At 52.1% G+C, this 59076-nt stretch overlaps 3 protein-coding genes and 1 long non-coding RNA gene across 10 annotated transcripts; 1 reads left to right on the top strand and 3 right to left on the bottom strand.

Moving 5' to 3' along the window:
- Positions 1-4369: 4369 nt before the first annotated feature.
- On the bottom strand, positions 4370-24545 carry SF3A1 (splicing factor 3a subunit 1). The gene is made up of 16 exons (XM_032309289.1): positions 24366-24545; positions 21511-21632; positions 16496-16703; positions 15091-15348; positions 12459-12533; positions 11593-11743; positions 11096-11289; positions 10114-10231; positions 9648-9833; positions 8880-9001; positions 8531-8776; positions 7761-7968; positions 7133-7287; positions 6036-6137; positions 5841-5912; positions 4370-5061 (listed from the first exon to the last, which is right to left on the bottom strand). Exons 1-16 carry the CDS (start codon positions 24426-24428, stop codon positions 4960-4962), a joined length of 2382 nt encoding a protein of 793 aa, XP_032165180.1. The 5' UTR covers positions 24429-24545; the 3' UTR covers positions 4370-4959.
- An 11-nt stretch (positions 24546-24556) lies between these two features.
- Positions 24557-39265, top strand: CCDC157 (coiled-coil domain containing 157). Of its 6 annotated transcripts, XM_032309303.1 has the most exons (13): positions 24557-24843; positions 27611-27711; positions 30161-30419; positions 32629-32800; positions 33479-33757; positions 33944-34124; positions 34814-34891; positions 35227-35417; positions 36623-36799; positions 36939-37107; positions 38194-38333; positions 38741-38829; positions 38919-39265. In XM_032309303.1, exons 3-13 carry the CDS (start codon positions 30172-30174, stop codon positions 39166-39168), a joined length of 1974 nt encoding a protein of 657 aa, XP_032165194.1. In that variant the 5' UTR covers positions 24557-24843; positions 27611-27711; positions 30161-30171; the 3' UTR covers positions 39169-39265. The 6 variants fall into 6 exon arrangements, with proteins under 6 accessions (XP_032165194.1, XP_032165192.1, XP_032165190.1 ...); XM_032309301.1 differs by having other exon boundaries at positions 27611-27668; positions 33479-34124; XM_032309299.1 differs by having other exon boundaries at positions 33479-34124.
- A 1605-nt stretch (positions 39266-40870) lies between these two features.
- On the bottom strand, positions 40871-47863 carry RNF215 (ring finger protein 215). Of its 2 annotated transcripts, XM_032309329.1 has the most exons (9): positions 47482-47863; positions 47065-47208; positions 46560-46631; positions 46394-46479; positions 45816-45972; positions 42324-42443; positions 42104-42247; positions 41769-41871; positions 40871-41677 (listed from the first exon to the last, which is right to left on the bottom strand). In XM_032309329.1, the coding sequence occupies exons 1-9, from the start codon at positions 47764-47766 to the stop codon at positions 41655-41657; spliced, it is 1134 nt and encodes a 377-aa protein (XP_032165220.1). In that variant the 5' UTR covers positions 47767-47863; the 3' UTR covers positions 40871-41654. The 2 variants fall into 2 exon arrangements, with proteins under 2 accessions (XP_032165220.1, XP_032165221.1); XM_032309330.1 differs by lacking the exon at positions 42324-42443.
- On the bottom strand, positions 40871-53249 carry LOC116571420. The gene is made up of 3 exons (XR_004277879.1): positions 53240-53249; positions 50091-50095; positions 40871-41320 (listed from the first exon to the last, which is right to left on the bottom strand). It is a non-coding gene; the product is annotated as an uncharacterized LOC116571420 (long non-coding RNA).
- Between the last annotated feature and the right edge of the window lie 5827 nt (positions 53250-59076).

The following is a 59076-nucleotide window of genomic DNA, read 5'->3' as shown; positions in this document are numbered from 1 at the left end:
AGGAAGCTTCTCTATAGGGATCTGGGAGAAGGAGAAGCAGGCTCAGAGAACGGGGCGGTTAGACTGCAGTGAGAAAGCAGGAGTGAATGAAAGAATAATGGATCCAAAGGAATGCCCCGCGAAGTCCTGTGGCTTCCTGGAATAAGCGGCCTTTGGCAATGCCGGGAAACATCCCGGTAGCCTGGCCGCTATAGGTGTTGAAGAGATGCTCAGTCAGGACTACTGGAATGTATGCACAACCTGGGGATGCCTTCTACTGGGGTCATTCCTGAAAGTTTAGCTTCAGGTGCTCACACAGGCCCCAGGAAGTCCCCTCTCCTGGACCCTGGAATGCATGTGCTCAGAAAATGTTAGCACTGGCCGTCAGGAGACGTCCAGATGTCAGAGCCTTTATTTGTAATAAGGTGAGAGCTGAGGTTCAGAAGGTAGACGGCTGGTGCCCAGAAGCCAATGGAGAGTAGGCAAACGATAGTGTCTTTGCCCCTACACGGCGGATAACGGTAAGACTCTTAGGTCCAAGTGGCAGGGAACAGAACTCAAATGGGCTTAACCCAAAACTGCATTTAGTGTGTTCTATAGCTTAAAAAAATTCATAGGCCAGTGAGCTTCATGAGACATCTGATCCAGAGGCTGACCGGGAATAGCTGCCTTATTTTCCTCTTTTCTCTTTTGTTCTCCTTCCTCTGGTTGCTTCATCTTAAGCTACAGCCCCTCATGGCAGCAGCTCCAAGCTCACTCCTTCCTCCACACATCCATACAACAGACTCTTCTGGTAGCTTCTGCTCAAGTCAGGAGGCAGCGGCATTCCTTTATGTGTCATCTGTTTATACTAGGACGCATGCCTATCCCTAATCTAATCACCACAGCTCAGGGACAGGGAACGCTGACGGCTTAACTGAACTCAGTTTAAGGCAAAGGCAGTCCCTTCTCTGTAAGGAATAAGTGTATCTTGTCTTACTTCAGATTATATGACTCAGGGATATCTAGAATAATTCACTTACTATTTTTTTTTTTTTTTGGAAATATTTTATTTGAGAGAGAGAGAGAGAGAGAGCGAACACAAAGGGTGGGGAGGGAGAAGCAGACTTCCTGGTGATTAGGGAGCTCTAAGAGGAGCTTGATCCCAGGACCCTTAGATCATGACCTGAGCCAAAGGCAGACACTTAACCAACTAAGCCACCCGGCACCCCAGCCCAATTCACTGACTTTTTATCAAAATGTAGCAATGTAAGAGCAAATTCCCAAATTAATGATCTCAACTTGAAGATGGTACATTTTTTAAAAAAGCAAATGTCTAAAAATCTTATGTACTAGTATGCATTTAAGCCACACTGTATTTTGCCTTGATTTTTAATTATAAGGATAAATAATACATAAAAAAATTGCTATAATTCTAGTACACCACATATTTCCATTCAAGTATATATCCTAACATAACCTAAAATAGCCTTTTATATAATCTCTAATACAAATTCTAACTGTAAAAAGCGAAATGGGTCAGGATACCAGGGTGGCACAGCTGTTAAGAGTCCGACTCTTATTTCGGCTCCTGTCATGATCTCAGGGTTGTGAGATCAAGCCATTCGTCAGCCTCAGTTGAATCTTAAGTTTGCTTAAGATTCTCTTTTCTGGGGCGCCTGGGTGGCTTAGTCAGTTAAACATTTGCCTTTGGTTCAGATCATAATATCAGTCCTGGGATCGAGCCCCATGTTGGGCTCCCTGCTCAGCGGCAAGTCTACTTCTCTCTCTTCCTCTGCCTCTTCCTGGCTTGTGCTCTCTCTCGCTCAGTCGCTCACTCTCAAATGAATTTTTTTAAAAAGATTTTTATTTGAAAGAGAATAAGCAAGATAGTGAGAGAGAGCACAAGCAGGGGGAGTGACAGAAGCAAAAGGAGAAGCAGGCTCCCCGCGGGGTAGGGAGCCCAATGTGGGACTCAATCCCAGGGCCCTGGCATCATGACCTGAACTTAAGGCAGACACTTAACCAACTAAGCCCCCCTAGCACCCCACAAATAAATAATGTCTTTAAAAAAGGGGGGTCTCTCTCTGCCCTTCCCCTACAAATTAAACAAGTCCTTAAAAAATAAATAGATAAAAAGTAAAATGGATCTAATCATAGATGGCCTTCTCTGAGCTACATGACAAATACTCAAGCCACTGGCAAAGTTGAAACTGAAATTCCTTAATGTCTATAACTCCTGAAGTCCTCTGTGCAAATCTAAAAGGAGAGCCTCTCTGAGAGCATCAAGACATGCCCATTTTCCCAGCAGTCCCACAACAAGAACATTTCTCCCCATTTCACAGTCTGGTCTGATGTGGCAGTGAGAACGATGTGGTCACCAGGAATGGAAGAGCTGATTTGGCCTTCCAGAGCCCTCATGGGCTGTACCACTTTGGGTATCTACCTCATCTAAAAAATGGATGAGACAATCCTCAGAGGATCACAGTGAGATTCAGAAAAGCTGTGTCAGCAAGGCATTGCCTTCATGTCACAGGCCCTAAACCAGAAGAGCAGAGGGCTGGGCCCGAGTGCTGGGCCCATGGCCACTGACAGTCACAAGGCCACCCTGGTCAATGGGCCTCCTTCGACGGGAATGAGCCAGGACAGATGTTCATTCAAGAGCTTCGGGAAACTGGGTTCAGGCCTTGGAGGGTGGCTCAAAGGACCCATTCACTCACATTCCACCCAGCAGCATTCCTGGCCTCTATTCACAGCCTCCGTCATCGGGGGCCCACAGGATCTGCCATCTGTGGGGGAAAGTGCCCAACACCACCCTCTGTTCCCCATTCCCAGAAATAATCCCAGGTGGAAAGGAGAGCTTGGAGCACAGGACACCCTAGGTCTCCTGACTCCCTTCCCAGTTGGTGTTCAGTGCAATTTCTGGTGTTAACTATGGAGAAGCAACCAGCAGTGCCTTCATTTTAGACACCCCAAAACATGGAACCCACTTCAGCCCTGGCCCCTGGGGAAACTTCCAGCAACCAGGTGGGAGGCAGATATCAAACGGGTAAGGAATAGCATCCCTTGACCAAGTTAAAAGTGTGAGGGATCAGTAGTTTGTAATGGAGCCATACAAGTGGTACTGCAGAAGGGCCACCTGAGCCCTAGGTCTGGAGTCAGAAGCTGCAAGCTTATGTGTACGGGACTAGGGGTGGGGGGCTGCTGGTGGTACAGAGGGTGGTGACTAGAATACTTGTTCTATGACTTTGGGAATGGCCTTACTCCTCGGAGCCCTGGAGATGACCTCGTGGGGCAGATAGGAAGATCCAACGGAGGGACTACAAAGAAAAGGCACTAGGTACTCTCAGGGGATAAACACACGTGAGATCTTCAGAACAGAATGAGCTTTAGGTTTCAAATCAGGAAATAGTTTTCAACAGGCTCTCACCTTCCTCCCTCTAAACACCCACAGCAGCGCCTAGCTCCCCATGATAGCACAATTCCGAAAATAACAGCCTGCGTCTGGCTCTTACTAGGAAGCAAGGCCTATGACAAACGTTTTGCACATATTCTCTTTTCAGCTTCTTACTGTGTGACTGAAGGCATGCAACCCACCGTCTCTGAGCTAAGTTGACTCAAGCATAAAACAGGAAGTTAAAACTGATGTAAGTTAAAACTGATGGAGTACTTAAATAATAAAGAGTAAATTGGTTAAATTCTATAAAATTCCTAGAATAATTCATGGCTCTCGCATAATTAAGTACTTTTTAAATAAAAATTTTAAAAAATTTCATGCCCCTATGGTCACTCAGGGTAAGCCACCTGATTAAGGTCACAGGGCCAATCAGGTGATGGATGATTCCAGGTGGTCAGGAAACTGCCACCCCTGAATCTCATCTCCATGTGTCTCTCCACTGCCCACTGGCCCAGGAACTGCATCATACTGGTCCTTGTTCTTCTGTGGTCCTGGCATGCTGAAAGCATTTTGTAGCAGTCTATTAAATACACAGAGTATGCCTTTGAAGTATCCAAATATTTTAAGAGCTACAGAAATAAATGTAAGACAAATTCATAAAAGACTTGGTGGTGGTTAAGAATTTAGTTCAAAGCCCAACATTCCAGCGCACCTGGGTGGCTCAGTCAGTTAAGCATCTACCTTCAGCTCGGGCCATGATCTCAGGGTCCTGAGAGTAAGCCCCACAGTGGACTCCCTGTTCCATGGGGAGTCAGCTTCTCCCTCTCCCTCTGCCCCTTCCCTGCCCCCCTCCTCCGCTTGTGCTCTCTCAAATAAAATCTTAAAAAAAAAAAACAAAAAACAACTCCAACATTCTCAGAGTAGAAGAGAAGACACAACGTACTGTGCCATGTTCCCACTGCCTTGGGTCTGGACAGAGCACAGGTGGCCAAGGGACAAGTCTTACAACACTGATTTCACAAGAAGGATACAAGAGGTTTATTAGACAACCCATGGCAAGATACAAAATAATTGATAATGAGAACAACCATACTCTATCAGTCAGGTGCTACTTGGGACTATGACACTATCCCACAGGACATTTCTGGGTTCGTATCTTCTAATGCGCTACCTAAAGAAATGAATCCCCTCAAATCAGGACTCAAACACAAAGGGATTATACAAAATGATTAATAATGACAACAACCATACTCTCATCAGCCAGGTGCTACTTGGTTCTATGACACTATCCCACAGCACATTTCTGCATTCACATCTCCTAATGTGCCACCTAAAGAAATGAATCCCCTCAAATCAAGACTCAAACACAAAGGGATTCCAGAGACCACTAGGGAAGAGACTAGCTTTGAAAGCTCTCCCTTATCAATGTAGAGAAGGGATGGGGTAAGAAAACTTGGCAGGACAATTTGAATTTCCAAACTCAGTAAGAGGGAAACAAGTGTACAAGGCAGGGTCTCCTGGGACTGGGGCAGAGAGCAGGACAGTGGGAGACAGGAAGAGGCAAAAACGGCAGTGGCTGAGACCTGACAGCAAGTTTCTCTTCTCTACTTCTTCCGCCCGCCTCTCTCCTTGAGGGCCAGGTGGATGATGGCGCCGTTGGCCATGTTGTAATAAGCCAATGAGTTGGAATCCTTGATGAAAATGCCCTGGAAAACAGACGATGTGCTTTAGCGTGGGGGCAACCTGGCCTTGAACAGTGTAGTTTTGTAACTCCCAACATCTATTCCCTCTGAACTCAGTGAATACAGGGGCCTGAGAGAAGACAGGGCAATGGCAGGGCATGTGGGTAGGGTTGGCACAGGGAGGACCGAAGGTCTCCAGTTCCCCGAGAATGCTCTGCTTTCCTTCTCTCCTAGCAACCCATGCTCTCCCTCTTTGTCAACTTCCCAAGAAGGTGGCCCAGACCAAACCCCATGGAATTCTGACCCTCAAATCTGAAGACCTTTCTGAGATCAATCCAAGAGTCTGAGACTGAGGCTCAGAGTAGCGATTTGTCAAAGTCCTGAGAGGGAGAATAAAGCAGCCCCATGTGGCTGGGTATGCACCAGGTGGAGCTGGACTATCACTTCTGCGTCCCTGCACAAAGCCAGGCTACCCCAGACCACACTGGCTGGGATGGCTCCACCACTGGGCCAGAAACCCACCACAGCATTCCAAGTCTTGTCCCCAGATGCCCACCCTAGTCACTGAGGCATAAAGGTTTCTGGGGCTCCACACAAGGCTATAACATGACCCAGCCACCCCAAGCCTCACCATGTCAGGCTAACTTGCCCTGGTACTCCCAGCCAGCATCACTGCTTCTAGAACAGATTCACATGGCTGCCCCCACATGTCTCTCCACTCCTTTGATTCCACAAGGGATTTAGTTTCTGGGATGGCAGAGGTGTTAAGACCCAAGGGGCAGGACCACCAACGTCCGACTCACCTCATACTGCAGCTTCTGTTTCCCTGCAGGCATACCCGTGGCTTCGTGAATCTTCACCTTGATGACAGAGACCTGTGGGACGGAGGTCATTCAACTCCTTGCTAAGGTCCGCTGAAGGAAGCTGACCTGCGCACCCCCCCACACGACTCCTTGGATCCCCTGCACCTGATGCCACTTAACAGCAGCAAATCATACCTGGTCTGTGAGCGGGAGTGTGAAGACCAGCACCTGTCCGTTCAGTTTCCATTCAGTCTTATCCTGCATGTTGGGCACTTGGACTTTGATGGACACTGGACCCTACAAAACAGGACATGGCAATTATGCCCGGGGAACCCTGAGCCCATCAGAAACTATGGTTTCCTATTCCTGGGCCAACATAAACAATGTCACCTGTCCATCTGGCCTCTTGGACCCTGGCCCAATTCACTAACAGCACTAGTGACATGGCACAACTCACTTCCCGTTTTTTCTTTTCTTTAAAATGGTTTCTTTTCCTTAAAATGGTCTCTACCGTGCCCCCTAGTGCGTCTAGAACTGACAAAGTGTTAAGAAAATGCCCTGTAAAAGCACCAGAAGCACCAGAGACAGAGAGCATATAAACTGCAAAGTCAGAAAACCTGGGCTCCCAACTCCTCTAACCAGGTCTCACTAAGCCTTAACACCAAGTTTATAAAGCAAGTGATCCCAACAGCTGCACGGTACTGCTGTAAGCACTGAGAAGACACGGGCCCACAAAATGCGTAGCTCACTTTGGCACTTCAGCTGGTACTGAGAAAATGGGAAGTGCTACCGGAAAGGGGGAAAAAAAAGCTCGGGTCAAATGGACTGGGGGAGTGGGGCTAGGACTGCTTCTGCCTCCTCACTAGATGCCGACAGACTCCCTAGGCTCTGGAAGCACCAGGATTTCCCTTATTTCTAGTATCCCAACAGAATTCCCACAACAGGGGGAACTCCAAAGGGCTGCAGCCAGAGGAGGAGGCCACAAAGAAATTAAGAACTACACCCAGGCTTTCTTTCAGTGTCCAGGGCCCCGTTCATACTCAAGTCCTGTCTGCTGGTCTCCACAAGAATTCACACCAGAGGGACCACCTACTCAGCCTGTTCCTTTCACTGTTAACTACGCATCCACTGGGCGCTCAGAAGCCCTTCCAGGCCTCCAATATCTGACTCAGGCCCCTAAAGCCAGAGGAGTGGGAGCGGAACATGGTGGGGCAGGGAATGTGGAACCACAGCGGGACCGGACCCCCCCAGCTGGGCATTATGACCATGGCTGGCACTCTGGTATCACTGACCTTGTTTCTGCGCAGGAACTCCTCTTCAGGCACGAGGCTGTCTTCTGTCTTCAGTTTTTTGGAGGCAGGCTCATCCTCCATGGGAGGCGGAGGGTGGACAGGGGGCATTGGGGCTGGAGCTGGGACAGGGGCCACAGGTGGAGCGGGCACAAATGCTGCAAGGACAAGAGTAAGTGGTTGCGTGAGTGGGAGGAAGGCCCTGGGACTCAGGGCTGGTAAAGGATGAGGGGAGATTGCAAAGGTTTCCCACTTTTCCCAGTCGAAAGTGTGAAGGGTCACTCCTCACCGAGTCTGGCAGCCAGCAGGAAACGGGGCAGCAGGGGCAGGACTGATAGACAGACTGGGTGCCAGCTGACAGGCAAGCATCACTGGGCCTCTGCACCTGTCTGGAGCCTGACCATCCTGGGTGCACAGACCCCAGCTTTGCCACGTCAGCCCATCTCCCCCAGGACCTGTGGCTCCCCAGCTCGTAGCTCAGGGACCACTCATGTGGGGAAGCTAAGGCTCCCCTCTGGGTTGGCCCCCCAGTTGTAACAGCTGGGCAGTACCGCCAGCCACTGCACTGCTCGCAGTTCTTAGTCTACAGTCCTGACCCAACGGCCTGGAAGGTGGCACGAGAGACACTGACCTGTTGGCACAATCATGGGGGGTGGACGGGGTGCCATGATAGGAGGGGCCGAGGGAGGCATGGGCACCACGTTGATCCTGGGCGCATGGATGATAGGCGGCATGGGGGCAATCACTGAGCCCGGGGGTAGTCGGACCACTGATGCCATTGGGGGGCGAGGCATGACAGGTACTGCAGACACAACTGTGGTACGGACAGGAGGCGGCATCTGCAGAAGAGGAGGGACCCAGAGGTCAAAGAAAGCCAAAGCTGGACCTCAAGGGCAAATAAGGCTGGTGATTAGCCCTCTGCAGCCTTTGACGATGGGGACTAGACAGCTCTGACAGAGTTCCCTGAGAGACTGAAGGCTCACAACCAGACTCTGACAGGGATTATGCTGAGAGGCCCAGAGTGACACTCTTTCCACTTGGGACTCAACCAGCTGCTTGTGGCAGATGCTAAAAAACCCACTAAAGAGGCTGACCTCAACTTAGCTTCCTGGAGACGGGCCAGAGATCCTCGAAGACCTGCTAAGCCCTGCAGCCCTTCTCTGTCCTAAGCCTGCTTCTCACATTTGCCTCTTGCCTCCCTCCCTCCCATGCTCCAATCCTCCCCCACAGAGGAAGATCAGACCAGAGGCTCCCACTTATAATTAAAGAGTTCTTTGTCTCTCAACTTGACCCAAACAGTGCCTGGGTCCCACTATAAGAAAGCTGTCCTTCTCAGCCAATAGTGTCCAACCCCAAGAACCAAGCTCTGCAAGATCAGTCCCAAAGTGGCTACTGGCTTACCGCGGGTGGCCGGGGCACGGAAGTAATGGGTGGGGCAGAGCTAGGAATGTTGGTGGCTGAAGACGGAGGTGGTGGCTGCTGGGGAAGTTCATTGGGTTTGCTAGGGCCAATCTTCTCTTTGGTATCATCCTCTGGCACCAGGCCCTTGGCCTTATGGATGGCCTCGATCTGCTCCTGGAGGGTAATGTTGGCCTGGGCAGCCTGCTGGGTCCGGGCCATGCTACCCGAGTGGCCGTCCCAGGTCACCTGCAAGGGAAAGAAAAGCCACAGCTTGTCAGGGATCCTAAAATGCAGCTCAAGTATACGATTATGAGAGTGGAGAAGGCACTAGAATCCATCAGAACTGCACCTTTTCCTCTGGCTTCTGGATTTCTTCCTCACCAATCTTCTTACCGATGGCTGTTTCTTCTACACCAAAGATGTCAGTACGCCGCTCAGCCAACTGTTTCAAGCTGCTTTCAATATCCAGACCTGGATGCAGTCACAGAACGGAGGCAGGGGACAGAAAGGAAACTAAAACCAGGTGCCCTTCTAACAGAGAGCCCCAACTCTCCTGGTGCAGAGTAGAGGCTAGTCCTATGGGGCAGGCTGAGTCTGGGTCCCAATATAGCACGCCCCATCTCTGAGCCTGGGGAAGCCCAACCAGCACTAAGGCTGTATGCTAGAGCTTGTCCAACCGCATGACTTAAGAAAAGCAATTGCAAGGACTGTGTCATGGCAAGTGGCAATCAGGACTACAAGCTTACTCTCCTGCCTCTGGGACAGTTTTCTTCCCATCGTGTCTCATTTCAAAGCACTAAGGGTGCTCCAGCCAGCAGAGCCCTCATTCTAAGACAGCCCCAAGATGGTCAACTTCCCCGGCTCTGGTATGTCTGGGATGGCGTCCATGTCAGGTGCCTGCCTTTGGAGGAGCCTTATGAAGAGTGCTTCTGGAAAATGGGCAATTCTTTTGTAGCATCACAGGCTGTACCTATCCTCACAAATTTCTGTCTGACCTCAGATGTTGCTCTGTTTGGTTAAAACAAACTGACCACATTTCAGAGATTCCCACGGCTCAAAGTAGGTCCGGGCTGAGTAAGAGCAGGGGTTTGGACTGGCTGGGCGAACCCCACCTCACCTGGTGCATATACTTCATCATCGCTCTGCTTCTCCCGGATGGAGCGATCTCGCTGCTCTAGCCAGCGGGGATCGAGAAGCCCGATGCGCATGTGCTCCTGCATTTTGCTGGCGGGGATCTTCTCCCCCGTGATTGGAGACACAAGATACTCATCTGGAGCAGGGGCTGGAGGCAGGGGCTTGGAAGCTAAAAGGAAAGAGATTTCTGAATGAGAACACTGGGAAGCAGCCAGGGTTAAGGGACTACGGTTTTATTTGTGTCTCCCTCATCTGAGACCCATCCATTTAGTGCCATGCTGTAGCCCGCCTTGTGCAAGACACCTGGGCACCAGAGATGACTCAGCTCTGTTCCCCATCACCAGGCCTGCGAAAGAGGGGCTATCGATGCCTTGGTGATATGCCACCTCACCCCCTCCTAGAAACAGACAGCACTGAGGAACATGTGAGGGCAGGAAAGAAGACCCTACCTTTGGGGTCATAATCCTTCCGAACAATGACCTGGTCTGGAGTTGGGGGCAGAGGAGGCGGCATGGGTGTCTCTGGGGGTGGGGGCACTTTCTGCCCTTCTTCTTCATCATCCGAACCCTGAAAAGCAAAGCAATGGCAGGACTCAGAAAAGAGCCAATAGGCCACCTCCCTGCAGCTAAGCCCTGGCGGCTCTCAGGGTGGCAAAGAGCCTAGGTCCCTGCCAGCCAGCATCCATGTGCTAAGCCTCCAGGGGCAGCCGAGGCCAGGCGGCAGCTGGCCAAGCTCCTTCCTCGCAACATGAATGGGAGTGCTGGGGGCCGTGGTGCTAACACTCCGCCCAGGCATTTCCAGCAGCTGGCACCAGGCAGTCCCAGGAGGCCAAGAGCAGTTAAACATGCTGGGGAGGGGTGTGGGGGGCAAGTCAGCGCTCAATGGTAGCTGCTCATGGAGGAACGCTGGGAGGGAGAGAAAAAGTCAATTCCCACAGACACAGGAGCCATTCTTCTCACACACAAATTCTTTCCAAGGGGAGGAGAGCTGCTTAGCTCTGAAGACTCTATGCCTGCTGGGAAGGGGTAGAGGTGGCCGAAAGGAAGCAGAGGCTACACTAAGAAAAGCTCTGGGAACTGCTGATCATTTGGGCCTAAGTTCAAATGCATCAAAGCATGTGGTGCAAAGTATTCCCTTACTGAGAGTTGGCATGGGGGCAGGAGGGAGCAGGGCCTCTGGGCGAAGCCGGGAAGGTCACAGAACAGAGCCAGCACAGCTTTCAGATCCTTGCCTATGAATGAATCTTTGTTGCCCAAGCTGGAAAGAGGCTCTATGCTCCCTGGGTCTGGGCAGCTGCTCAGCCAGCATGCCTTATTCGGGACCCACGCCTCCTCTTAAGGATCACAAGGGAGCTGATCTGAAATGTGAAGAGCACCCCCATACCAAGCTCCAGAGGGAAAGGCCGGCTTATAAGCCCTCCCAGAAGCATACCTCGTCCATGTCTTGCACTTGGGTATCCTGGTCCAACTGCGAAGGAGGCTCCTCCGCCTTCTCCTGTTTCTCGTCCTCCTCATCAGACTCGACCTCCATCTCAACCTCTTCACTCTCCCCAAACTTCTCGTAGCGCTCCTGAATGAGAATTCGGGCCCCCAGCTCCTCTGGGGTGGTGGGGGGAGGGAAATTCCCTGGCAGGGGGTAATCCAGAGTCAAAAGGAGACCTCCACAGACACTCCTTATCAAAGGCCTGCCCCTTGATCTACCCTCTACACACTGTAAGCTCTCCCAGCTCCAGACCCAAGGTCTGGCACATTTGCTCAATTGGGTTAAGTGGGACAATGTGGCAAATCAGAAGTCTTCTGGCAGCAGAGATAAAACAGATAGATAAAACCCTCTGGGGGGACTATAGTGCTCTGTGGGAAGAGATGTATACCTGAGATATTCCAGATGGTTCCAAGCTCCTGGCTTCCCACCTGGAGTCACAGACCTACCTTGCTCATTGGGTTGGAAGTCCACTGTTTCCACCACCACAAAATCATGCCAGTCAATCTGCGCATAGGCCACCCGCTCCTTCTCCTTTTCCTCCTCTTCCTTCTTCCTCTCTCGCTCCTGGAACTTGGCCCACTCCACCCGGTAACACACCTGGGGAGATAGGAAACGGCACAATGCTAAGCTGAATCAGGGTCTGTTCCTGATGGGTCTGACCCCTCCAGCACCTTCACCCAAGCCAGCATCTCCTTTGGAACAGGGAGCTGCTCGGCCCACAAGGGCAACTTCCTGGCGGAAACTATGGTATTTGCATTTGGTTTCAGTCAAGCCCAGTGCCCAGACAGGAAAAAAAAAAAAATCTAAATGCCACAGAAACCTTGTGTCTAGGCCTCAAGGACAGCCATTTGTTATAACCTCAGAGTTTTCTGCTTGAGTTGGCAAGGGGCGTGATGCTCACAGAACAGCAAGCTCTGTCCCAGGAAGTCTGACCAAGTACCCATGAGAGAAGCAGCGGTCTGAGAGCCTGAGAAACAAAGCCTTCATGCAGCCACCCAAAACAGGCAGTGCCAACCGGCCTTCTCTCGACTCTGAAAATGTGGGGCTTCAAATGGCATCTGTTGCCAGAAAACCTGTTCAGGAGTTGGCTTCTAGTAAGGGCAGAAAAGAGAAAGATCCAGTAAAACTGAAAGAAAAGCAGAAAGGGAGCAGAGAGCCCAGGATTCTTCAGCCTTTGTGGCCACAAGGTCTTTCTTTCCACCACTCCTGTGCCTAGAACACAACAAGGTCCCGCCCTGGAGCCCATTTCCAAATATGAAACAACCCACACAAGGTCACTTGCATTGAAGTAACTAGTTATAATTTAGTTTACCTGGTCCAAAACTTCTCGGGGGTTCTCAGCCTCTTTCTTGAGCTTTGTAAATAAGCCTTTAGGAGGAATCAAGATCTGAAACATGGGAAGAGTTAAAGCAACTGTCAGTGCAGCACAACCCAGGACAAAGAGGGGGCTTCCCGGGGCTTGTGGAACGGCACAGGACAAGCAAAAGCATGGGGTTCCAGGTCCCAATCCCAGCTCCACTTTGCTGTGTGACTTTGGGCAAGTCACTTAACCTCTGTAACTTGGCTGTCTTCTATAAACAGTAACATCACTGCTTAAAGGTGGCACAGTCAATGTAAAAGGCAGCTGCAAGGACGAGCAAGAAAATCCACAAAAGAGCACTACCCACCACCCAGCGTACAGTCCACATGCCCTGGCTGCTCTCAACACGGGGCTGCTACCACCCTCGAGCACATGCCACCAGGCCCTTTCGCACGTGCTCACCTGATGATCCTACTCCACACTACTGCCCACAGATCCCAACTCCCACATTCTGTCCCCTGCTTTCCGTTTCTCCATAGTATTTATTACCATCGGACAACCACTGACATTGCACTTGCTTTTCGCCCCCCTCACCAGACCAGAAACTCTGTAAAGACAGAGATTTCTCTGTCTTCTGTTCACTATTATATCTCCAGCATTTGAAAGAAAGTCTGACACTGAATATATAGTTGATGAGACAATGAATGATGGCATTGTTCAAAACAGCATAAATCCCAACAGTTTATCATTGGTAAAGTGGCTCAGCCCTACTCTATCATTCCTAGACCTCTACCTCAGAAATAAATCTGCCCTAGAGTCTCCAATGACTAGAGACCGACACCAGTGCCCTCAGGTTAGAGTACTAAATGTCAATACCCAAGTCCTGAGAGAAAAGGAATAATAGGAAAGTAACAGACTACAAAGGGATCTGGGGACGTTTAACCCTGGAAGTGGTCCACTAGGTAAAATCAAGGCAGGGCTCCCTTAAAATTGTTACCGTGTAATTAATTACACTAACCCTCTGGCTTTCCATGATTGTTATTTTAATGACTCTACCATTTTTTTACTTGATCATTTTCTAAATACACACATTTTTACAATTCTTTCTAGTTACATACTTAGAATGAACTAAGTAAATTATTACAGTCCTTTCAAGCCAGATCTTTAATGTGCTGTTTCTAAATATCAAGAACAGATGTACAAACCAGGCAACTAAAAAGAGAATGCAACCGCCACAAGAAGTTGGGGGGGGGAAAAAGCACCAAAAAAAAAAAAAAACAAAAAACCCCCAAAACCCAAGCCACTAGCAAATCTGTATCAGTGTGCTTTGCAAGAAATTAACAATCTGTTTTTAAATACTAATACCCACTTGTCCAGATTCTTGATTACAACAATGTAGCATGAAATTAAGATCTTCTTGTTCCAGACCCTGAGGCCCAGATCTTAGGGGCTAGAGTGAAAATGCCAGAGTTCAAGTCCCCAGCTCAGCCCTGACAAAATTAATTCTCTGTGCCTACTTCCTCTTCTATAAAAATACATACAGCAGTGGCTAATTTATCAATTACCACAGATTAAATGAGAAAATGCTACATATATAAATATTTCAACAATACTGTCTCTATCTCCTTAAGTTACACTGTCTCCCAATGCTTACTTAAATTATATTTCTAATCCAAGGTACTTTTTAGGGTGAAGAACAACATAGTTGTTGGGGTCAGTGCAGCTACTTACTAGCTGAGAGACCATGAGTAAGGGACTTCAACTCTCTGAGCCTATCTCTGCTTTTGAAAAAGGGGAAGGGGAGGGGGAATACTTCCTGGATTCTTATGATGATTAAACTGGGCAAAAGAAGGCAACTATTAAGGGCTTCCTTCTTCTCAGGTCCCGTGCTAGGCAACTGAACATTCTGATGTACTTCAAAGCAGCTAGCACTTGGCCTTGTCACATAGCAAGCACCATCCTAATGGCAGTTATCAATCACACGTTTCACTGCTCTTTAAAATCAGCAGTCTAGGGGCACCTGGGTAGCTCAGTGGGTTAAGCCTCTGCCTTCAGCTCAGGTCATGGTCTCAGGGTCTTGGGACTGAGCCCCACATCAGGCTCTCAGTTCAGAAGGGAGCCTGCTTCTCTCTCTCTCTCTGCCTGCCTCTCTGCCTACTTGTGATCTCTTTCTCTGTTAAATAAGTAAATAAAATCTTAAAAACAAACAAAGAAGCAAACAAAAAAACCCCCCCAGCATTCTATGCTACATTTAAATGGCAGAATGGAATAGAAATCAAGACTTTAGGGACACCTGGGTGGCTCAATCAGTTAAGTAGCTGCCTTCAGCTCAGGTGATGATCCCAGGGTTCTGGGACTGAGCCCCACACTGGGCTCCTTGCTCAGAGGAAAGCCGGCTTCTCCCCTGCCTACTGCTCCCCCTGACTGTGCTTGTTTTCTCCCTCCCTCTCTCTCTGCGTCAGATAGATAAAATCAGGATAGATAAAATCTTTACTTAAAAAAAAAAATCTAGACTGTACACTGAACTGGAATTTTTAACCTCTGCCCGAGGGCCCACAGACGAGTCAAGTTCTTAGAGACACAAGTAGATACAGTGCCTTCCTGCCCTAGGCCCAGCACCCCTGCCCCTGTCCTGCCCAGGCACCTTGGTGTACTGTTCCACCAGCTTTGTGAAGTAGTTGAAGAGGCTATGCTGCGGGCGGAGGAAGTCAAACTGGTAGTTACGTTGCTCCTTCTGCATCAACTGGGTCAGAAACTGGCGGCCGTTCCTGGCCACAAACTGAGCCGTCAGCTTCACCACGTCCAGGTCAAAGGCTGAGATGGAGGGGGGGTCTGCTATGAACTCAAACTCAGGAGGGGGCTCTTTCGGCACGATGGTCTCTTGTATCACCTGGGCTTGAACCTAAGACGCGGAGAGAATGTGAGGCTCGAGAGAGGGTAGGAAGACACTCCCGACAGGATGGCACAGGCCTCCACATTTCTGCCAATCACCTGCACACCACTGGCCCACAGTGTGAGAGAATCCTAACTCACAAGAGCAGTGATTTCTTGGCCAACTGTGGCCTCCACTCCCTGAATGGCTTGGACCAAGAACCATGCCCCTCTGTATTTCTGTTGTGGCCATGAAACCGAGGGCCAAAATCGGGTGGCAGAAAAAATTCTGACAAACACATGCCTTATTAAATCCCACCCCAGGGGGATGAAGGACACAGTCAGCCCTACATGTCTGCAGAGGACCCACTGGACAGAGGACTTCCACATTTGTTACCACGCCTGACCTCCACACGAACCATGTGGTGGACAGAATTACTAGTGTGAATCCCTTTTACAAATGAGGAAACTGGGGTAGCCTGAGGCCCTAGAAGTGGTAAACTACAATGGAAGGTCACAAAATCTATTCCAACCTTTATTTCCCACTGTAAAACAGGAGGTAGCCTTTGCCACCATGCTCCAGGAATACAGCAAAGAGAAGGGACCAGTCTTAGGTCTATACAGGAGGCAAAATGTGCCAGCCCTTATTGTCTTCACTGATAACCCTAAATGTCCCTAGTGATGGACTTAGAGAAGATTAGGGTATTAAGGCGGGCCACATGGAGGGACCCCAGGAAGGTGAAATGGATGGGAGGGATGGCTCAAGGGGCCCACAAGCCACATCACAGCACTGTCCTCGCTCCATGGACAAGGCAAAGAGGAGGGCCAAGGGCCTAAAATCTGGATTGCTGACCCTGTGGCCTGGGTCAAGCGTACTTCCCCAAGCCTCAGGTTCCTCATCTGTAAAATGGTCACTTTGCTGTCCTCCTCACGAGCTGCTGGGAGGTGCCAATGAGACTCCTAAAATACTGAGCACAGAGCTGGACAAGCAGTGCTCAAGAAACATCAAAGGCCACAGCACTTTGCTACCTGAGCCTCAGCGTCTTCATCTGTGGATAGAAACCTCATATCTCTCCCTGGCTGGTAGTGAGGTTTAGACAGCAGAGCTCATTACCCTCCCCTCCATGGCCTGCCTTCCCTCTCAGCCCTGGGGATATGAAGGAGGGGATGGCTCTAACCTTCTGGGGCAGCTGCTGCTGGGTGGCCTGCTGCTGCTGCTGCATGACCTTGGGGATGGCGGCCGAGGGCTCCTGAGCCTTCCCCTCCTTGAATTCGCTGACCTTGTGGCGGTAGTAGGCATGGTAAGGATCGTTAGGGTTCAAGAAGTTAAACTTGGGATTGTTGATCTCATTCTGTCGTATCCTAGCTTCAAATTCAGGTCCGTTTCTACAAGGAGGAAAAGAGAGAATTAACACCACAAGCCTGACAATTGCCTAAATGCAGAACACTGCCCCTTCAAGCCCCCTACTTGCCACCACTTGCCACTCAAGCTAGCCCAGGCCTGAGCGCAGCAGAGGTCCTCCTCGAGGCTCCTAGTGTCAGTGGCCAAAGTCCTCCGCCTCCTCCAAGGTTGGGCCAGGCCTCCACAGGGTCTCCCAGACCTCTATTGCTCCTGTAGCTCTTCTGCTAGTCCTGCCATCCCACAACTATCTAAACTCATTGCTTTTTTCTTTGAATAAATTTATTTTAAAATGCAGTTTAAAAAGAAGACGTATTACTACTTCACATAAAAATCAGTAGAGCTTTACACTAACAAAAGGAAACATAAAATTAAACACAATGAAAATAAAGTAGTATCATTAAAGTCTCGCTCCAAGTTTGCTGAGATGAAGGCCAGTTCTCTTAGTTAAAAAGGGAGATGACAGAGGGCTGCAGTGGTGTTAAGGATACTCTAGCACTAAACTGACACTTTGTCCTTTGGGTAACCACAAGGGTTGGAAAAAAACATCTAAGTGTAAACAATTTCATGTAATGCTTTGTCCAAGTACCACCTAGAATCACCTCATTTAGTACTGGGTGAGGCCCACAAAAGAAACACTGTGCTCTCCAAGGACCCGGATCTGTGTTGCTGCATACGGCACATCCACATGACAAGAGGAGAGCTTTAGAAGGGAGATCTCCCATCTCTCCCCGTACTGAGAAAGTTTCCCACATATACCCTAGGTCTTTGCATGCCTTTAAAAACCTCAGGACTGGGGCACCTGGGTGGCTCAGTTAACGGGTTAAGTGTCTGCCTTTGGCTCAGGTCATGATACCCGCGTGCTGGGATCAAGCCCCACATCAGCCTTCTTGCTCAGCAGGGAGCCTGCTTCTCCTTCTCCCTCTGCTGCTCCCCCTGCTTGTGCGCTCTCTCTCGCTATTTCTCTCCCTGTCAAATAAATAAATTCTTTATAAATAAATAGATAAATACCGCAGGATTAAAAAAAAAAAAAAGTCCCTCTCATGATATTTGGGGAACCCTGATTTTAAGGAGTCCCAATGGTAACATTTCAAGGGTGTCTAACATATATAATACCTGTGTCACTCAAAAAGCACAATAAACTTAAAGACATAAGATATGGACACATACATGTTTTGAGTTCACTTCTGACTCACCAAGTTACCAAACCTTCCACTCTCTTTTTTTTTTTCTTCCTTACTAGATTACCAGGTTATTATAAAAGGATATTTTAAAGAATAAAAACAAACGGCCAGATGAAGAGTCACACAGGGATAGGTCTGGTAGAGTCCTGAGCACAGGAGATTCTGTCCCTAGAGTCTGGGGTACACCAGCCTCCTGGAACCCTCTCTGATGTGTTCTTGTTCACCGACATGGAAGCTCTCTGAATCACTCTGGTTAGGGTTTTTTTAATGAAGACTTCATGCCACAGGAATGATTGATTAAATCACTGGTCATTGATGACTGAACTCAATCACCAGCCCCTCTCCCCTCCCCAGAAGTCAGGGGTCCAAACTTCTCTGTCTCAAATTCCCATGTGTAAAATGCAGCTAATACGACCTTCTCTCTCTACCCTGGAGAACTCAGAAGATCAAATCAGTTAAGGAGATGGCTAAGTCTTTTGGAATCATACAGCAGCCTGAAATGCAAGGGCTGTTATTCCTATGAAGGCTAGAAAGGGCTGTTCCATAAACACTAAAGATGATGTGGGTATTAGATGTTTGTGGTGGGGCACCTGGACAGTTCAGTCAGTTAAGCGTCCAACTCTTGATTTCAGCTCAGGGCATGATCTCGGCTCAGGGCATGATCTCGGCTCAGGGCATGATCTCAGGGTTGTGAGATCGAGCCCTGTATCTGGCTCTCCACTCAGTGCAGAGTCTGCTTCAGATTCTCTCTATCCCTCTCCCTCTGCCCCTCCTCCTTTTCTCTCTCTCTCTCTCACACACACACACACACACTTTCTCTCTAAAATAAATAAAATCTTAAAAAAAGATGTTTGTGGGGCCTCTTCCCTCACTCCTCCAGCCAGAGCCCCGCACTGAAAAGATGCCCTGAACATATCAAGGGACAGATGGTTCCAGGGGCTGCTGGCAATAGCAGCTTCACACTCTCGAGACTTTCACACCCTGACCTTGCTAGCTGGAGGGCGAGACAGGGTACAGGCAATGCTGTGCCACAGATTAGCCTTCGTACCAAACTGTGCCATGGTGGTGCTCATCAACACCCAGGCTAGGTCCTCTGCAAGTTCTGGTCACACTCTGTAGCATGAATAACACCATGGGGTCTTAATTAGGCAATGTATGAGTCCAACTGGAACCTCATGCTTGGGGAAGAAGCACCTTCCACCTTCTGAAATAATGCAAACTACACACTCAGGTACTGATAAAGTAGGCCATCATGCCCAGCAAACACCCAGGGCAGACAAAGGGCTGCTCAAAAAGGGTGGGGGGTGGCGCTCTGCTTGTCTCCTCCATCACTGCCTCCTAAGCCATAACCTCACCACATCTGGGAATAATCTGAAAGAAAATGAGAAGGCAGGAATGTTCATTCCAAGCTATTCTTTTCCTTTAAATTAACTTAATGTTAATTTTAGAATTATGTTCTCTAACACAAGGAATAGATTTCAGCACAAAAAGACATGATTCTGAGTCAACGCAGCTGGTGGGACTTTTTAAGGGTAATTTCCACTTCAGCTTCTTGACAGGAGAATGTAGGAAAGACCAAACCTAGAGAGGAAAAAAAACTTCTTTCGGAAAAACATACTCAGTGATTTTAACTGAATGCTCCATCAATCAATGTGTGAGATTCAACAGAAGTGGAAAGATGGTCCCATATGCTTCCTTTATCCCAGAGTGAGATGATGCTTGTCTGTCCCTCCAATGCAATGTAAACGAAAGCAAGTCCACAGATACTTAAAAATGCCTACAAGGCAATCACCTAAGCCAAAAATAAATCTAAAAATATGGATGCATACATTTTTATTTTTAAGAAAACTTGGATACTCATTTCTGTGGCAGCAGAGGCTGGCACAAAATTATTGGAAAGCTACTTGGCAAAATGTTTAAGAAAATCTTTAAAAATTCTCTTTAAGCCAGTTATGTGCCACACAGAATTTTCTTCTAAGAAGACAATCTAGAAGGAAAAGAAAATGCTCAGATTTCCCCCACAGTTTTGTGTGCCAAACTGAAATGCTGGAAACAACTTGGAGGAAAGGAGAGAGGAGACAGCCAAGTCAAGGGAGGCCTGTCACCTCAACATGGTGCGTTGAGGATGGCGCAGCAGCAGAGGACTGTGGAGCAACAGGAGAAAATGCTTCTAACACAGCACAAAGGGGAAAAGCAGGATGTGAAAGTATGTACTAATATTACAAGGGTCTAAAAAAGGACGTCAAGGACCAGAAGGAAACAGGAAAGTGAAAACAGCTGGTAGAAACTATTCTGGTAATGAGACTGTGGTGATTCTTCCTCTAACACCCTTTTCCTATTTATTCTGTTTTTAAAATTATCAGGGCAAAAAGAGAAGCATGAGCGTTGCTATGAGACGTTGAACATTTATCATAAACACTTACTGCCCTGAACCTAACATTGTTCCCCCAAGCACAGAGCAGATTTAATGCAATATCCTGGTTAAGCAAAGCCTTTGAAATGTGAGGCTATGAATCCGCATGGAGCCTGACAAGTAAAAGGCCTCAGAGTAACCTATGTTTCACTTTATTAAGAGGCTGGGAAGGAAGAAACCCTCTATTAAAATGTACTGTGATGGGGATACTGCCTTGGGATCAAGGCAAGGCCCTCTGGAGCACATGTGCCCTGACCAAGGGCAGCGGTCTGTTCAAGGTGGGCAGCTGCTTACATGCAATGAGTTGTCCAGTTTGTTGACAAAAGCCAGAAATCCAGATTTACTGTGCAAGCTCCTCATTTTTAAATGGTAGCAACTTATTCAAAAATACATTATTGTGACGGTGACTGGGTGTTTCAATTGGTTGAGTGTTTGACCCTTGGTTTCCGCTCAGGTCATGATCTCATGGGTCACGGGATCAAGCCTGTGTCAGGCTCCCTGCTGAGTGGGAGTCTGCTTGAAAATTCTCTCCCTCTGCCCTACCCTTTCCCTCCCTTCCTCTCTAATAAATACATCTTTAAAAAAATATGTATCATGAGGAAAAACAACAGCTCTATAGGCTGCATGTGGCCTGCCGGCTGCCAAAAAAATACTTTAACTCGGGCGGGGGGGGGGGGGGGGGGGGCTGCTGACCTTTGGAGTCAAGCGGCCACAGAGGATTCCATCTGAGGAGCAGATGTGTGTAAAACATGATGGGGAAGGATGAGATGAATTCGCACTGACTTCCAAGTCATCCACAAAGACCGCACTCAGTCCCATTCCCTCTCTCCTGCCTCATAAGAACTCTGAGCTCGTATTTTATTCCATCCTGCAGAGGCGTCAGTGGAAGCTGTGAGGAGCACAGTTCTTGCATAATGAGAATGACCAACTCCCTTTTTATGTCTTCCTCCGGCCAGCAGCTCAGACACAAACACAGACACAAATACTCTCCCTGACAAAACAGCTTTCCAGGCACTTCCTCAGGCCTATTTTGGAAGCACAGGTTCCTGGTGCTTCTGGGGCTGGGTGTGATTCACATTCTGTCACTGCCATGCCATGCCGAGACACTAATCCTGACCGTGGCCCACCTCACCAGCATGCTGTGGTGTTAGATGAGCTAACGGGCCCAGGCTGACAATGCAGAAGCAGCTATGTTACCTGGCCACAAAGCTGGCAGTCTTGTCAACGATATTCCTGACTTCTGGAGGAGGATAAATAATTCCCACCACTGGCTTGGAGGGGGTAGAATCCTCCTTCGAAGAAGCTTCTTCTTCTGTGGGCTGTGAAAACAAGAAAAGGAAAATAACGTCTTGAGGTTCCTGATATGGGGGACTGAAGTCAAACTCCTCTAAAATCATTGAGAGCATGGACTCTCTCCCAGGGACTTTCCTTGAGTTAGGACCTTCTGCTCCAGAAAACCGGCTCTTAACTGCACTGTGCCCGCATGGGACTCTCCTGGGGAACCGGTGGAAAGAGCAGCCTCCTTGACTCTCACAAGCTAGCCAGTCTGTGACACCAGGAACGTGGATTTTTACCAAGTGGCCAGACGATTCAGATTTGGGGGAGAGGGGAAAGGATCTGACCACATTCTAAGAAACCATCTTCCAGAATCCAGAAGGCCATGTCTTTACCCAGGGATGTTCCTGGCACGGAATATTTAATGACTGCTAAATAAAGATGGGAAATTCTGCTGGCAGTGCCTTATGCCCCTTCCCTCTGCACCTATTCTTGTCTTAACCACCACTCAATGCTCAAATGTTCTGTGAAACCCCACTGAAATGCACAACATCAACTGTCCCATAAATTCCAATATTCTTTCTTCACCAGCTTCTTTCCATTAGTAAACAAAGGGTGAGTCTCTCATCTGGAAAAAAAAGATAGCATTTCCCTGCCTTCATATTCTTTTCTGCTGTTACACTCTCCCCCTCTTCCTCTGATAGCTAAATATCCTGAATTTCCGCAGTCTTGCCATTCCCACTTCCCCACCTCCCATCTGGTCCCCATCCATTTCAAGTGCCCTTCCAAAAGTCAAACATGACTGCCTAGAGCCAACTATAGCCAGCTTCTGGTCATGTGACCAGTGACCATTCCTTCACAAAACTCTCCACTCAACTCCCATGCCCCATTATCTGTGTCTTTCCTTCCTGCTCACCACTCCACCTGAGCGAGTTTCCCTCCTGGCTCCTGTTTCACCTCCTGCCCTATATTAGGGTTTCCCAAACTTCTATTCTCCACAGTATTCACACTGTACTCAGGCACTCACAACTATGGCCTTTACTTCCCCTACCACCTCGGGACTGAACAACCCCACCCAAAATGATGCCTCAGATCACTGTTATGTGTCACAGAATTCTAGATTGAGCGGCTCCGGGGCACTTTTCCTCTCAAACCGCTTTCCTCATCAACGGCCAACCACGCACTCAGTCATCCAAGTCAGAAACATGGCCCTCTTCTCCCTTCCTCGGCCTCCATATCCAATGGTAACAGTTATCAAGCACACAGCAGGTTCCATATACCTTTCTAAAAACTTTAAATATATTAACTCCACAGCCGTTATCAGAGGCCCATGATGTGAATACTCATTACCCTCATTTTACCCGTGACAAAATCGAGGAACGTAAAGCTTAACTAGCCCAAATGGCAGAACCAGGAATCCAACACATCACTTGAGCTGAAGAGCCTGCACCACCAGTCATTGCGTGACTTGCGTTTGCCCATCCAGTCTGTCCCACCCCCACCCCCAACAGATCTAGGGCAGGCGCTCAGAATCTTTTGAGTAACTGTACTCCTATATATTCTCATCACTACCTGCCTACATGAATTTCTGAAACACAGATGTCAGTTATCCAGCTTCAAACTCCTCCTTTTCTCCCCACTGTGTACTAGGAGAAGTTCAACCGCCCCCAAAATGCATCTTTTGCTACCACTCTCCCACTCCTAAACTTCAACAATACTTTTTAATTTACTCTCCACCAGAGATACCAGGTGATCCCTACCCTGGTGTCTTTGTAATTATCTGGTATTACCTCACTTTTCCCCAAGTGACTGGGAAAATGCCAAGGATATAGATGTACTTAAAATGAACCTCTTTTGTCGTGTACTCTGCTATATTCCCAACCCAAAGCAGTGGTCCCCATACAATATGTGCTCAGTAAACGTTTGCTTAATGAATATAAGATGCTGTTAACCTTTCCAATCACCTGTCTGGCAAACTACTAATTCATCCTTTTAAAAGCAATTCACCTATCACTCATGTGGGTTTCACCTACTTTAATTTCCCCTTCACACCATCAAAGAAATGTTGATTAGTTTCTTTTGTACCTGATCCTTATAGGGCCTATCACAACATACTGCAATTATTTACACACCTCTTTCCCCCTCAGCTGATTTAAGGGCTGGCTGGTATCATTTATGGTGATCGAAACAATAACCATTTGTAGAATGTTCACTTATATGCCTCCCCACTTAGAACTGTGACCTCCCTAAACTAGGTATGTTTCATTCATTCTAAACACCAGCCTTGCATGGTGTTTAGCTTAAAGCAGATGCTGGGAATTAACAAAAACGTACCGTACAGGTTGGAAAACTAGGGATTACTGGGCAAAAACCGGCGGGCTGGGCAGGCGGCGGTGGGGGACGGCGACGGTGGGCCCAATAACCACAGAAAACCTATGGATGGGCAGGATCAGTGCTTCTCAAACTTTAATCAATCACCTTGAGATCTTGTTAAAATGCATAAGTATTTAGGTCTGGCATTTCTAATTAACTCCCAGGTGATGCTGATGCTGTTGGTCCGCGGACCACACTTTGAGAACCACTGTTCCAAGAGCGCTTCTTTTGCTACCAGAAGAGAGCGCAGAGCGGGAAGCGCGCTGCCTCCTGGGACTTGTAGTCCCTCCAAGCCCTCGTAAAGCGGCCGCTTCCTCCTCCGCACAAGTGAAGAGGGCCCGCACCGGAGGGGAGGACCCAGGCCAAGGATCGGGCTGCCGGTAGAGGTGCGGGGGTCGCGGTACCTGTTTGGGCTCGGTGGCCGCGGGCGGTGGCGGGGGCACCGCCTGCACGGGTCCGGCCGGCATGACTGCGACGCTCAGGGCTGCCAGTCCGCCTCGCTGAAGGTGAGCGGGGCTGCGTCAAAGCAGCTCCCCGCACGGACGACACGACAAGCTCCCAAGATGGCGGCGGCCGACAGAGTCGTCGCGGAGGAGGGGAGGCTGACGCACTTCCGGGACTGCCCCTTCTTCGTGATGCAACTTCCTACCCCCTCCCTGGAGTCTTCTGCGCGAGACGCCGTTGCCATGGCAGCGCTCAAGGCACCCGGCTAGGATTTGTGGGGTTGCCCTGAGGCGCTGGCGCGCCGCGGGCAGTTCCAAGAGCCGACCAGACCACAAGGGCTGAGGCTGCGACGCAGGAGACTGGGGAGACGTTCTATACCACTCGCCGGACGCTCTCCGCACACACCCCACGGCCCTGGCCCCCTTCTTTACTCCAAAGGTGGGTTCCTCTCTCCCTCCTATTGGCCTATCATCTTGGAGAGCCCCTTCCCTTATAGCCTGCTTCCTCAAAGTCCCGCTTCCCTCCTCCCTTAAACTCCTCTTCTTTCGCTTCACGCCTACATCTTCTGAACCCCCTTTCCAAACCAAGTCCCAAGGCCTAATTCTCTTTTAGGACTGCCTTTTCTAGGGTCCACCCTCTGCCTTCCATAGGCTGGCCCCCAAACCCCGCGGACCGTCTCGAATCAAGACTTCTTAAAGCTCCATCCCTCACTCCCAAAGATGCGTTCTTGCTGACTACTTCCCTAGCTTCCCCGAGCTCACCTCGAATCCCGCCCTTCCCATTTCCTCTCCTGAGATCCTGTCCTCCTTGTTCCGTCTCGGCTCCATCCCAGCGCCGGACTGCAGGCCGGTTTTTAGCCCATGCCTGGATAGTTTGTTTCTTCACCTGTGAAATGGAGGCGGGATGGGAAGAGATGCCCTCCCAAGTGTCTTACCCCATCTCTCTTTTACACACACACACACACACACACACACACACACACACCCCATAACTGGTTTATGTCGTTGTAATAACGTAGAATGATGATAGCTAGGATTTATTGAACATTTACAGTGACCAGATCTTCTGCCAAACACTATATGCATTACATCACTAATCTCTTTTTTTTTTTTAAGTTTTTCTTTATTAATTTGTCAGAGAGAGAGAGTATAAGCAGGGGGAGTGGCAGGCAGAGGGAAAAGCAGGCTCCCCACTAAGCAAGGACCCTGGACTCCATCCCAGGACTGGGGACTCCATCCCAGGATCCTGGGAAAAGGACTTGAGCTTAACCGACTAATCCATCCAGGTTTCCCTACATCACTAAGTTCTTAGAGCAATTTATTTACAGACGAGGACAGTGAAGTTCAGAGTTGGTGGCGTGAGAATCCAAACCCAGGCCATTCTTACTCCTCTACTAGTGCAGCTATTCCTTTGTCTTCACTCAGTCCCTTCATTGTCCCCCAGGAATCCAGGCATTAGCAGTCCCGAGTCAGAGGCTGACAACTGGGATATATAGATGGTTTCAGAATTTCCAAGTGTTTTCCTGGTGGTGACCTCGAATCTCAGCTGGGGCACTGACCAGGAGGTAGGCATAATCTTTACCAGAGGAGAGAGTCCTAGGACTTAGAGTAAGAAGGGGCTTGCATGTTGAATGGGAGTGGAGGAAAGACTCCTGCCCTTCTCTGCAAGTCAGAAGTCCACCTTAAGCATGAGGGAACTGGGGAGACGGCAGAGTTAGCTGCTGTTCCTTCCACTGGTGATGGCCCAATTAGTGCCATCACCCATATGACCTCGGGAATAGTCAGGGCAGGGCTGTCAGCCTCAGGCTCACGATTCCACTCAAGAACCAGGAATTACAGAGAAAGCTCACGTCACGTGCTCCTTCACTTGCCACACATGAAAGTGGTTCTCAAAGCCCTGTTTATAATGGCAAATCCCAATATTCAGAAGAAATGACATAAGGTAACCTTGGATATTTTTCAAAGTTTTGTTTTCCTCTTCCATATTGCTGATGCTTTGGCATTTGTGGCTGCTTCTCAGAACCAGAATCTAACAGGAGTTGGATCTCAGAGGGCCCCAGATGGCAGCTGTAATTATCTGAGGCCAGTTTTTCTCAGTATCTTCACAGATAAGCTCCCAAGTCCTAGGTGCTTTGCCACCTGAATATTCCTCCTCCCAGGACAGCACTGCTTGCTTGCTTGCTTGCTTTCCTCCCTCCCATTCCTGGAAGTAAAACCAAAATGTTTCAGTCTGTTATTCTCGTTGGTTTCTGCCTCATTCCTGGGGTATATAAAATCTCCCAGGTGGCAATATCTCCTGAGAGTCCATCGCCGCGGCAGAGTATGTGTGCGGGGATACGGGCCTGGGTGTGTTTGTGAGTGTTGTAGGGTGGAGACTCGCTGCCCTGGGGGTGGAAATTTATCCCCATTAGAGATCCTCATAGGGAAATGGTGGCCTCTAGAGACAGGGCTCCACGGGTCCTTCTCTGTCCCTATTCTTGACGTAGTGCCCAGGATGCCAAAGGCATGCAATCACCATTTGCTTACTGAACACACAGGATCTGACCCTCTACACCTCCACTGTTCAGTACGGTGGCCAGCCATCCATGTGGTGGTGCATTTGAAAATGGTGACTGGTCCAAACTGAGATGTGCTGCAGGTGTCAAAGAGACACTGGATTTCAAGACTGAATGTAGAGAAGACTGTAAAATAATCTTAATGGTGTTACGTTGATGTCATGTTGAAGTGATAGTATTTAGAGTTTATTAGGTTAAATAAAATATTTAATTAAAATGAATTTACCTGTTTCTTTTTACCTTTTTTATTTGGCTAGTAGAAAATTTAAAATCCCATGTGCAGCTAGCATTATATTCCTTTTGGACAGTGCTGCCCTAGAAGCATCATGGCTTGAAGACAGAGCAGAGATGTTGGACTCAAGAACCCTAGCTCCCTGAGTGACCTTGGCTTCATCCCCTAATTTCCAGAGCCTCAGGTTCCTCATCTGTATAAAGGAGGCAGATTCAGGAAGTAGTGCACAGTAGGACCTGTGGTCAGAGCTTAGCACTATTAAAGCACCTCTGTGCTCAGGCTCAAAACAGGTGAGCCAACATGAGCTTTCCCTCACTTCAGCCCTCTGGCCCTCTCCTTCTGGTACAGCCTCCTCCCTGTCCCGCCAGGAAACTTCCCTGAGAGCACACTCACTCACTCTTGCTTTCATCCCTTCTCAGGGACTGAAGAGCGACTCCAGGCCAGCCCTGCACTGGAGACAGGAAACCAGGCATCTGGGTGAGCCTCCCAGAGCCCACAGACCAGACATCCAGCCTCACAGGCAGGTACCTTTGCAGAGGTGAGGACAGGGCCCAGTCCTCTGAGAGGCCTGAGAAGCCGGCTCAGTCTTCAGGAATCACCCCTTGGTGCCTTTGAGTGTCCCAGGACCTGTGGGCAGCAGCTGGCTCTCAAGTCCTTTCGCCCAGATGGCCAGATCATACCATAGCGAAAGACAGTCCATGTGCTTGCAGGGAGGCAGATTGCCAACTGCAAATAATTACTCAAATAATCATCAGTGCCAGTGTGGCGTATGCTGGGAGGGAAAAGAACAGAATGCTCAGAGGGGTGACAGGTGAACTCACCTGGCCTGGGGACCTGCGTGAGCTGTGTTGTCTGAAAGAAGTGTGGGGAGGAAAAGGCACGCTCTGGGTGAGAAGATGCTGGGGTGGGAACAGACCACACAGGGCCAGAGCCCAGGGAAGTATTCCAGTGTTTATACTATGAAAAGCCATTCAAGGGCTCGAAGCAGGAGGATGAGTTGTCTTTTAAATGATCACTCTGACCATATACAGATGGATGAGGTGGTGCTGGACAGAGGGATGAGGGTGGTCCCTCCAGGAGGCTGTGGCAGTGGTCTGGGGAGAAGAGGGAGCATGAAACAGCACGACGAACACAGTGGTGGGTTCTCAGTGTGGTCTGGACACGAGACTGGCAGCCTTAGGTGCTTGGATAGGGGGTAGAGAAGGGAATCCGAGGAAGTGCCCAGTTGCACATAGTGGGGGCGCCCTTTTCTGAGCTGAGTGAGGTTGGGCTGGAAGTAGGTTGGAGGAAGAGAGATTCCTCCACCAGGCCTGGACTTGCTGAGGCTCAGGGAGATCAACCATGGCCTAAATACTGCCCAGGCAGCCCCCGCACTGTAGGGAGGAGCTGTGGTACAAGGAAGCACTTTCTGCAGCTGAGAAAGCCACAGAGAACAAGAGACCCTGCTGTAGGGTAGGGAGAGACCAGGGCTGCCCAGCTCTGAACAGAGAGAAGAGGGTCACACTGGCAAGGCCTGTGATGAGCCACTGGAGGGGTCAGGACAGTCATGCTTTTCCACCTTCTGAGTCAAGGACCAGGGGCCATTCATCCAAATCACTGGCTTCAGAGGTCCACGGACTCCAGAGATGGATGAGAAGTGCTCCGTGTGAGCTGCAGGGGGAAGAGGGGACATACAGAAGGCAGGCAGTGGCTGCAGACAATGATGGTGTTTGCTCTTGTTACTGCTAATAACAGTAATCACCAGACTAATGGTCACTATTGCTCGAGAACTGTTACTCATGTCTTGCCATGCACCAAGCGCTTTACTCGTGGATACTGTTAATGACCTCACAACCGCTCAGCCTGTTTGGGGATGGTGTCCCCATCTTACAGCTGAGACAGCTAGGGTTCATAGGGGTATAGTGACTTGCCTGAGGCCACATAGCCAGGAAAGGGCAGGACTGGAACTCTCTGCATTCACATATAATAGGGCCCCTGTCACCAGAGTGACAGATTTTCAGGTTTTCCTCCCTTACACCTTAAGACAAAGTTAAGGTATTTAAATTTTTTTTTTGTGGGTTCTTTTCATTTCCCTGTTCAAATTACTCAGTATTCACTTGCCAGTGAATGTCTACCATGGGCTAGGCCTTAGGCTTGCCATACTGGGGATACCACCTTGGCTAAAGTGAACTGAGGACCTGGCCTGGAGCGTGGAGGCCATTCCAGCAGAGAGGGATAGGGGTCCAGATGGGAGAAGCCCAGAGAGATGATCTTGCCCAACCTGAAGAGTGCTCAGGGAAGGTTTCTTGGAGGAGGTGATATCCAGGAAGCCCAAAGGATGGGAGGAATTAGGCTGATGATGGGAATTGGATGGGGAAAACATGATTCAGACAGAGTGCACAGATGGGCCCAGGTTCAGAAATGAGTGCCTACACCTGAGCTGCTGGTGGAGCTGACTGGGGCTGAAATACAGAGTATGGGGTGGTGGTGTGGGGACCAGAGAGGGCTGCGGGGAAAACTGCGGCCAGAGGTGGCCTTTCTCCCTTAGGAGTCCTGAGGGGGCGTTGACCAGTGTGACCCGATCTGATCAGATATGGCCCAAATCTCTAGAGCTGAAGTGTGTCATTGGAGGGGACACCCCTGTGGCCCCGCCAGAGACAGCTGCGGTGGTCCAGGTGGGAGATGATGGTGGCTGGGTAGGATCCAGCACTTCCTGTCATGCTGTAGCTACAACTCTCTCTTAGTTGACTTATGGAGCTGGGACTTGGGAGCGTGGACGTGGGGCAGGGTGGACAAGTGGGATTCTGGGGAGGTCTCTTTACTACCCAGGTATTAAAGGGCCCATGGCCTGGGCCTGGGAAAGACTTTTTCTCAGGCTCTAGGTAGGGCTTTTGGCCTAGGACCCACTGGGCAGAGCAGGATTTTGGGAAGTTTCCTCCAGCAGCAGCCACATGGTTCTGGCTAACGGGGATCCTCTCTGCTCACCCCAGGAGCCACGAGGATGGCCCACCTGCTGGGCAGCCAGTCCTGCATGGACAGTCTGCGTAAGGACCTTACCGACCTGCAGGGCGCCATCGTGGATGTGTTCTCTCGTGCCGGACCAGTGCGCTTCCCCTCCTGGAAGTTCCCTGATCGTGTGGCCTGCGACCTGGACATGGTGGCCCTGTTAGAGCATTATGACCACGTGCCAGGTGACCCCGAGTTCACGCAGCTGTCCCATGCTGTTCTGCTGGAGCTGGTCATCGACAGGTGAGGGCCTTGACCAAGCCCAGTGATCTTGGGGTGCTGGCATCTGCCCCTTAAATCAGTAAACCAGCCTCAGGATCCGCCCCTTCTGCCACCATCAGGGATCACATCAATATCAATAATCACCTTTAACTGCGCGCCTGTCAGGAGGCTGGCCAGCCCAAGGCCCTCACAGCGATCTCAGCTTCTGTCATGTGCTGTGCTTTCCCATCCTGTCCACCTTTGGGGAGCTGTGGGCCCCCCTCTTGCTCCCTGCAGCTGTGCAGCTCCGAGGGCCACCTCTCCAGCTTCCGTCGGCCACCTCCTTAGGGCTTCTGTGCATCAGGGACACCACAGCTGCTGCTCAGAGTTTCCATCCCAGGCCCTTTGTCCTGGTTTCTTGAGAGCTATCCCATTGTCAATGTGGGTCACAAGGTCAGACACAGGATGTGTTTTTCCAGATTCTGGCCCTGTTGGGAAGATTGCCTCGTAGCCCCGCCACTTCAACACTCTCGTTAAACTTAACATGGCCATCAGCCTTTCACTTCCTGGGGACCACCACCTGGCTCCCTGTGACCAAAACCGTACACGGACTGAAGTCATGGAGGCCTGATAGGCAAGAATAGTTTGGGGATGACTTGCCTGGGGATAAAGAAGCTAGTGTTAAAAAACAAAAAGAAGAAGAAGAAGAAGAAGAAGAAGCTAGGTTTACCACTTAGAGTCCTGGAGGCACACTCAGGATGAAAGTATTCTTTGGAACCCGTGAGAGGCTAAACATGTATAAGCACAGAACACACTTCCTTTTTTTTTTTTTAAGACTTTATTTATTTATTTGAGTGAGCGCACATGAACAGGGGAGGGGCTGGAGGACCTGAGGGAGAGGGAGAGGCATGCTCCCCCCTGGGCAGAAAGCCAGACATGGAGGGGGGACTCCATCCCAGGACCCCTAGGATCATGACCTGAGCCAAAGGCAGATGCCCAAGCAACTGAGCCAATCAGGTGCCCCAAATATACCTTCCTCCTCCCTTGCTTTTACCTATGTTATGCTATGCCATCTGCTAGGAACCGCCTGCACACCCCTTCCTGGTCTGACCAAGCCCCACTCAGCCATCAAGGCCCAATCTTGCCACGCCCCTATAAAGCTGTTGCTGACATGTTTTCCCCACCCCTCTGTCAAGGCCATGCTCTGACTTCTTTCTAGGCATTTTCCCACCCCACCCCACCGCTAATGCTGCCCAGCACTGTGGCAGGCACAGTTGTCCCCATTCACAGAGGAATACACCTCAGCTCAGAGAGGCAGTTGGTGTCTCCTCCTGCAAGGTTTTGCCTGCCCAAGATACCCCGTGGGTTTAGGATGACCCCTCTGCCCCCAAAACAAGGCAGGGTCACTTACCTGCTCAGTATGTTCTATAAATACAAGACCTCTTCCTTTAAAGTAGCTTGGTTCCGGGGTACCTGCGTGGCTCAGGGGGTTAAAGCCTCTGCTCAGTTCATGGTCTCAGGGTCCTGGGATCGAGCCCTGCATGGGGCTCTCTGCGCAGTGGGGAGCCTGCTTCCTCCTCTCTCTCTGCCTGACTCTCTGCCTACTTGTGATCTATGCCTGTCAAATAAATAAATAAAATCTTTAAAAAAAAAATAAAGTAGCTTGGTTCCCCTGCAAAATTCAAACTTGTCCTTCTAATGCCTGTCTTCCTTAGAGCAGCCCGACTCTAATTTTAAGCACTGAAGTTGGGATAGACCCCTAGCTATCTTCATGCCCCCGATGTCACAGAAGCAGCTTGCCCTGCAGGAGAAGACCCTGACTAGAATCCGGAAGCTGCAGGGTGCCCCTGGCCTGTGTGCTTGCCAGGCCCTTCCACTCAAGGGTCTCAGCCCTGTCCTCTGTAAGGAGAAGGCTCTGAGCTACCTGACGTAAGGCAGCCACCCACCCAGCACTCTTGGAGCACGCGCAATACAACTGAAGCGAGACCCAGTCTGCCAGAGCATCCCCGTGTGGTGGGGAACACCAGGCTGAAGTGCTGATAGCCAGGAGGCCCAGAAAAGGCCCCCACGTTCAACCCTCAGGGAGAGCTTCCTGGAGGAAGTGGCCCCTTGGATTGGGTTTGAAGCTGGTCCAGCAGAGCATGTTCTAAGGCCCTCAAGGTCCCCAGAGTCGGAGGCTGCTAGTTGTGGGGTGCACAGGCGTGCTGGCACCAGGCTCTACCCTAGCTGACCCTGCCATCTCTGCCCACAGGCTCCTGCTGCTGCTTCAGAGCTGCACGAGCTACTTGGAGAACCTCAGTTCAGAGCAGACAGTGCCTGCTACCCGGGCTGTGGGGCCCTGCATGTCTGTGGGGCTCACGGTGCGACGCTTCTGGAACAGCCTGTTGAGGCTGCGCATGATCTACCAGCAGGCAGCCCCCCAGGTGGGTTAGTCACCCTCACACCTGTCTACCCTGCCACAGTCCCAGCCTTGTGGCACACCATGTGGGCAAACCACCCAAATTCCTGAAGGAGATGGTGTCACTGTCTGGGCTCACACCCCTCAGAGGAGATGGTGTCCCCTCCAGAGGCAGGCCTCGGGGGATCATGTCTGGGCTCCCAGGGTCTGCTGTTTATGCTGAGCCTACCCTGAGCCTCAGTTTGTTCATCTGTACAGTGGGAATAATAACAGTCTCTCCATCTCGGGGCATTGTTGGGTGATACTGTTAATGTTCGCCCCATTCGTTATGGCTTCTCCTATAATTTTCACAAATCCCTGTGGAATGGAAAACTGAGAGCAGCTATGGTGACACGAGAACAAGCAGGTCCACTGGGCAAAATCTCCGGAACCAGCAGCTGTGGCTTCACTGTTAGACTCCTTGTCCCATGCACAGAACGGCACAGAGCCGGGGGGGTAGGGGGAACAACAGAGAGTTGGCCCAGGCTTGGTAATTTGAGGCAGTGAAGAAAGAAGGTTCTCTCTCCTACTCACGTTGGTGTCAGATATCTAACATCTAAGGGTCTGAACATCAGAAGAGGCTGTACAGAATACTCACCAGGAAACTGATCCCCTCCTGGGTCTGTCTCCTCCATCTGCTTTCCCTTTCTTTCCCTGACCACAGAAACGAGTAAACCAAGGGGAGAACCTCACCTCCAAGCCTACCGCCAAGGGCGAGCCAGCCAGGAGCCCTGAGCTTGTGACTGCCAAGTTCCTCAAGCCCCCCTCCCTAACGCCACGCTTGTCCCAGACCTGCCAAGAGCCGGAGAGCCTCCCCATCAGAGTCTCCCCACAGTGTCCAGCCAGCACTGCCAAGAACAGCAGGAGTATTCACTCCCAAACGGTGGAGACAGCCCTTGTGCCCTGTGATGCATGCACCAGTGTCCAAAGCAGCCTGCAGGAGGTGGGCAAGGCGGTCATCAGCCTGTGTCAGAGCCAGAACCTTCCCTCGTCCTTAGGCCAGTTCCAGCAGCTGGTGTGGGACAGCATGGGCCTCAGGCCGCTGCCAGCTGCCACCATGGGCCACTGGGCAGCCGAGCAGAGCAAAGACCTGACACGCATCACTAAGCACATGGGGGCCCTCACTCAGCTGGTCGGGCCGCTCAGAGCCCAGCTGGAGGAGGCCGAGGGACAGAAGGATGGACTGCAAAAGCAGGTGGGCCAGCTGGAGCAGGCACTGCAGCAGGAGCAGGGGGAGCGGCAGCGACAGGCGGACGAGGCCACACAGCAACTGGCAGAGTGGGAGTGCCACAGGCAGCAGCTGCTCACAGGTCTGTGCTGGAAAGCGGGGCCCTGAGCCCTGGGGCTCTGCCGCAGCCTTAGCACAGGCTCACTGGGAGGCAGACCCCGTAATAGGGCTGCAGGGACACGTCCGCTGGGGTGAAGAAACCCAGGCTGGGGAGTGGGGTCAGAGGGTGGGCAGCTCCCCAATCTGGTTACCCTGCAGGCGGCCGGAGCTTCATCCCACCTGGGGAGCACTGGAGCTGGTGGTGTGGAACACGTGCCTCAGAGTTGTCCCCTCAGAGGGCAAGGGGGCCGGGGGGTTCATCTCCTCACTCCCATGTGTCCCCAAAGGGGACTCCCTGGGGGAGCTGCTCTCTGGCTTCCATGAAAGCCACCAGACAGAGAGACAGCTAAGGCACTCACTAGGAGCAGGCCAGGGCCCACTGAGGTTGGGAGGCCAGGGGGATTTAGGCAGCTCACTGTCCTTTCTGAGCCTGTCACCTCTGTAGAGGACACAGAGGCCCAGAGCAGTGCAGAGACCTGGCAGCCAGCCAATAGGAAGCAGGAGGAAGAGGGGTCCAGGCCTCCCGGCCTCTCTGCAGAGCTCCAGTTGGCCCAGGCAGCCCCTCCATACAGCACTGCCTGTCATGACGCTGCAGGGTGCACTGGGCCTGAAGGCCCTGGCCAGGCCCATCGGAATCTCTCTCTCTCTTTCTCTCTCTCTCAACCGCTGTAGAAACAAGTGACCTCAAGACGAAGGTGGCCACCCTAGAGGGGGAGCTGAAGCAGCAACAGGAGGCCATGCAGGCCTTGGGTGAGGAGCCCCCTTGTGTGGCCCTGTACCCCATGTCCTGTGCCCAGTGGTGCCGCTAGATGAGCGGTACTGTCTCTGTCCCCCAGGCTTCTAGGAGCCCCAGGGATGGGCCCACCTGGCCACACTGAGTTGGGCTGCCACCACCTCCCACCCAGAGAGCACCTTCTATTTTCACAGAAGGGTTCAGAGCAGCATTTTGTGGCCGGGGACACTGAGGCCCAGAGACAGGCTGTGACCCCTTCCGCCCCACCTCAGGTCCCATCATGGGTCAGGGGCAGTGCAGAGACTCGCACCCAGGCTTCTCTGGCTCTACCCCTCCCCACTCAATCCTGCAGAGACGAAGGCACGGCAGTTTCAGGAGGAGGCTGAGCGCAGGGCAGAGGCCGAGAGGCAGGTGCAGCAGCTGGAGGATCAGGTGCAGCTGCTGGCCGGGCGGCTGGACGGGGCCAGCCAGCAGATCCGCTGGGCCAGCACCGAGCTGGACAAGGAGAAGGCCCGTGTTGACAGCATGGTCCGCCACCAGGAGGTGAGGATCTAGGGGTGTCTGTGACATAGGCTGCAGGAAGAGAGAGCCCCACTGGTCGGGGGGGTACCTGCCCAGCAACCCACAGATCCAGGCTTTTGTTTGATCTTTATCAAGAGCCTGAGCCTTCCCCTGGGCCCCCGGCACTGGGGAAACAGCGATCCAGGGACAGATGCAGCCAAAGGTGGCCTTGCTCTGGAGGAGCTCCCCGCCCAACGAGGACATACAGCTGGGTCACCACAGCTCTGCTGCCAGATGGCTAGGAGGTGCAGGGAAAGTGCTACAGGTGTCCACAGAGGGACAGTCACATCTGTGGGAATCCAGGATGGCTTCTGGGAAGGAATGGCCTTTGAACTGGATGCCAAGGGCTGGTGAGGAGTCCATCAATCAGAGAAAGGATAGGGATGACAAAGAGCGAGCCAAGGCCCAGGTTACAGCTGTGCCCTGGGCACAGGGGCCCTGCAGGAACCCTCAAGGGCAGGGCTGAGGGAGCAGGTGACCTGCCACCTGAAGTAGTTATGGCCCAGGCCGGGAAGGCCTTTCAGTCCCAAGCTGGTGTTTTCCTCAGTTCCCTGTGAACGGTCACGGTCACCAGGTATCGAATGTGTGCTGTGGACAAGGGGCTAGGCCTCAGCTAGCCCCCTTGTTCTTATTCCTCATAACCACAGTAGGAGGTGGACAGTCTTGTTGTCCCTATTTTATGGAGGAGGAGATTGGGGCTCAGGGAGATTATGGCAATTATGCAAAGCTTCGCAGCCAGCCGGAGCTAGAGCCCGGACTCGGAGCAGACCGGCACTGGCTTTTCCTGGTTTGCACTCAGTGGGTGTCAGGAAAAGTGGATCCCAAGTGATATGGGCTGACGGGACACAGGAAACCTAAGGAGAAAAAGAGAATGTATTGCCCAGAATTCCTCCCCCAGTGGAGACTGTGACTGGAAAGAAGAGGGGACAAGATTGATAGTCAGTCCCTTGCTTTCCAAAGTGGCAGGGGTCTGCAAAGTGGGGGGCCTGGGCCTGACCGGGTGGGGGGGCCCAGTGGGGTGTGCACCACTGGCCCCTCTGCCCCTTCTGCTGCACACGCATGCACAGCCTCCCCTGTACACAGACAGGCACAAGGGGGCGCATCAGAGATACCAAGGCCTCTTCTGTCCCACGCTGAGCCTTGCCCCATGGGCCTCATGGCCTCCCTGCCTGCCCACCCTGCCTCAGTCCCTGCAGTCCAAACAGCGAGCCCTGCTACAGCAGCTGGACAACCTGGACCAAGAGCGTGAGGAGCTTCGGGGAAGCCTGGATGAGGCCGAGGCCCAGCGGGCCCAGGTGGAGGAGCAGCTGCAGAGCTTACAGAGCGAGAAGGAGCAGGGGCAGAGCCAGCTCCTGGCCCAGCAGGTGGGAGCCGGCAGGGTAAGGGTGCCGGATGGCTCCCAGACACGGGCCTGTCCCATGTCTGGACTGGTGGGGAGAGGGGTTGTCCCCAGGGGAGCCGGGAGCCATTGTTGCATAAGGCTTGAGCCTCCCCCTGCCCCAGGAGCTGCTGCAGAGCCTGCAACAGGAGAACCAAGGCCTGGAGCAGGCCACGACGGATCTGCGGCTGACCATATCAGAGCTGGAACGTGAGCTCACAGAGCTGAGGGAGCGGGAGCGGCTGCTGGTGGCCTTCCCAGACCTGCACAGACCCATCGAGGCCCAGATCCCAAGTAGGGGCCCAGAGGTGCTGACCAGGGCGTACTGGGGCCTGGACAGGGAGCTGAGGGCTCACCTGGGCAAGACACTGGAATCTGCAGCTCCCTGGCCTGCAGTGCGGTCCCTACTGAGTCCCCAGGACACGGAAGGCGCTTCGTGTGTTAGCCACTCTGTAGATGGGGACACAGAAGCCCCGAGGCAAGGAGACTGCCCACTGTCCGCATGCTGAATCCTCGTGCAGCTCTAACCACCTCTGTAGCCTGTGCTCTTCACCATGTCACATGCCAGTCCTTGCTCAACATCCTGGTGTCCCCCGTCCTGGTGTCTCCCCAAACCACAGCATGGGGCCAGCTCCATGGGCACCGCCCCAGCTTTCCAGTGTCCAGTGTCATGCCCCCCATGCCCCAGGAGTACTAGGTACCCATCTCAGCAGAGAACTGGATGCCAGGCAACCTAGGTTCTTTGAGGCCCTCAGCCCTCATCCCTTGGGGGGGGGGGATGAATCCATTTGCAGGGCTGTCAGGTAGAGTGACGTAATTTAGCTTGGTCACACTAAGTCATCGGTCCTGTGCGCAGCAGGCCAGGGCCTTCCATTGTCTTTTGATCTGCCCCATAAGATGGGTAACAGCCCTTTCACAAGCCACAAGACCGAGAACCACAGCAGGCAGCAACTTGCTTAGGTTCAGAGTCAGAAAGCAAGCATCCATCTCCCCAGTGGTGGGAAAGAATGTGCTTGCTGAGTTCCTGTGACTCATACACAAGAGCTGGCTGCGTGGCCTGAGACACCTTGCTGTCTCTCTGAAAACAAGCGGCTTTGGAAGGGATTCACTCTCTTACCCAGTTACAGCATCTTCAGTGAGCCTGAGGTCCCAGTCAGCTTGCCGTGGTCACCTCCCAGCAGGGAGGGGGTGGGAAACTGGGACAGGACCTCAGGAGAAGGATGATGAGGTCGGGGGTGGGGGGAGGTAGAGCACGGGCCCTGCTCGGCTCCCCTGTGCTCGCCAGGCCACCAACCTAAGGTACACCCCAGCTAGCGTGTGTGCCCTCGGCACCAGGGTCAGCCCTGGCCGGGGGAGGTAACAGAGGGTATATCCCTGCAGGCTCCAGCAATGTTACTGATGACATGGAGAGGCAGATACAGGCCAACGACATCCGCATCCAGGTCCTGCAGGAGGAGAATGGGCGGCTCCAGTCTATGCTGTCCAAAATCCGGGAGGTAGCCCAGCAGGGAAGCCTGAAGGTGAGCAGCCTGGCTCCCCAACCTGAGAGGGCCGGCTCTTGGGGACTTGGGGGAGGCCCCTGACCCAGCAGGTCTTCAGACCCCACCCTGGGAACCTACCCAAAGCCTGAATCATCACATGTGGTTTCCACGTTTCAAGCAGGCGTGAGAATGGTAACGGTGCCTTTCCATTTCCCCCTTCTAGCTCTTGTTCACTTTAAGGACAACCAGGAACCTTGTCAGAAAGCCAAACTTCCCACACTTAACTGCAGCTGGGGTGGCCCTGGAAGGCTCCCCAAACCCTGCACCTGAGAGGAGGGGGCTGATGGTATGGGTTTCAGCCCTCCCTTTTCCTCCATGGCAAGAACACCCTTGCTGAAGGGTGCAGAGAGATTTCCAGGGCCTTTCTGAATTTGCTTTCTTTGCAGCTGATTCCACAGGACCAGCTTTGGGCCCCTCCCAGCAAAGGAATCCAGGGAACAGTGCCCCCAGCCCAGGCCCAGAATGCTTCTCCAGGGTGAGTAAGGCTTTGAGGGAGGTGGGGAAGACGGGGGTGGGTTGGTCCTCCTCACTCACGGGAGATCTTGTCATCTGGTCCTCCCTCAGGCCCCTGGGCAGGCGGCACCTGCCTAGCAGCAGGACAGCCAGCGTGGGCAGGACCCTCCCATGCCAGCTCCGGGAATCCCCACCTCAGCAGTCCTGCGGTCGGCCCGGCAGGTCCTCCCTGGAGGACATGACCCACTCAACCAACTGTGCTCAGAACCCCATCCGGGCCTTGGCCAGGCTGAGGAGGAGACTGTCACCAGGCCAGAGCCAGGCCAGCCCTGCATACCAGCCCCAGGAGCGGCCCATGTAGCCTGCCATGTGGTGGGGCTGGAGGGCAGGTGGCTGGCAACCCGTTCCATGTAATAAAGCCCCGGCCATCTGCCCACAGCACCCTTGGCCTCACAGCACTGGCTGAGTCAGAGGCAGAGTCCTTCCTCCCCCATTCTGGGTGGGGACCACTGAGTCCCCAGCCATGTAGGTCGTCTGCTGGCAGAGGCCTAGCACACTGTCCTGACAGGACAGTGGGAAAAGAGGGTACACAAAGGACAACAAGAAGCTTTAGCACCTGGGCCAGGTGAAAGGTAGTCTTTTGATCCCCAGAGCAAGCACAAAAGGTTGACAGACTCAGTGACCCTACCCATGGAGCATAGTAGGGTCAGGGTAGGGGTAGGTCAGGGAAGGAGAGCAGCTGCCAAGGTAGGCCTGGTGAGGAAGGAGTCAGAGAAGGGGTTCCTGGCTCTAGGGCCTCCTACCCCCAGCTCTGAACCCAGGATGGGGACATTAAGGACCCAAAAAAGTCAGTTATCCTTTTTACTAAGAAACTATTCACCTTCAGGAAATGTGAGTCAAAAGGATTTCTCTAAATCTGGGAGGTTGGATCCCTAGAAGGCAGGGCAAGGCCTCACCTAACCCGACAGCAGGACCCCCAGCAAGCCCTGGATTTCCCAGGCCTGTCTCTTGGGCCCTGGCACTCATGCCACCCAGCCATGCCGGGCCCACAGTCCAGTTCTCTCCACGAAGCCTCCAGCCTGCCCTGGGTCACCTCAGCAGTGAAGGACAGGCTCTAAGGCCTTGCCGAGGACTTCTCAGGGTGGGCACTCCCAGCTTCCTGTGACATCTTCCCCAGGCGAGGAGGCCAGCAGGGAGAGTGCCTCAGTTTACAAGAAAGGTCAAGAGGGGCCATGTGTGTAGCTAAATGGCCATGTGTGTAGCTAAATGGGCATGGCCGCTACCTGCCCAACTCCAGCTTCTGTGGAGCCTGGAGTTGTGGAGGGAGGCTGGGATGCCCTGGCCCTCACAGGCGAAAGCCAGCCCTTGGGGTGGGGTCTCTGAGGCAAGACACGTGGGTCCAAGTCCAGGGTAGGACCAATCACAGCTCATCTCCCCTCTGCTCACAGTTCTGGAGGTCAGGAGTTCAGGTCCTGTATCTGGGTTTTCTGTTCAGAATCTTAGAAGACTCACGTCAAAGTATCTGCCAGGTTACATTCTTTTATGACAGCTCTGGGAAAGGACCCACTCCCAGGCTCCTTCTGACCACTGGCAGAACTCCGATCCTTGCAGCTGTAGGACTGAGGTCCATCTCCCCGATGGCTGCTGTCAGCAGGGGCCACTCTTAGCACTCGGAAGCTGTCTGCCTTCCTTGCCACGTGGCCCCCTCCATCTTCAAGTCAGCAACAGAGAATTTCTCACACACTGAATGCCCTTCTTGCTTCAACTTTCTGACTTCCTATTCTTCCACCGGGCCAGTGAAAACTCTCTGCTTCTAATGGGCTCTCATGGTTAGGTCAGACCCTCTTGGATACTTTCCCTATCTTAAGATCAACCCTGCCATATAACCTCATCATGGGGGTAAAATCTATTACACTCCCCATTGCAGGTTTACAACAAGGCATGTCCATGAGGGCTGGGGGCAGGGTATCTTGAAGCCTGTCTTAGAATCCCCCCTCACAGGCAGCAGAGCCCAAGGCGACTTTTCTGTCTTAAGACATCCACACAAATCTGATCTCTTTATGTTAAAATATATCCATGTTTATTTCAGTATTAAACCTCCCCTACCCCAAGTCTTAAAAAACCCAGCTGCCCCTAAAAGATGCACCACGTTTATCCTGCAGCTCAAGTACTCTGGTCAGCAACCCGTAGCCTGGCCAAGCAGCACAGGACTGGATGGCTTCTGAGGCCTCTGGTCCCAGCCAGGCCTGGGGAGGGAGTCCAGCTGGACAGGCAGCACTTGCTGCTCCTTGTGTCCAAGGGCTGAGGGCGCTATCAGTTGAACATCATAGCCTTGACCAAGATGTGTCCTGAAAGACAGGCCGGGATGCCCCCAAGGCCAGATAGCTCCTCTCACAACCCAGCGCCCAATAAATAAGCACACAACTCGACCAGCCACCACAGCCTCAGTCCCCAGGGATGCCCCGACAGGCAGGTCAGAGAGGCACCAAAGCCCTGGGACAAGCTGCGCTGCCCTACCCACTTCTGCCCCCAGGCCCCTGGCCAGGGTCCCAGGAGCTGCCTGCGAGGAGGGCAGACACAGACATTCCAGGATGGTAGAAGAAGGGCCCCAAGGTGGCTTCTCTTGAGTTGGCAGGTCCAGACCCTGCATCCTCGGACTGGGGAGTGTGGTCCCTCCTTCCCAGAATGAATACGATGGGGTGCCTGGCCCCTCAGCAGGGGAGGCCCCTGTCCTTCCTCCCACCGGCTTCCTGTCCATCCCGCGGTTCTGTTCCGGGAGCCCAGGCCTAGGGCCAGGGTGCAGGTGGGAGGGTCCTTTGCCCACATGCAGAGACCCAGCTTGGGCAGCTAATCGTCTGAGTAGCGGTTTCCTGCATGGGAGCAAGAAAACACCGGGAGGGAGGTGTCAGGTGGGGAGCGAGCAGGGAGGGCTGGCCAAGGGCCCCCACCCCTGGTGCTTACCCAGGACATTGAATTTGCATAGCGGGCAAGTCTGCTGGAGCATCAGCCAGGGGTCCACGCAGTCTCGGTGAAACTCATGCTTGCAGGGCAGCACCCGGAGCCACTGCAGGGTGTTGGGGGAGACTTCAGACCACAGGCCTCCACATGGGGATGCCTGGCCCCACCTGCATGGGGGAACTGAAACTCCTGCAGCCTGTCACCACCCTCCCCACCCCCTAGTGGGTGCTTTCCTAGTTAGAGTAGGAGCTGGTGGGATAAAGGCCTGGTAGGAATGGTTCTGGGGGGTCTCGGAGCAGTGGGGGACATCACAGGTCAGCCTCTGCCCATGGCACTACCTGCTTATTGCAGAAGTAGTCCAAACACACGGCACAGGTCTCAGCACCTGGTTCTGGGGGGCCCTGGGCTGCGCGGCCCAGACGGCAGCGCCGGGTCTTCAGGGATGCCAGTCTCCGCAGCACGCGGAGCTTGAGCAGATCCACCTGGTGGGGGAGGGCAGGCACAGTCAGGCGGGCCCCACGCTGGGGGCACCAGGGCTTCCGGGGGGCCGGCTCTCACCTGGCCTCCAGGTTCCTGCTGGCTTTGCCTGGCTGCCTGCCGCTGGGCCTGGACCACGAGGCCTGTGCACAGGAGCATGGCCACCAGCAGGATGGCATTCCACAGCTGCTGCAGGGGCTTCTGGGCAGGGGAGCAGAGTGTCAGGAAGGCTGGGGCTGCTCTACGCTCTTCCCCCAGTGAGTCCACTCCGAAGACCAGGCAGGTAAGGTCCATTGGCAGCGCGTCCCTGCAGGTTCCTGACTTCCTCTTCTGAAGCCTGCGTGCCTCCCATCTGTGCCCCCAGGGTCAGTCCCCGCTGTCTATACAGCTCCTCGTCCAGCTGCTGAGGGGACCCACCTCTGCCCCCAGACCGTCTCCTGGGAAAAAAGCTTTTGCATTCTTGGAAGCTTCTCTCTGGCAGCCTCACAGACTCCCCAGCCTAGGACCCTAACACTTTCTCACCCTCATCCCTACCCCACACTTCTCCTGGTCTACTTTCTTGGGTGCCATCACCCACCCACTTCCGTCTGAGCCGAGCATTCACGTGGTCCCCTGTGGTTTTGCTCTTTGGGGGCCCATGCACCCCTCCCCTCCATCCCACTCCTCTGCTCTTTGGGGGCCCTGCTCCAGCCTCACCAGCCCACTTCCTACAGCGACAAGGATCTCACCTGCAAACCTGATCACCCAGGACCCCTGCTTGCCCCCCTTCCCTGCAACATCCCCGCCCTCAGGAGAGACCCTGAACTCCTCAAGCAGCCACCTGGCAAGGCCCTAGATCGCCCCCCCCCTGTCCTTTCAGGGTCCCATGCTCCGTGTCCTTGTGTCCTTTCTTGTGTTCCCAGTTCTTCCTCACCCCTTCCCTGGGCTAATGCCTTTGGATGCCCCCTGCTCCTGAGCTCTCCCCGACCCCCAGCCCTTCCCACACTCTTTACTGTGTGTTTCCTTGTCGCTGCCTTCGGTGGTCCTCAGGCTCCCACTGCGGGGAAGGAACCACATCAGCCCTGCCCTTGGCCCTTGAGAGGGCCCCTCAGAACCTCAGAGTTCCTGGGCTGGGGATGGGGGGCATGCTCTGACCTTGACTTAACTACCCCTACTCCCTCCCCAGAGCAGTGTGGCAGCTGGGCTTTGACTACAGGAAATGATGTGGCACAGTAAGCAAAACCCAGCCGGCTCACCCAAACAGGCGCACCGGCTCTCAGGGTCTCTGCACATGTCATGACTAATAAATGCATTCATTTAAAAGCTTTCTGCATTCCTGGTAGCTTTCTGCCATCGTGTTCTTCCCTGGCCAACAACGAAGCTCAACTACCATCATGTTACAAGGGAGAGGGGCCAAGAAGTGACTGGCTCTTAAGAGAAGAGTACTCCAGACGAGGCTGGGTGCTGCTGGTGTCACAAATCAAGAGATGACCGTGAGCCCCAGCTGCCTGTTCCTCACCCTCTCTCCTCTGGTCTCATCATCTTTCCTGAGGAGTGGGAGAAGGTAGTACCTCCTACTGCAGGAAGCTCTTCCCCAAGCCCCCAGGCCGAGCTCAGATGCTTCTGTTGTGCCCTGGAGGGCCTGTTCCCCCTCCCCTGCTCAGTGCTGACCCCAGTAGAGTGACCGCCATGGCCTTTTACCTCGCCATTTGGGGACCCAGAAGCCCAGGGCCAGAAGTGCCCTGCCTTTGTGGCCTAGGCTGTGCGGAGCCAGGCGGACATGGGGCAGGACTCAGTGGCCACTGTAGTGTGAGCTCACCAGGGCAGAACCTGGAGCTTTGAGATCTGGAGCAGCCTGGGGGCACTGCGTGGGCACAGGGCATGGCCAGCTTGGGACCCTGCTGCAGGCCAGAGACCCAGTCCTCTCAGGCTCAGCACATCTGTGGGACCCCCAGGTGAGCAGGTAGGGAGGGGGTCCCTCTGACCTTTCCGGTGCACAGGTGCTGTAGCTCTGGGTTCAGACTCACCAGCATGGTGACCTGGCCCTAGGGCTGGGGCCGAGAGCTGGCCCCAGCCACCCTTAGGCCACCTTGACATCTATCATGGCTATCATGGCTATCATGGATACCCAGCACTTGACAGGCTCAGCTCTGCCCCCTGTACCAGACAGACTGGCCTGCAGACTGCAGGCATTCCCACTCCCAGGCCCCTTCCCCAGCCCGCTCTTCCCCGGGCTCCAGGCTTTCTGCAGGCCCATCCCCTCTCATCCGACAGTCCCTCACCAAATGCCTGCCCCACCCAGACGTCTGGGTGGGCTGCCCTCCAGGGGAAGACCCAGTGCAGCTCCCTCTTCTTCCAGAAAGCCCTTCTGTTCCCCTAGTCCCACTGCCCCCTCCCTTCACACAACTGTGGGTCAGTTCCTGCTGCTTGAATAGGAATGAGCACATGACGTCCAGGCTGAATTGCTGACGCCTTTTCATGGGAGAGTTCCTTCCCTGCTTGTTTTTGAGCCCCTTCAGGACAGTGCCTGGGTCCTATAGATTTTCTGGACCCTCCACAACCCTTCTCACTGAGCCCTACGTGTCCTACGATCTCAAAGATTATCTGATGACTGCTAATTTATTCCATCATTTATAACAAACACATTCAGAGAGTAGGAGCTGCCCACCTCCTCTGTGCCCACTGTAAACTTCATGCACACACAACACCCTGACGATCCTGTGGCCATGTGCTGTCCTTGTTCACAAAGGAGGAACATGAGGCTACAGAGGTTAAACACTCAACCTGAGATCCCTCAGCTAAGGCTGCAAGTCTGCCTCACACAGCCCAATCCCACTGACACCCCCCCCCCCCCCACCCGCCGGAGGCTGCCCACCAGGAGACCAGGACATGCCTGCCCTGACAGAGCATCTGTCCACAGATGCTTGTGGACAAAATACCTTCGAACCTTCTCGATGCCCAGCATTGAGAAATCCAGAGACTAGTAAGACACAGCCCCAGACTTCAGAAAACAAAGTCACATTCCCAACACTTAGAGACTTCGGACTGTCCTGAGAACGCTACGAAGGGCCTGACAAAGGACGATTTCAAAGACGGAGAGAGGAATGGTGAGCTGAGGCTGCGAGGGAAGCTTTCCAAAGAAGGCAAGCAGACAGGGATGTATGGAGACAGAGAAAAAGAGTGTCCATGCCTGCAGCCAAGCACAGACAAGGCCTAGTGGCAGGAGGCCAGGGCATGTGTGAAGACCAGTAAATGGCATAGGGTGAGCGTATAAGAAAGAGACTAGGGAAAAAAAAAAAAAAAAAGATAAGTGAGTGAACAGGAGAGCTGTGAAAGCCAGGCTAAGGAGTCTGAACTTTATTCTGCAGGCAATGGGGAGCCAAGGAGGGCTTCTGAGCGGGAGAGTAACATAGCCATAGTAACTAACACTGATTATGCATGACCCCATCAGGCACTGCACTGAGCACCCACGTCATTACAGCCCTGGGAGGTGGAAGAAGTGGTCCTGGCCAGCAAGGTGAGGAGAGGCCACAGGATCTGAGACAAGGCACGTGTGCAGCCATACCCGAGCCTGCTGCACCCCCAGGTACCCACCTGCTCCTGGGCCCGACTGCCTCCCAGGCACACCAAGTCCTGCCATCCTCCGTAGCCATCCTTGGAGAGGCCACAGGTGGTCCACAGGGTCAGCTTCCACTCGATGTTGGCTGACAGTGACTCTCCACTAGTGATCTCGGCTGTGGCCTGAGTCCTCCTGGGAGGGAAAGCCACAGAGGGGCCAGAGAGAAGGGCTTTTGGCAGGAGATGACCCACCCACCCCAGCCTTGTAGGAAAAAGATCCTCCCACGTATCATCCCACAGCCTTTCTGCTTTTGGCCCCCAAGCCTCTTCTGGTTATTGGTTCTTCCATTTCTCACATCAGCCAGACCAGGGAAGCCTGCAAGTCTTGGAAAGAACCTGTCAATCAGGAATCCAGCTTCCTCCTTCCTGAAACCAATTCCCCTCGGCCCCTAGAGCTGCCTCTTTGCTCCAGTCCCCTCACCCATTTTTCAGACCAGACTACAGTCTGAAGGTTAACAGGAAAAGCCCTGGTCCTGAGACCATGGCAGATTCAGGGACCCCCTCAGCACCCAGGTTCCCAAGCCCAGTCCTTTGGAGCCCAAAACCCAACTCACTGCAGCAGTGCCTCCAACAGCTTGGTGACATTGGAAGAGTAATGGAGGACAATCACTGGCCTGAGCAGAAGCTGCGATATATCTAGCTGTAGATGGATAGACAAGGTCAGCCGGTGTTGGTCCCCTCCTCCCTGGCCTGCATACCCCCACGCCTGAACCAGTTTACCTCTCGGACCACGTTGTGGTTCAAGATGAGGAGGAGCAGGGCAGAGGCTCCCAGGAAGAGTGCCCTCCGCATCTGCGAGGGACAGAGATAGAAGCGAGCTGACCCCTGCCCACACATCTGTCTCACTACCCATGACCACAGTTCTTAGCTCCTGGTTCTGCAAAGTTTTCCTCCGGACAGACCAGCTGTACATTCCTTCCCCCAGATGTCCTGAGGATCCAAACAATTATGTGCCTTCCCTGGTCCTAGTAGGACAGGCCTGCCCACCAACTCTCAGCAGGAACTCTTCATCTGATACTCTCAGAGCCTGGTGGAGCTTCCTGACTCTGGCCACCTCCCACCTCTCTGCTTTCACTCCATACTGTCTCAATTTTCCAAACTCGGGTCCTTCACCTCACCCAGGCCCCAGGTTTCTCTGCAAGCTCCTTAGGGGCCCACCTAGTAGTCTGGCTCTGGCCTTGAAACCCCTTCCTCCAGACCCCTTCCCCACATACACCCCCTGCACCTGCTGGACCAGGGCCTTGGGATAGGCCTGAGGACCGCTGCCCTGACTCTCCTGGTGCAACTGGGCCGCCTGCTCCTTGCCCACGTATGCCACTGCAATCCAGCCTTCTACGGGTACCTCCTGCTCAGCATCCACAATGTCCATCTGTGGGGTAAGGGACCACAGGCAGAAGGAGGAAGGGGAGGAAGGGGAGGAAGGGGGGTTGGACACACAGGCATGTAAGGTCAGGGTTTGGGAGCGAGTTTGAAGGGAAGGGCATCTGGATCTCAGGTTTTGGAAGCCGGGGTTTGAGGCCTGGGCATCCTGGGGAGAGGGCGTTGGGAGCCTAGGGCTTGGTCCAGGATAAAGGCCGGATCTGGGTGCGGGATCTACGGCGGGGCGGGGCGGGCCGGGACCAGATGGCTCGGCTGCGCTCACCAGCAGCAGGCGGCCGCCCAGCGCCGGTGCGGGGTCGACCTCGGGGCCAATCCTGACGCCCTCCAGGACCAGCGCGTCCTGCCGCGGCAGCCTCACGTCCACTCGTACGGCGCGGGCCCCGCCCCGCCCCGCCCCGGCCTCAGGCTCGCTGCAGTCCGCCGCGGCCCCGGGTCCCGCCAGGCCCAGCCAGAGCGGCAGCAGGGGCAGCAGCAGCAGCAGTGGCGAAGGCGGCGGCGGAGGAGGCGGCGGGGGCGACCTCAGCGGAGGGCGAGCAGCGGGGCCCATGGCTGGACCCGGCGAGCAGACGAGACACGGGTGCCAGGGGTCCCGGCGCTCGGGGGAGCGTAGGGAGCGGGGCCGCGGCCGGACGGGGCGGGGCGCCGGGAGGGGCGGGGCCGGGGCCGGACGGGGCGGGGCGCCGGGAAGGCGGGGCGTCCTCGGCCTCACTGGTGCCCAGACCAGGCCGCGCGCGCCCCCTGGTGGCCGCGGAGAACTCCGGCGTCGGCTGCCGAAGTGGCTGGTGTGGGGCGGAGCTCGGGAAGAGGTAGTCAGCTTGTGGCCTGTCAGACTGGCGGACACCCGAGCGCGAGCACGGGAGACCGAGGGAGATAGTTAGCAACTATATAGCAGAGGCACGATCAGCGCCCCCAGAAGGTCAGGAACAAGGGACTTTTTGTGGCCTGAAGGCTGGCTGGCCCTTGCTGTGCGCCGGCCTTATGGTCACTTGGTGTGGCCTTGGTCAAGTAACATCCTCATCTTTCTGGGCTTCCATCTCTCCACCAGACCAAACTCCAGGAAACAGAGAACCAGAGATTAGCGTGAGAAGGAGATGGGAGATTGAGACAAGGGTCCCGGAGGGGCAGAAAAGGGGCTGGGGACATTTGCCTGAACAAAGCAGGCCAGACACAGCTCCTCAGGGGGGCCCAGAGGCTAGGTCTTCAGGCAGGTCACTCTTCAGGCAGTGAAATGGGCATGATATTAAGAGCAGCACTGCCTCATCTCCAGCAAATAATCTCTGATGCCCACAAGAATGTGAAAAGTCCACACACTGTCCTAAAACTCATCTTTTTCTCAAAGGGCTGTGGCTGCTGGGAATCGCCTTGTCTGAAATCTGAGCCTTTTAAAAAGTGTATCCTGATAAAAGGGTAAAGGCCAGATAAGCCACAGGACTCTTTCCTCCCATAATTTTTTTATGATTTTATTTATTTATTTGTCATAGAGAGCGAGCAAGAGAGCACAAGCAGGGGGAGCAGCAGGGAGAGGAAAAAGCAGGCTCCCCACCGAAGAGGGAGGCCAATGCAAAGCTCAATTCCAGGACCCCCCTCCATTATGACCTGAGCTGAAGGCAGACACCTACCTTAGTCACCCAGGTGTCCCTCCCCCAATATTTTTTTAAACATACTGAAAAATGAAAAGAATTTTATAGTGAACACCCATATAACCCCTAATGTTGAATTGTCAAGGGACTCCTGAAGAATAAGATGGAGAGAACAAGAGAATCTGATGTAAGTCCAAAGACAGACAAATGGGGCATGAAACAGAAAAGCCAGAAACCGGCCTACACACAGAACTGTGGCTTTGTCCGAGGGACCACTGCAGTTGGAGAGAGGAGCCGTATTATGGACTGCTTGACAAATTGTGCCAAGGAAATGAGTTAACCATAACAAAAAGCAATGAAATTGGACCTCTACTGCACATCGTACCGGAAAAATCAATTCCATGTGAATTAAAGATCTAAATATGAAAAGCTATATTTAAGCATTTTTAGAAAGAAACGTAGAAGACTATCCTGTTTACTTCAAGGTCAGGAGAGATTTCTTACTATATAAAAACAGATTATAAAGGAAAAGATTGAAGAAATGAATCTGCAATAAAATGAAAAAAACCTTATAGTAAAGTGGTAGGGAAAGCAACAAACTGGGAGAAGGTATTTGCAACCAAATTATTGCTATGCAGAATATACAAATGTGTAGATAAGGGCCCAAGATGCAAGTAAGCATTTGACAAATAAGAAAACAACAATGGCCAATAAATTTGAAAAGATCCTCAACCTAATTACTAATTAAGGAAATAAGAGTTAAGATCACAACTTGTCAGTAGGAGAAGAGAGAAATCTGTGGTACGTTCATATGTAAAATACCATGTAATAGAGAAAAACAAATGGTTTAGTTGTGTGTATCATGGTGGATAATTCTAACAGAATGCTTAGCACAAAAAACAAGTCTCCAAATAATTCATATGATTTAAACTCAAAAACATCAGTATTTATAGCAACAGTACACAAAAATCAGTTGTGTATCTCTATGCCAGCAATGAACGATTTTAAAAGGACATTAAGACAACAATTCAATTTACAACAGTTGCCAAAAAAAAAAAAAAAACCCAAAAAACCCACCTGGAAATAAACTTAGGCAATGAGCTGAAAGATCTGAGCACTGAAAACTACAAAACATTGCAGAAATAAATGAAAGAAGATCCTAAATAATAGAAAGACATCCCTGTTATTGGATTGATAAACTTAGTAATGTTAAGATGGCCATACTACCCAAAGCAATGTACAGATTCAGTGTATTGAAATTCCAATGATCTCTTTTGAAGAAATGGAAAACCCATCCTGAAATGTACATGGAGTTGGAAGGAGCCCTGAATACCCTCTGTGGACAAAAAGAAGAACAAAGAGTACTAACACTTCCTGATTTTAAAATGTACTACAAAGCTACAATAATCAAAACAGTGTGGTTCTGGTGTAAAGAGACTCATAGATAAATGGAATAGAATTGACAGTCCAGAAATATGCCCAGACATCTATGGCTGATTGATTTGCAACAAGGGCACCTAGACTATTCAATAAGGAAAAGAATAGTCTCTTTAACAAATGGTGCTGGGACAATTGGACAGCTACACGCAGAAGAATGAAGTTGGACTCCTACCTCACACCATATACAAAAATTAACTCAAAGTGGATAAACGGCGGGAATGTAAAATGGTGCAGCAGCTGTGGAAAATAGTATGGTGGTTCCTCAAAAAATTAAACATAAAATTACTATATCATCCAGCAATTCCAACTTCTGGGTATATATCCAAAATAAGTAAAGGCAGGGACTCAAACAGATACTTGGACACCAACATTTATAGCTGTGTTATTCACAATAACTGAAAGGTGGCAGCAACTGAAATGTCCATTGATGGATGAGTGGATAAATTTTGATATGTCCATATGATGGGATATTGTTTAGCCATAAATAGAAATGAAGTCCTGACCCATGCTACAAGATGGATGAACTTTGAAAACATTATGCAAAGGGAATTAACCCACACACAAAAGGCCTAGATGTCAAATGCTAGATCCAGAATAGATAAATCAGTAGAGAGAGAAAGCAGATTGGTGGTTGAAGGGAAGGGGAAATGATAAGTAACTGCTTATTGGGTACAAGTTTTCCTTTTGGGGTGATGAAAGTCTTTTGGAATCAGAGGTGCTGGCTGCATAACATTGTGATGTACAATACTTCGTACTGAATTTTTTTTACTTGAAAATGGTTAATTTCATGTTATGTGAATTTCACTTCAATTAAAGAAAAAAAAACATGGCAGACCAACTACATTTTGAAGAGAGAAATTCATCTGTAACAAAACTATCAAGAAAATCAAGGGACTGAGAAGTACAGACATCCGTTCACCAGGTGGGATGTAATTGGGGAAGGGCACCCAGGAGTGTTCTGCTTAAGTCACGTGGGTGTTTCTTGTATCATTCTTTATTCTTCGTGCTAATGTTTTTTCATACCTTAAGCAATCTCTCTTTGTAAGTTGCAAAAGGCACTCTGCAGGCCCCTAGGTGTCCATGGAGAGTCTTGCTTCTCCAGGTCCGTGAATGTCCCAGTCCATCTATCAGCCCCAATGACAGGGTTGCAAGGTCACACCCTATAATCAGTGAGGCTGTTGGCTCCGCTGTCTGCCTATCCCTATTCCTACAGCTTGCTCCCTAACCCCATCCTGCCCACTTAGGCAAAGGGTCCTCTCTGTCCCCTTAACACACACACACACACACACACATACACACACACACACACAAAAAACAATGAGGCACAGACCCTTGCCTCTACCTGTCTCCAACCTGGAACAAGCTTCTGTTTCCCACATGAATATCCACATCCTAGCTTTCCATCAGTGGGAGCCTGAGGTGTCCTGTAAACTTAGTGAGTAATCAAAGTAACTCTGTGGTCTGCCCTCCTACTGGGGAACGGTTAGTTATCCCAGAAGAAACAAGTGCTTGGAGAGATAGTCTAAATGTGGCAGGGCCCTTCTGCTATAGAGAAAGAGTGTAGATCAGAGCTGCCGTTGGAGGGAGTATTAGCCCAGGGACAAGGCAGCAAAGGCCAGGAGACTGATAGCAGGGAATGAGTGCTGGGAGAGCATGTGAGGAAGAGGTGACTAGAGGACCACAGAGGGAAGGACAAGATCCCAGCTGGGAGTAGCAGGCCTGGTGCTGAACCTCGGCCTCCCTGCTCTCAGGGCTGGGCAGACAGGATGCTCAGCCCAGTGGGCCCTTCCAGAGGAGCCAAGCCCCTAGATCCCAGCTAGCTTCCCTTCTGGGGCTGAGTGGGGAGCTGGCATGGACAGGGCTGTTACTCTTTCTGCCGTGTTCCTCCCAGTAAGCCACTTCCTTTTTCTTGCCTCATGTCCCCAGCTGTAAAGAAAAATGAGAGTTGGACCAAACGATTTGGGGGCAGGGGGTCCTTTCACCAGACATGCTGTGATTCCAAGTGACTTGTGCCTTGGATTACAAGGTTCCCTGGCCCTGGGCTGGGCCGTGAACTGGGTGGAGGAGGCCCCAGTGTCCCGTCTCCTTCACCCCCTAAAGTTGCAGGAAGACCTAGGAAGAAATGAAGCTGTTAATGAAAGTGTGAGGCATGGGCTGTGTTACCGAAGTGGAACAGGCTTGAGGCAGTAAAATGTTCTAGAATTGACACCAGGAATAGAGTATGTGGTAAGGCCAGTGAATTCCATGGGCTTGTGCCCACGGTGTCTCTTCCTCTGCTGTGAAATGAATTCTTCGCTGTGATGCCAGGCTGTGCATAAAAATGGACAAAGCATTCCGTGAGCGATGCTGGAAGTGGGATGAAGGCAGAAAGGCAAGTCCATATCCAGAATCTGGGTCTGCCCCCTCCCCCCACCTCCCCAGCTGCGAGCACCCTCCCAGATGGAATAGGGCCAATGCAATCAAGCTGCCACCAGGTGGCAAGATAGTCCCCAGGGAATGGGACCACGCAGGGGTCCAGTTTTGGACTCTGCTCTTTTTACAAAGCGCCCTCAGCTAGACAACTCCCAGCTCCTAGGAGTGCAACCCACCCCTACAACCGTGGGGGCTTTCAGGAACAGTGACAAAGAGAGAGCTAGGCTGGCGACTGTTATTTTAAGACCCCAGAGATCCTTGAGGTCCTTCCCCCTAATCGGCATGAGCCACAGGATGTATAACAGATTTTCTTAGAAAAACCTTAGATCTGGGGGGCTGGGTTGCTCAGTTGGTTAAGCATCTGCCTTTGGCTAGGGTCATGATCCCAGCGTCCTGGGATCAAACCCCGCATCAGGCTCTCTGCTCTGCATGGAACCTGCTTCACTCTCTCCCTCTGCTGCAACTCCTGCTTGTGTTTTCTCTCTCTCTCTCTCTCTTGCTCTCGCTCTCAAATAAATAAATAAATAAAATCTTTTTTAAAAAGAAAAAAGAAAAACCTTAGATTGTCTCTTGGTTGCTTAGTTCCACTGCTTCTTCCCTTTCCTCACCTGGATGTCCAGAGAGGGGTGGTGACATGCCCAAGATCACACAGGGCAGGTGCAGAGTAGCAACAGATAACTGTGGTTTGGGAGAGAGGAAGGGCTACTGAGTGGAGGGGTGGCCAGGGGCCTGTCTGTCCCCGGGCCCAGCCCTCAGGGGGCAGAGTGAGTGTTGGCTCATCTAGGCACTGGACATGGAACAGCTCCTGCCCTTTAGAATAGCTAGGAAACCATAACTACCTATACAAGCAAGGTAATTTCAAACCACGGTAAATGCCACACGAAGGAGGTAAAATAGCATGGGGAGAGGGAGTTGCTGGGGGCTGCTTCAGCTTCAGTACCAGGGGAAGAAAGGCTTCTCTGAGAGGTGGTGTGGGGGGTAAGAATGGCAGGTATATCAGGGTTGGGTGGGGGGAGAATAGGAAGTACGAGTGAAAACAGCTGATATGTTTACTCTGTTCCGCACTAATAAAGGCCCTTCACACTAATAAACTTGTTTAATCTCATTACAGCCATATGAGGTAGTAAGATTATCATCGCCATCTTATGGAATGAAAATTGAGGCATGGCAGTCAAGTAACCGTGGTATATGTTGGAGTCAGAACCTGAACCCAGGTAGTCTGACTCCAGAGTCAGGAGGGCTCATCCCCCACTGTTCTGTTTCTCAAAGTCACTGACCTACACTGAACAAGTCGGGTGGTAGAATCTGGATTCCAGGGCAGCCTGGGTGGCTCAGTCGGTCGAATGTCTGCCTTCGGCTCATGTCATGATCCTAGGGTCCAGGGATTGAGCCCCACATCTGGATCCCTGCTCCTCAAGGAACCTGCTTCTCCCTCTCCTTCTGGCTGCTGCTCTCCCCCTGCTTGTGCTTTCTCTCTCTGTCAAATGAATAAATACAATCTTTAAAAAAAAAAAAGAAGAAGAATCTGGATTCTATCTCAGATGCAGGGTACAGGGCTAGAAATGAAAACCCACTCTTCCCAAGAGAGGTCTCCAGGCTCATGCTAGCCAGTCCAGAGCCTGGGCAAGGTCTCCAGCACCCTTCCTGCCCTCCTCTGCCCTCCCCTGCCCTCCCCTCCACTCCAGGGGAGTCCTGAAGTCCCTGCTCCCTGCCCCCAGCCTCTGGGTTCACAGTTAACTGGGCCACCTCATTCTAAAGGGATTTGACTCCCTGAGACAACTGGAGACCGGTGAGAAAGGGCTTAGGGATTAGACAGTGATAGCCAGGAAGGTAAGGGACTTAATTAGAGGGGTTTGGGTGTGGGAAGTGGGGCGGGGAGGGGATTTGTGTCTGCAAAGCCAGGGTGGACTGCGGAAGTGACGAGGAAGTGGACTCCTTGGGAGGAGCCTGGAGGCAGGCTCGGTTTCTCCTGTTCTCTTGTGCCTTCTGAAAAAACACATAATAGTACTAATAATGCTCCACTTTGTGCACCCATCACTTTTCCAGCCATTATTCACCTGGAATTCTCACCGCAGCTCCCAGAGTGAGGCAAGGATTATTTTTCTCCCCAGATAACAGGAACCTGGAGAAGACAGGTGACTTTGCCCCGCCCATCCCCCAGCTGGGGTTTGGTTCCTGGCCTCTAGCTCCAGGTCCATGATTGCTTCATTGGCTCTCATTGCATTGCCTCAGGGGGAGACACCCCAGGAGGAGCCAAAGAGCTTCCAAGGAAGAATGAACTCATTCATTCAGTGCCGTGGCTGCCACCTCTGCCACTGAAGTTTCTGAAGACCCCTGCCCTCCTCACTGGGGGTTGGGGAGGGTGGAAAAGAGTTAGGGAATAAAGGGATTGCCATCCTCTATCCTGGGCAGCAAGGCAAGGCTGGGGCTGGAACATGAGGGGCCTGATTAGGGGGCTCCTTATCCCACCCCCTCTCCTACACACACCCCACCCTCCTCAAGGGAGACTCATTTGCCAACCTCCACCCTTCAAAAGCACTCTCCACCTGCAGTCTGAATGTATCCTGACTGAGGTTCCAGTTCGGTTCCACACCAAGGATGCTGAAGGGGAAGGAGAAGGATCTGCCCACTTCCACGGTTCACACAGAACATACTCAGCTCAAGCTTCTTGGAATAGCCCCTCCCCATCACTCAAAGTCCCTCCTGACACCTGCCCTCCTACATGCATGTACCCCTAAGTGCTGATTCTTTATCTGACCCCGTCACTTATCTAGCCCCTCTCACTCATCCACAGACCAAGCTCAAGCTGGGCATGCCCCCAATCTCGAGACTGTGTGTTCCCGGAGGGCAATTTTCCTACTCCAGGACTTCCAAAGTGTTCAGTGAAATATGTGAAGGAAGGAAGGAAGGGAGGAAGGAGTGAGTGGTTTCCAGGCCTCCAGTGTGGCCAACTCCTGCTTAGTCATCAGGTCTCTGGGGAACCTGAGATGCCCGCCCCCCTTGACCCGGATGGGGAGCTTCCTGACTGCACCAATATGGCGGCACCAGTCGCACTGGGCTGGAATGACCTGTTGCCTTAGCCATCTCCCCGTGGACCAGGAATTTCTTAAGGGCAGGGCCTGGTCAGCCTCCTTCCCCCAGGTGTCCCTGTGCCTGGCACCATACCTTCTACTTAAATACTTTTGGAGCGAAGGAATGAAAGGTGCTCTGGCTCCCAGCTCCAGTTAGGAGCTGAAGCCTAAACCACCTGGAGGAGAGTGAGGGCAGGTACAGGAGTGAGCCCATCACTGTCACTTCCTCATTCTACTGCTGTTACGGCCATGTCATCCCGGGGAGGGTGGATTTCTTCATTCCTTCCCCACTTTGTTGGAAAGAAACTTAAGGCAGCTGAAACCCCACATGGCAGGACTGGGATAAGGAGAGGAGGCAAGGAGGCTGGAGTCAGGGTCCTTCTGCACGGTTGCCTGCAAGCACAGGGTTTTTCCAGAGAGTTCTGCCGTCCTGGCCCATGGAAGTAGAGTGTTCCACAAATATTTGCTGAAGGGTTTGAAAGACTGTTTTCTCCGACTCTCGAACCACTGTGCCTATCTCGGCACCACCCCCTTTCCCTGCAGGCACCAGAGAATCAGGACAAGGTCCCCCAGGGGACTCTGATCTGGAGGTCAGTGCCCTTGTTTTGGAGAAGAGTCATCCAAGGTCCAGAGGCGAAGGCAGGTAGCCCAGAGGAACACCCCTTTCCTCCCCAGTGCTCACTGCTAAATAGTCACTGAAGCACATTCACTTGAGAACATGGTTGAAAGCCCAGCCCTGGACTCCCAGTCCAGTGCTCCCACCTGATCCCACAGCCACCTCCTAGAGGTATCTCAGCCCACTACCTGGCAAGACTAGAACCATTAGTTAGCCCATGCTCCTCCTATATCTCCTAGGCCTGGCAGCCTTCTTTCAGGTGTAACACTACCTTGCCTGGCAAGTTATACTCCACACAGCACTCTGGTTACAGAGCTGGAAAGTGGTAGAACTTGGATCTCACCTGCGGCCTGCCTGACTGACAAGGCTGGGCTCTTCCTGTCGGGCCAGCCTGTTGCCTGACAGTCAACCACTGCAACACAGAGCAGTCAGTGTCAAGGTTGGGAGAGAGGGGCTCCTGTTTAGTAGGGCTCATGTTGGATTGGTTAGATCAGGGAGAAGTTCCTGGAAACAGCATTTGAACAGGGCTTTGAAGATCAGGGAGGGTCTGGCAGGAGGAAACAGGAGAGGGAAGTAACTATGACAGAGGCAGGAGGGCCAAGGAATGTCTGAGGAACAGCAGGGAGCTTCTTTGACTAAAATGAAAGTGTGTTGGGGACGAGTGGGTGGCTTGGTTGGTAAAGCATCTGCCTTCAGCTCAGGTCATGATCCTGGGGTCCTGGGATCGAGCCCTGTGGTGTGGCTCCCTGTTTAGTGAGGAACTTGCTTTCCCCTCTGCCCCTCCTCCTGCTCATGCTCTCTCTCTCTCTCTCAAATAAATAAATAAAATCTTGAAAAAAAAAATGAAAGCGTGTAGAGGGGAAGAGTGGCAGTTGAGGCCCACAAAGGATGCTGAGACAGGATAGGCCTTGGCCTGGAATGCAAGTTGGTGAGATTGTGCTGACTCCTGAAGGAGCTAGGGAGCTACTGCAGATTCTTGAGCAGGTGAACAACATACCAAGCAGGGAGCAAGACTTGCAGGACAGGGGTAGGGGATGAGAGGAAAGGTGGGGATATGGAGGAGGGACTCTCTCTTAGTAACCAGCTCAAAGGAGGTGACCAGATTATTGGTCTAGGATTTATATTATCAGATTAACTAGCTGTTCCATAGTGGGCCAGGGCTAGGTAAGTTTCAGTGGAGGAAGGAGAATCAGGCAGTCACAGGATCTGGGAAAGGCAGACTGGAAGAAAGGTACTTCACTTAGACCTTTATCAGGGGTAATTCTAGATTCCCGGAGGCTTGTTTAGGGCTGAGGATGATTTCCTGCTGGGTGAAAGTTTTCCTTGTGCTTTCCTGGGGAGCCTGTGTAGGCAACTCCCAGGCTAGTCCATGCTGCAGCGGGTGTGGGTGCCTGGAAGCACTTGGCCCAGAAGCCAGAGACTTGGGTGCAAGTCCTAAATCAGTATGTACTCTTACAGGATGGCCCCCTTCCTAGGTTCCTCAATAAATCACCTGACTTAGAGGTTCACCACAGGCTTAAATGAAAAGCTAGATTGGAAAGTAACTTGCAGAACTATAAAGCACCATGAAAGGGCTATTGTTCTATTTTTCTTTGAATAGGCCCTACCTCTTGCCCTGGAAGGGTCTTATATAAAGATTTCAGCCACGTGTTCAACAAGGAAGGCAGCCATGCCTTCTGCCTTAAGCCAGAAGCCCATGCAGGATTCCTTAACTAGGGCAGAACTGCAAGGACAGCTAAAAACTTCTCTCAGGGTGAGGGGATTCAGCAACAGGGCTGAGTCGAGACCCTCAGCTCTGTGCACCTCGAGGCAGACCTTCACTGTGTGGACCATTTCAGGTGCACAGTCCTCCCAGCGACTCTAGGATGCCTGCTATAGCCTGCCTCTGCCTTCTGACCCAGAGAGTCTGGGATCATCCTGCTTTCTATGCCCTTGGAGACCTGAGTGTAGAGCTGGCAGGGGCCTCCCCACCCACTCCCCCTTGAGAGGTGAGATGCCCTTTGGGCTCCTGGGATGAATTCCTTGGGCTCTGTGTGAATTCCAGGGTGTAAGCGGAGGCCTTCCATGCACCAGGAACCAGGCAAAGCTCTCCACAGCTGTCATACCACTCAGGACTCAGGGCCATGCTCTCTCTGGGTCTTTCCATGGCTGTTAAGTGAGGTGAGCTGCCGCATCCCTGAATGATCTGTGCTTGTGTCTCCTCCCCAGGGCTCCCTCAGCACCTGGCTCTGTGCCTGTTGGAGCATTTCTTGCATTCATTCATTCAGCATACATTTCTTGTCAGTCCCTGTGTGTAGGCTGCTGTTCTGGGGGTTGGGAGCTTGTGGGGATTCAGGGCCTTTTGCCCAAGGACCTCACACTCTAGCAGGGATGATGCTGCTAAGCAGGGCCACACAGTGTCTCTCTGTGGGTCTTCCCTGCCTATTCTTCCTCTGCTTCCCGTCAACCATCCACACTTGGCTTATGCCATTGTGCCAGCATGGAATGAGTGGATTTCCTTTCCCTTTCCTTCCTACCCCATATTTTAGGGCCCAGCTCCAATGCCACTCACTCCACATAGCCTTCTAGGGTTCTTAGAACCCAAAGCAAATTCACCTCTTTTAACCTCCCAAGTACTTACTCCCTTTGACACATTTATCCCTCTTATATTCTGGATGATGGTGCCATATTTTACCTCTGGGAGGGCAAGGTAGTGTCTGATTCATTTCAGGGTTCCCAGAACAGTGCCTAGGGCCTGG

This window comes from Mustela erminea, chromosome 13, assembly GCF_009829155.1.
Source record: "Mustela erminea isolate mMusErm1 chromosome 13, mMusErm1.Pri, whole genome shotgun sequence".
Lineage (NCBI taxonomy): Eukaryota > Metazoa > Chordata > Mammalia > Carnivora > Mustelidae > Mustela > Mustela erminea.
The sequence above is the reverse complement of the archived record's forward strand: the minus strand, read 5'-3'. Positions and strand labels throughout refer to the sequence as shown.

Excerpts from the sequence above, each read along its gene's own strand:
- SF3A1 (XM_032309289.1), bottom strand. The coding sequence starts at position 24,428 with ATGCCGGCCGGACCCGTGCAGGCGGTGCCCCCGCCACCGCCCGCGGCC. Across the intron at positions 21,633-24,365 it reads CGGCCACCGAGCCCAAACAG|CCCACAGAAGAAGAAGCTTC; the intron begins GTACCGCGACCC and ends TTGTTTTCACAG. Across the intron at positions 7,969-8,530 it reads CCGTGCCCCGGCCACCCGCG|ATGCCGCCTCCTGTCCGTAC; the intron begins GTAAGCCAGTAG and ends CCTCTTCTGCAG.
- RNF215 (XM_032309329.1), bottom strand. The coding sequence starts at position 47,766 with ATGGGCCCCGCTGCTCGCCCTCCGCTGAGGTCGCCCCCGCCGCCTCCT. Across the intron at positions 47,209-47,481 it reads TGGGCGGCCGCCTGCTGCTG|ATGGACATTGTGGATGCTGA; the intron begins GTGAGCGCAGCC and ends CTTACCCCACAG. Across the intron at positions 42,248-42,323 it reads AGCAGGAACCTGGAGGCCAG|GTGGATCTGCTCAAGCTCCG; the intron begins GTGAGAGCCGGC and ends CTCCCCCACCAG.
- CCDC157 (XM_032309302.1), top strand. The coding sequence starts at position 30,172 with ATGGCCCACCTGCTGGGCAGCCAGTCCTGCATGGACAGTCTGCGTAAG. Across the intron at positions 35,418-36,622 it reads GCATGGTCCGCCACCAGGAG|TCCCTGCAGTCCAAACAGCG; the intron begins GTGAGGATCTAG and ends ACCCTGCCTCAG. Across the intron at positions 38,830-38,918 it reads GCCCAGAATGCTTCTCCAGG|GCCCCTGGGCAGGCGGCACC; the intron begins GTGAGTAAGGCT and ends GTCCTCCCTCAG.